We start from the raw sequence: 72,089 nt of genomic DNA, 5'->3' as shown, positions 1-72,089 counted from the left end.
ACACACAACAACACGTCCCTAAATACATACATACGGAGGCACGCAGACACAGACCAGAATAGGGCATAGACTCGCGGAGCAGGGCTCCCATCCATCCCGCGCTGTGTCACTGTGCAGCAGAATGCGTCCCGCAAAATTATTGTGTGTATATAATGAATATTGCATACATCCAGACAGGATGCATCACTGGCTGCCAAAGGCATTACAGCCACCGCAGAGCTAGCGTCTATACATCACACGATCGGCTTCTTCCTGTAATGATGGGTGGTAATAGCGCTGTAGTGATTACAGATTACAGATGTCTCCTCAGGGACATGAATTAATAATGAAGAAGACGGATCTGTGCAACACTCAGAGAACAATAAATACAACCTGCTCCCTATAGACTAGGAGGGAGCTGCTTCTCGAGATATGGCTACATCAAGGCAGGCCGGGTTGTCCGCTTACTGTCTTCCAAGAGGGGCTAGTGCAAAACAGATTTCATATATTTAAGCCCCATTTCAATGTATTTTTTTTATAAAGATGAAATGATAAAAGGTGTATATAAACAGATACTCCACAAGGTGTAACCGTTTATATGCACCTGCCCGTCCTTCATCTCTGAGCTTGTCCATCGACCTATACCTATACCCTTCCATCTTCCAATGTCCTGTACCTGAGTGCTCCATGCAGTTCTCAGTCCCATACCTGACTGCAGGACTTTTATAGAGCTGCCCCCATTCTCTGGAACTCCCTTTCAACACTAGTGAGGATCGCTCCCCCTTACAACACTTTTACACAGGCCCTAAAAAATGCACCTTTTCAAGACTGCCTACAGCAACACCACTACTCTAACGTGCTCTGATGAGTATTGACGCTACAGCCCATAACCAGTGTGTGTCCCTACCCCCTCTCAAAGAGGAACTCCAGTGAAAATAATGTAATAAAAAAGTACTTCATTTTTTTTCAATAATCATGTATAAATGATTTAGTCAATGTTTGCCCATTGTAAAATATTTTAAATCCCTGATTTATATTCAGACATTTATCACATGGTGACATTTTTATTGCTGGCAAGTGAAGTATCTGCTGCTTGCTGTTTTGGCAGTTGGAAACAGCTGTAAACAGCTATTTCCCACAATGCAACAGGGTTCACAGACAGGAAACTGCCAAGACTACGTACTCAGAATTTCTTTGTGGGAGGGGTTTCACCACAATATCAGCCATACAGCACCCCCTGATGGTCTGTTTGTGAAAAGGAATAGATTTCTCATGTAAAAGGGGGTATCAGCTACTGATTGGGATAAAGTTCAATTCTTGGTCGGAGTTTCTCTTTAAAGTTCTAAGCTTCTGTCAGGGTCCTCCCCTCCTTCATCAGTGGGTACCTTCCCTACCCTTCCCTCAGACTGACCCAGACCTAAATTGCCTGGTCTCTAAGACTTTAACTTCATTGCATGATTTTGTATATCTTGCTCCTTGTTGACTGTCACCCTGTGCATTTTATCTATTGTACAGTGCCATGTAATATGTTGCAGCCTTTATTAATACAGTGTTAACAATAATAACAAGGTAACATCGGTGTGTATACCTAGGACCTGGTAAGTGGTAAGTGTCAAGGAGCTGAGACATAAATGTGTACCTATCCCAGGTTCCCATTTCACCGTTCGTGTGGCTCTGCATTTACTATCAGCTGTCAGTGGTCACCAGGACCACCATGTAAACAGCCTCTTTCCTTTCTTTCTCTTCCTTTCCTGAGAAATCCATCTCCCTGTAGGAGGACAAATGTGAAGTCCTGGGGACAGGGACAGCTGTGACCCGTGTGATGAGGGATGGGCCTATACACACAACGCAGCTAGACAGAATACTGCTTTAGCTGTTCATAAATACAAACATGCACAGCCTGCCGGTCCAAGATCCTCCCTTAAAGTGCACCAGAGGCAGTGCGGGGGACAGATGGGACACAGAGGCATGTTTCCTACTCCATGTCATGTCTTTGTGTCTCCTATGTGCCACTCTCAGCCCCCTCCCCCCCCCCCCGCCACGCTGTCACCCTCTTAAATTGGCAACAAGCTGCTTGTCGGCAATCTACGAGGGGAAGGAGTGTTCCTTGCAGGAGAGGCACTCCCCTTCCCTAGCTCTGATTGGGCAGCTCCTCCTCTCCCCGCCTCTCCCATGCTGCGTGTTAAGAAACAGAGCCAGATCTACAGCGTTGTGATCCCAGGGGTCGCGGCCATTTTTTTTTTTAACCAAAAGTCAGTTGCGGGACATAGGAGCAGTGAGAATTTATGCTACCTGAACTGGCAAGCCCCTCGGATCAGGTGGCATTTATTTATCTTTTTTTTTTTTGTTGTTGTTTACAAAAATGCACACCAAGGGTTTGCTTTTAAAGGACACCTTAAATGAGAGGGATATGGAGGCTGCCATGTTTATTTCATTTTAAACAATGAACATTGCCTGGCTGTCCTGTCCATGTGCCTCTAATACTTTTAGCCATAGCCCCAGAACAAGCATGCAAATCGGGTGTTTGGCTTAAGTCTGGCAGGATTTGTTGTATGTCTTTCTCAGGTGGGTGATTTAGACATTGAGATCAGCAGTATGCCAGGAAACTGGTATTATTTAATGAAGTAAATATGACAGCCTCCATTTATCTGTCACTTTAGGTTCCCTTTAAACTTGTTAATTTCTGTTGACATTTCTGCAGAGAATAAGGCCCCGTTCACACTTGCGGTTGTTTGCCAAACGGACCGGATGACCTGACCGGATCCGGACCGGATCCGAACCGTACGGTTCTGATCCGGATCCGGTCAGGTTGCATCAGGTGTCCATCAGGATGCGATCCGGATCCGTTTGGCAAAAGTAACGTTAAAAACAAATAAAATGTTGGGGTCTGGGAGGTCAGCAGAAGGGGGACCTGTGGAATCAGGCCCTCTGCTGTTTAGCACTCACCTCCACCTGCGACATGCTGCCAACATCTCCGGATCCGGATCCAGCTGTGCTGCTCCACTCCAAAATGCTTGCCCATGTGTCCCCATCCAATATCGCTGCAACAATCCCCATAGGAAGTGGGGTAGAACATCCGGATTTCTCAGCCAGTGTGTTGTGCGCTCTCCGGTTCCCATTGGTTTGTATTGGCCGGATGGTGCAGTCCGGCTCCGCCCCGGATACGGCTGCCGGAGGAGCCGGATGAAAAAATAGCGCATGTTGGAACGGAGGCCGGAGTCCGGATCCGGCCCGGATCCGGTCCGGCAGAACGGACGCATGTGAACGGACGCATAGGCTTTCATTGCTATGCCGTGCGTCCGTTCTGTCCGTTCTGCAAGCGGTGCGGCTCCGGCACGGCGATTCCGGAGGGCCACCGCAAGTGTGAACCGGGCCTAAACCAGACCATTCCCCAAACAAAATTCCTTAGAGGTTCTCCGAGTAGCTAGCAAGATGCCACATTTAAAAAACAAGAAACAGCATGAAGACATCAACAGTGATTTGCTTGGATGTGAATGCACCGTATCAGAAATGGCAGAGATCATAATTCCGAAGCTATTGCCCTAAAAAGCAGAGCTGAGCAAAGGGACAGTCCTGGGCAAGGCCGATTCTAGTCACAATGAGCCCCACAGGTCTGCAACTAAAAAGCTGTTTGTTATTTTCATCAAATATCCATGTATTTTGGGTGTGCTGAAAACAAATCAAATCTTAAAAAACTCCTAGACATCATGACTTGCCACAAAATGCAAAATGGTCTTCAAATTTATAAGAGCTTTAAAAATTTTAGATCCTCAAAACCAGGGGTCCCCAAACGTTTTGGGTCGAGGGCCGGGTCAACATACTTCAGACTGCTGGGGGGCCGGAGTATACATAACATGATGTAGAAGTCTTTGCGGGCCAGGCAGTGAAGCATACCCAGGTGGTCACCTGATGTGGAATTTGTTGGAAACCAGCGAATTACTGCTTTCTGGCTTCCATGTGGAAGGGTAGTGCCAGCACTGCTATTCTATATGTGAACCACCAATATTTAAAGATGTAGCTGACCACATTTAAAAGTAATACATTTTGTGTGTGGGGGCCAGTAAAAAAGCCTCAGGGGGGCGCATTCGACCTGCGGGCCTTAATTTGAGGACCACTGCTCTAAACGAACGGTGGATTGTATTTTAAGAGGTCATACAGAAATTTTTAGGCAATAACAAAGATCCTCACTACAAAAATAAAACATTTCAAGCTTTATGTTGCCTAAATTTGAAAGTGCATTTCCTCCAGTCCCACCAAGACTACTTTCATAGCTCCTAACTGTCCCTCTTTTGGAGAGACGGTCCTTCTTTGGAAACCCAATCCCTCTGCCCCTCTTTCTTTTTCATTTGTTCCTCTTTCAGGACTCATGTACAGATCTACTGTATTTAGGGACTCAATTTCTTTTTAATATGTGTATCACGAGGGTATATTACTGCACAAATAAGGGCTTGTACTTTGTGTCGGACGAAAACTGAAAAAAATACACCTTTATTTCCAAATAAAATATTGTTGCCATAAATTGCGATAGGAACATAATTTAAACAGTGTAATAATACAAATGGGGAAATAAAAGATGTAGGTTTTAATTACAATAGCATGTAATATTTTAAAACTATAATGGCTGAAAATTGAGAAATAATTTTTTCCCTTTATTATTCCTGTTAAAATGCATTTGGAATAAAATAATTCTTAGCAAAATGTACCACCCAAAGAAAGCCGAATTGGTGGCAAAAAAACAAGACAAGACAAGACAAATAACATTTATATTGCGCTTTTCTCCTTGCGGACTCAAAGCGCCAGAGCAGAGCAGCAGCCACTAGGGCGCGCTCTATTGGCAGTAGCAGTGTAAGGGAGACTTGCCAAAGGTCTCCTACTGAATAAGTGCTGGCTTACTGAACAGGCAGAGCCGAGATTCGAAACCCTGGTCTCCTGTGTCAGAGGCAGAGCCCTTAACCATTACACCATCAGCCAAAACAATATATATAGATCATTTTGTTGTGATAAGTAGTGATACAGTTATTGGCAAATGAGCGAGGAGCGCTGAAAGATGAAAATTGCTCTGGTCCTTAAGGGGAAAAAACATATAGTGGGTAACTAGTTAAAGGAATACTGTAGGTGGTCAGGGGAAAATGAGTTGAGTTTACCCGGGGCTTCTAATGGTCCCCCGCAGACATCCTGTGCCCGCACAGCCACTCACCGATGCTCCGGTCCCGCCTCCAGTTCACTTCTGGAATTTCAGACTTTAAAGTCTGAAAACTACTGCGCCTGCGTTGCCGTGTCCTTGCTCCCGCTGATGGCACCAGGAGCGTACTACGCAGGCACAGACCATACTGGGCTTGTGCTATACACTTCTAGTGACGTCAGTGGAAGCGAGGACACGCCAACGCAGGCGCAGTGGTTTTCGGACTTTAAAGTCTGAAATTCCAGAAGTGAACCGGAGGCGGGGCTGGAGCATCGGTGAGTGGCTGCGCGGGCACAGGATGTCTGCGGGGGACTATTAGAAGCCCCGGGTAAGTTCAACTAATTTTCCCCCGACCCCCTACAGTATTCCTTTAAATCATGTGTGGCTGTGTGGATGACCATAACAATCAGCAGTAAAGCCATAACTTGTTGGTGACTGATGCCCTATAAAGAGGGTTATTTCTGTCTCTCAGCTTCCCTAAGATACAATTGTTTACATTAGGAAGTCACAGCAAGGTTATGCAGTCAGGACACTGTCAACATTTACAGCTTTTCACTATAAATGTCAACATCGAAAGCTGTAATTTTCTTTTGAAAACAGCATGAGATGAGCAAATCAAGAGTGTGGAATAGTTTTTGTGAGGGGAACTCACCCATAGCCTTTGTTTATTTTATCTTTTAAATGTGGTTGTCTTCTGTATTAGAAAAACAAACCGTTTTACTTCCAGGATAGCAGCAGTGTTGCATAACCAAGTGCCAAATATAATGTGTGGCTTGTCAGCAGTGTTCCTAGCAGCCAATAGACAGCACAGCAGTCGCCTGCAGGACCACTGCCTTGTTCAGATGTGACATATCTGATCATTTGAGCATTGCTTGTGCCATTAATGTCTTATCTATGTAGGTGTCCTCTGAGGTTGCGTCTTCTGTAATGGTGTTTGCATTGGATATTTTCAGGCAATCAGAGTGGAATATACCTTGCTTGCTTTTTCCCTTCCCTCTACACAGAACAGTACATGCTGCTTGGCACGAGCTAAGCATGCATATATACACGGGACAGCTGTGCAACTGGGGTTACCGGTTAAAGGGATAACTGACTGTAAAACAAATTGGCCAGTTACTTACCTGGGGCTTCTTCCAGCCCCCCGAAGTCCTGGTATTTCACCGTTCCTCCGCTACCGCCCTCTAAAAGCTGGCCCAGCCAGCCTTTGCTGACTGTACATGTGTGGCCCGTGGCCGCATGCCTGCTTGTGGCCGGAAGTATTCCATGCATGTAACAATTTTTACTTGCTGCGCAAGCGCAGAACGCTCCTGGCTACGGAGTGAAGGAGGCGCGCAGCATAGGGCCGTGCATACAACGTTCAGAGGATTTTGACGATAGTGTGCTTAGGTATTGATCTACCCAGAAATATTCAAAACCTATATTCTCTTCACTGGCTCGGGATTGCGACAGTGAGAATCTACACTGCACCTGTGGCTTTCTAGCTCAGAAGAGACGTAGATTCTATGCCACGGCTTTGTTTGGTTCACAGCTGATTGCTGCTCGCTGCAAATGTATTTGACAGCTGGGCTTCCTCCTATGGGTAAGGAGACAGTTTCATTGGCTCCTTAGATGGTGATCACTGTGAGCCAGTCACAGTGATTGTGACAGCTGGGCTTCGCCCTATGGGTAAGGAGACAGTTTCTTTGGCTCCTTACCAGGTGATCACTGTGAGCCAATCACACTGAGTGTGACAGCTGGGCTTCCACCTATGGGTAAGGAGACAGTTTCTTTGGCTCCTTACCAGGTGATCACTGTGAGCCAATCACAGTGATCCCTGAACGGCATAATGAAAAAAAAGCTCTGGTCCTTAAAGTGGGATAAAACTATAACATAACATTTAATAATGTGTTTTACCACTTTGTATTACCCATAGTTATTATATTTGCTTTTGTGCACCAGTAATATTGTCCTTTTACAAATTCCAAAAGTGCCGTTTATCTGCTCTGAAATCTGCCATTGCATTTTTATTGCATAGCTGCTGTATTTATATATTAAAATGTAGCTCTTTTTTTTTTTTTTTTTTTTTTTTTTTAAAGCCGGCAGGGATATGGATGCTTGCATATATTTATTTTCTTTTAAACAATGCAAATTGCATGGCTGTCCTGCTGATCCCCTGCCTCAAATACTTTGAGCCATAGAACTAGAACAAGCATGCAGATCAGGCGTTTCTGACTGAAGTCTGACTAGATTAGCTCCATGCTTGTTTCAGGTGTGGGATTCAGACCCTACTGAAGCCAAATAGACCAGCAGGGCAGCCAGACAACTAGTATTGTTTAAAATAAATAAATAAATAAATATGGCAGTTTCCATAGCCCTCTCACTTAAAGTGAACCTTAAGTGAGAAAAAAAAATTGAATTTTACTCACCTGGGGCTTACCTCAGCCCCCTGCAGCTGATCGGTGCCCACGACGAGTCGCTCTGATGCTCCGGGTCCCGCTGGCGGCCACTTCCGGTTTCGCCGTCAGGACCCGTCAGGCTGGGGAACGCGGCTGATACTACGCGTTCCCAGCCAAAATAGCACCCCTATGCGGCCATATGTCCGCATACAGGTGCCTATGCGGACATATGGCCGCATAGGGGTGCTATTTTGGCTGGGAACGCGTAGTATCAGCCGCGTTCCCCAGCCTGACGGGTCCTGACGGCGAAACCGGAAGTGGCCGCCAGCGGGACCCGGAGCATCAGAGCGACTCGTCGTGGGCACCGATCAGCTGCAGGGGGCTGAGGTAAGCCCCAGGTGAGTAAAACTCAATTTTTTTTTCTCACTTAAGGTTCACTTTAAGATGTCCTTTAAAGGCATTTCTTGATGTACCATCCCACCATTGAGTTAAGGCTGGACAGTTCTTTGGTATCCTATGTAAATATGCATGTACCAATTCTGTATCAATTAACAATTAAGTTGATATCCTTTGTGTATTATAGAGTGCATGCCCCTTGTCCTTTAAAGTAGGCCTGGAAGGTTTATGAAGTGTTGGGATGCATACACTTTGTTTTCCTGTTAAATCACACGCATACACAGTTGTTTCCTGTGCTTTTAAGCAGTTCTGGAATGTTAAGGGTCCTTTGTACTTTCTATCTGTGGGAATAATAATAAAATATATACACACTTACATACTGTATATTCCTCTTCTGGAATCCTCCTCATATTTTACAACTTCCAAATAAGTATCCTCTGACCTCATAAATATATAATCTAAACAAACATGTATGTTCTATAGTTTCCTGGTGTGAGATACCTACGTAATGGTTTGTTAGCAACTGGCAATTGTAGGGTAGGGCTCACTCTTCGCACACAGATGAGTATGTACAGGAGAATTCAACAGGCATTTTCGTAGCAATAGGGGGTGCAGAGGCTGTGACCACATCAGGGACCACCGTCAACTGCAGTATGAGCTCTTTATCTGGTCCTTTACTGGTAATAATCTCTTCTATAGATGCTTTCAATAGAAGTGATCATTAAACCATTCCTCATTCCATTCTGTGTGTATGTCTGCAGGTATATTATATATAATATCTATCTATTATATATAATAGCTAACGGGCGGCAGCACGGGAGCACGCTGGAACACTCGCGAATATATATATATATATATATATATATATATATCCGATCGCCAGTGTTCCAGCGTGCTCCCGTGCCGCCGCCCGTTAGCTCAGAGATCAATGAATGAGAACACAGTTCCCATTCATTGATCTAAGTCCCATTCAAACGTTCAAACTGAGAAATAATTTTTCCCATTTTTTTCTTAATATTCACGTTAAAATAAATTTAGTAAAAATAATTCTTAGCAAAATGTACCACCCAAAGAAAGCCTAATTGGTTGGCGGAAAAAAACAAGATGTAGTTCATTTCATTGTGATAAGCAGTGATAAAGTTATTGACACATGAATGGGAGGTGAAAATTGCTTGGATACATATTGTGAAAAAATACTTCAGGCTGAATAAAATGAGCACAGGAGAGTAACAAAAATGACAGGAATAGCCTGTATTTGGCATACACTTTCGAGGGGTACATTTATTTTAAAAGTACCTGTTCTTCTCAGGTTTCCTTTAAATATCTCAAAAACTATAAGATATAGAATGATGATTTTTGCAGCACAAATGAGCACAAACAAAACACTACCCAACCATACCAGTTTCACCAGTATCCATAGTCTGTTGTAAACCCCCTCGGTAAGGTTATTGACTGAGAAAAATATAACTGCCATTTTCTTTAAAACGAAAGCAGAACAAATCTTCATTTTTGCAGCACAAATGGGAACAAACATAGCACTAACCAAACATGATGGCATTTTTATTTGATAATAACACACATCTAGGTCCAATAGATCTCAGATAACTGCAAGTGCTTCCCTGGGTCTAAGACCCCACATAATCAATTATAACCTTATAGCGAGAAGGGAAGAAAACTATATTGAGTAGTTCATAAAATACTATACTTTAATTTAATCAATTTCCAAAATATAAAATAATGCACCTATAAAAGGACCAATTACAAGTAGCATGTGGGGTTAAGCATGTAACACACAGCCTCAAAACATCAATAAAAATCAAATTCCACTAAATCAACTGGCCAGTTGTCTTATCATAATATGCGCATAAAAGATGAAAAAAGTGAAAAAGGGTGATCAGTTTGCATCCAAATTATCTCAATGAGGTAGATATGGTTCAGATGTAAGTCTATTATACCCTGTAGGAGTAATGGTATTGGTGTTAATCAGGAAGTCCATCCATGTATCGTCATTGTATATAAGCCAAAAGATCATTAAAGTAGACAGATTGCCATTGTATATTCTTCAGTGTAAAACTCCAGGACAGTAAAAGTCCGCCAGGATAAATCCTTATGCAGAATTGTCCATATTGGATAAAGTGACAGGTTGCATGGGTTCTGGTGTAATTCAAAGCTTATATCACAATTAGATTCACGTTTAGGAAACATCAACAGCCTAGGTGAAGTATGATCAGCAAATATAGTCCGCCAGGTTAGCCACCTTATGCTAGCCAGGTTAGGTTAGCCACCTTATGCAGTATGATCTCAAGGCCTAGCTGTATTTCCCTATGAAATATGGAAATTTATACCAACAGTCCACCTCCATGCAGGTTGTGGCAATTTAGGACTGGTTAGCAATTGATTGAATGTCTATTGAGAAATAGATATCTTTTTCCTTTGTGAATAAACCATCAACTTCACATTGGGATTGTATCGATAGATAGGATTCAAAATTGATACTCATCCGATTGCTGCGTGGATACTGGTAGTGAGGCCTCCATGCTCATTCCCCCATGCACCTGGTTGGTCCGTATGCGGGCCCAAAATGCCGACCGGTTTCGCTGGTCAGGTTACCAGCATCGTCAGGGCAGGCCCCCAGAATGTGTCCCTCCGAGAGGAGATGCCGGCCTTAATGGCGCCGGGCGGCCAGGGAACGCCACTCCGCCCCCCTCCCGCGCCACCGCCCTGACGTCAGGCGGAGCGCGGGAGGAGGGGCAGGCGTCGCCGTCACTGTGATGCTCTCCGCTCGCGCCACGCCCCCTCGGCCGCTCGTTGGAAGGCGGCCTGTCAACACCAGTGGGGGCGCGGCCCGAGCTGGAACGCATGCCGGAATGCAAGAGACCAGCCTGGTAACAAGGACATACTGCATAAGGTGGCTAACCTGGCGGACTATATTTGCTGATCATACTACACCTAGGCTGTTGATGTTTCCTAAACGTGAATCTAATTGTGATATAAGCTTTGAATTACACCAGAACCCATGCAACCTGTCACTTTATCCAATATGGACAATTCTGCATAAGGATTTATCCTGGCGGACTTTTACTGTCCTGGAGTTTTACACTGAAGAATATACAATGGCAATCTGTCTACTTTAATGATCTTTTGGCTTATATACAATGACGATACATGGATGGACTTCCTGATTAACACCAATACCATTACTCCTACAGGGTATAATAGACTTACATCTGAACCATATCTACCTCATTGAGATAATTTGGATGCAAACTGATCACCCTTTTTCACTTTTTTCATCTTTTATGCGCATATTATGATAAGACAACTGGCCAGTTGATTTAGTGGAATTTGATTTTTATTGATGTTTTGAGGCTGTGTGTTACATGCTTAACCCCACATGCTACTTGTAATTGGTCCTTTTATAGGTGCATTATTTTATATTTTGGAAATTGATTAAATTAAAGTATAGTATTTTATGAACTACTCAATATAGTTTTCTTCCCTTCTCGCTATAAGGTTATAAAAGGCATTTTTATTTGTACAGATTTTAGGGGTGCCAGCTTCACAGAGCTGAATTCAACAACATCATTTTGATGGAGTAGATTGCTTCAAGAATGGACTGTTGACATTCAAATCCCTACGCAATTTGGGCCCTGGACACATTAAGGACTTGCTGAACCTGCACCACACTTGTCACAACCACAGATCACCAGGATCCATAAACTTGGTCACTCCCAGAGTGCACCTCAAAACCTTTGGAGCCAGAGCTTTCTGTCATGCTGCTTCTACCCTTTGGAACTCCCTACCACGCCCAGTAAGACAGCCCCATCCCCACAGTTATTCAAATCCAGACTGAAAAGCCACCTGTTTAGCCTGGCATTTGCATCAGGAAGTATGAATGCAACCTTCAGTCATTTTGAATAGTCATCTGGCAGCTGGAAAGTCTAAAGCTGTACAAGTACAAAGCCAACAATATTCTTCTTGGTGTCCCGAATTACATTAATGACACATTCCCATTTGTAGCCTGCTCCAAAAATGTATGAAAGTATAAACAGCACGTAGTGCTAGCAAACAAAAAGGGACAGCAGTTTAGCATACTAGTTAAAGGAAAATATCTTGGTTGCTGAGCAACCAGCAAATAACAGCAAAACATGGAAAAAATGTCACGCCGTAGGACTAATTGCAAGTGCGAAACTCTTACAAGCTGCAATAAAAACAAAAAAACAGTAGTAGGTACATTAGTACACCTGCTGCTTCATTACAGTTTTATTTTAGCAAAAAATGAACAGATACCTGCCCAACCACACTGTGCTTCTGTTTGACAATCAGTAACTGCCATCTAGTTTAGGAACGCAAAATCAGAAATAGAAGATTGTGCTAATGCCCGGAGTCCTTAGGGGTGAAACAGCCACTTTGAGTGTTGGCATGTGGTTTAATTGGCTACCCATGCTCAATTATCAAATTGCCAACCGCCTGAAATTGGTTTTACAGGGCACCTCATGCTCAATTATAATATATCAGTGTGTCGGCTGTTGGTTTTATTGGAGCAGGGTGGCTTAGGTGCTGGTGATTGGCTATTGTAAAGCCAGGCATCGGCTATTGGTTTTACTGTTGTCTAGGGTTACAGGTTAAGGTTAGATGTTCTGTAAAGGGAAATAGTGGAAAGGGTGGGTGGGGAGGAGCTTAAAGTACATGGTTAGGGTGAGAAGGTTTGGGTTAGGCATTTCAAATGGAGCTTGTAATTTTTTTGGGCTCTGTTCCTTTAGATTATTTTCCACTTCTTTGTTCTGTCTCTAAGTTAACTGGCACTATCACTTTCATTTCCAAATAATAATGACTTTTTTTTCTCCTCACAACACTCTTGCACCTGTCTCACACTGTAACTGATTCTGCTCAAGCTCCTCCGCTCATGACCACACCTTCCCACTCTTTCATCTGCCTCACACAATAATTGCTTCTGCTTGAGATTTGCAGACAAGTTCCCTGCTGCCACCTGGTGTCCGTTTAGTAGAAAGCCACTTTCACCCCTTTAAAGGCGAAATTTCCAAAATCCCTTAGTTTCAGCCACAGACCACCATGTATGGTCCGGGAATCATAGCAATTCATTACATGCCCACACCCATACAACTCTGCATAGACATTAGGCGTCTCATTTAATTTGGGACACAGCATGCGATTTTCCAATTAATTTTTCAAATTCTCAATTCCTTTTGAAGAGACACTTAGGGTATCATTCATAAAGAGGCTGTCGGTAAGGGGAATCGATGCGGAAAAACACCGCTGGCGGTGTTTTAGACTTCTGGGTGGGCATTCATAAAGAAGTATCCATGTGCAGAAGCAGTGCGGAGATTCCCCGAACTAGGCTGGCGGTAGGCTTGCGGAGACACGGAAGCTGCCGAGTTGATACATTTCTCCGTGTTTCGCTCTACTGCAGCTGCCTGGGAGGTCTGTGTGTCTCCATTCACTTGCATTGGTATCGCCACATCAGAGGGAGCGGGACTTTCCGACGTTGCACCGCTGGCGGTATTCTTTATGAATTAACATTTGGCTACATTTGTTCCGATAATCACCGCACAAGGCGGTGATTTATCACTCTGCTCGGTAGTGTAATTTTTTCATGCGGAAAGAGCCTTTTTGAATGCTGACTTTGCCGAGTGGTCGGTAAAGTCAGCTGTTTTTAGCATTTCCGCATGCGGAAATGCTTTATGAATGATAGCCCTAATTGTGTTTTTTTCCTTCCCCTGAAACAAAGTTAGTGGCCCGTATTCAATTCACTTTTTCTACTAAGTATTCTCAGAGGAGATCATTTTTTAATCTGTCCTCTGTCCCCCCCCCCCCCTCTTTCCCATCTACACGCATGGCCTTGGTAACGTAATCAACTCATTTGACTTTTAATACCACCTATATGCAGATGATACACAACTGTACCTCTTGGCCCCAGACCTTATCTCCCGCCTCACACGTGTTCCCGACTGTCTGTCCCCTATACCCTCTTTCATGTGCTCTCGCTTTTTAAACTTAATATGAATAAAGCTGAAGTAATCGTCTTTCCACCATCTTTGTCCATTTCTCCGCCTGATATTACAGTAAATGTTAACACCCCTATAACTTCAGATCCCAAAGCACGGTGCTTATGGCTAATATTTGATTCTTCTCTCTCATTTATTCCTCACATTAACTCCCTAACCAGGTCCTGTCATCTCCAACTCAAAAACATATCATGCATCCTTCCTTTTATCACTCAGCAATCAAGTATATCAGCACACCATATTTGAAGGAATCACACTCTTTTATTGAGCCATTATATCTACAACAGTAAAGTAGCCGACAATTGTTTCAGGGGCCTCACTCAGGACACAACTAAAATGTTAGTATATGCTCTTGATATATCTCGCTTGGACTATTAAAATATATTGCTTGGTGGACTTCCACCTAACCGACTGGCACCCCTGCAATCTGTACTGAACTCATCTGCTCGTCTCATTCATCTTTCTTCCCGCCCTTCCTCTGCTGCTCCTCTCTGTCAAGCTCTTCACTGGCTGCCAATTAACCAGAGGATTCAGTTCAAACTCTTAACCCTAACCTACAAAGCTCTCCACAATCTCTCTCCCCTGTACATCTCCTCACTTGTTTCCTGATACTAACCCAATCGCAATCTCAGATCTGCACATGAGCTCCTTTTATCCTCCTCTAGAATTACCTCCTCACATTCACGTCTACAAGTCTTTTCATGTGCCTCGCCCCTCCTCTGGAATGCCCTTCCACAGTACATCCGTCACTCTCCCACCTTTGAAATATTGAAACGCTCCCTCAAAACTCATCTCTGCCAGACAAGCATATTCTCTAGCTTAGGCTATTCCCCCTTTGACCTCATGCCTAGTTTTACTCCTTACTAAATAGCCTAAACACGCACTGCCTTTATGTATACTGCATACTTAACCACCTATTGTCCCGCCTCCCCATTATATTAAATTGTAAGCTCACAAGGGCAGGGCTCTCTCACCCTCTTGTGTCTTGGAATTTGTTATTCTTTTCATAGCTCGCACTCTGTTTTACATTTTAGTCATCATGTTACATCTATCATTGTAACCACCAGTTCTGTATTTTGTACCAGTGTCCATATTTGATGTATATCATTGTCTGCATCATTATGTAACCAATTGTTTTCCTACTTTGTACAGCGCCACGGAATATGTTGGAGCTTTATAAATCATCATCATCATCTTACATTTAAAATATATCTTCAGTACTCTGCAACCTGAAAGTAGGTGGAAAGTACTGCATATTTTCTGGCTTGCTTGTGGCTTAAAAGTCATTTTATTGATAAGTTGCGAGAAGATTACCTGGGGGAAAACTTAGGGGGAAAAAGTGAATTGATTGAGAGCCAGCGTTTTTAGTTCTCAGTTTAAAGTGGGGTGCAACTCCATATTAACTGAAAAATAGTAAAATAAATTATAGAATAAGATATATTTAGCTTACTTATCCTGTTATTTTTAGTGTTCACTGTGAAATTTAAGAGAAAGATATTTCTGCTAGTTTCCATTTTTACGGTTTCTCTGTGATGCCAAAATTGACATCACTTCCGCCCTTTAATTTATTATTTAACCCAGCTCAGTGTTCATTTACTGCTTTTTTTTTTTTTTTTTTTTTTTTTTACAGATTACTGTCTCTCCAACTGCAAACATCACCTACATAACAGGCTTACATTACCGTGCAAACGCTTCAAAGGGAGGGGGAAACCAATTACCTTCTGATCATAGGGTCATTATTTTATCTGAAATAGGAAGTTTCTGTTATTTGCATTCTGAGATAAGTTTGTTATTGTAGCAAACAAACAAAAAAACCTTCCCACAATGTGGCACTGCGCAGTCGGCATAGTTCAGCAAAGGCACACAGACCAGTCAAAAACAAATTAGGGGACATATAGGTGACCCATTTAAGGAAAAAAAGGGGGGGGGGTTACATACATATTTGGGGTACTATTTTTACACAATTTTTTATTTTGCGATGTTAACAATCACCTTTAAAAAAACCTGCTAGAAGGCATTTCCTACCTTTTGTTGTGAAAACAAATGCTAAGCAGATTCTCCTGGGAATAATCTAATGTTCTTCAATTCTTCAAGGTGACTTATTTTCTCTAATTACCTCTCTGACTGTTTGCAGGTATTATTCGGAATTCTAACCAAAGACAGAATCTGAAGAAGTTGTGTTGCCGAGTCCTTTTAAAGCGAAAAAAATTAAATAGGTATACATTATGAATGTTATTCCTATTTAGTTCCCAGTCCAATGACAATTTGTGGAACGCTCATTTAAAAAAAGTAAAATGAATTGAATTCAGTCCTTGTGTATAAAATCTTTTAATAGTCATTTTCTCTCGCTCTCTTACAGTCATGATGGAAAACACAATAGACAAACCCATCAGGTAAACAATGCATAACTAGATCGCAGACCTCACAGTAATCCAGAGGTAATTCATCTATTAATGCACCATGATGCCCCCACTAGGGGGCAGTGCTAAAGACCAACATCTTTATCAAAAAGGCTCTGTAACATACAATTTTGTTTAGTGTTAAAAAAGGTACCCTCTGACAAGAGGAAAATATGGTTTCATATTATACTATAAATTTGCACTCAGCCTATGTACAGGAATCGTGTGAGATATCCTCTTTCAGAGGGGGATTCCTATTATCTTATTAGCTTAGTAAAATCCCATTTCACTAGATAAGCTCTGAGTCCATAATACCCGCTCTTTAACTCATACTTAACATCCATTCATTCATGGTGAGAGGAATCCAAGGAATGTACTGGAGTAGAGGGTTGTGGGAAGAGGTTGTAGTGTACAGTTATGTGCAGTAGATGGCGCTGTCCATACTAGGAGCTGACTTCAGTCTACAGCAGAAGATAACAAAAGGCCCTGAAAACAAGGGAAGGAGATCTGAGGACCCAGGAATTTTGTAAACCGTCAGTATCATTCAGGATGTCAGAGGTTGCCCAAGAGACATATCAGTGCCAGGCTTTTCCTCATAAGTCTTATTATAGAAGAAACCAATTACTTCAGAAGTGTGAGGAGCACTCCTGGCTGGTGATGTAGAGCATCTAGTAAAGTGATTTGAGCAGGATCTCCAGTAAAGTCTCCAGTGGTTTAGCCCTTGTGACATTATCCCTCTTCAGAGCTGTCACTGCAGGAGCATCTCCTGGTCCCGGGGGAAGTGGAGATGAGGATGGGGCAGCAGCATATCGGTCTCCTTCAGGGGGAGATCCCGGAGTTAAGGTAGCTTAGCATCGTCCAGCCTTGGCATCACCTATAGCCCCCCAAACATCAAAAACAAACTCATCTGGGAAGGCGAAGTCCCCTAGTGTACGGTCCAGTGCTTGAGAGAAATCATCGGGGTTCTGTTTGTCCATACCCAACTCCACCATGGTGCCGGCTGTGGGTACAGAAGAGGCAAGTCAACATCAAAGCACAAATGTATTGGTACCGAACAGCAAATTTACATCTTTCACGAAATCCGCACAGAGAGCAATACACAGGCTGCCATCTTTCCCAGAATACAGACTGAGGGCTCGTTCACATTAGGGGTGTTTTCGGTCTCTTTTCAAGAGCAGGCAATTTTTAAAATCACCACAAAACGATTGTGCAATGAATCTCTATGAGAAGGTTCGTATCAGCGCGGTTCGTGCGCTGTGCGTTCAGCAAAGAGGTGCCTGTACCATTTTTGTGGCGATTTTGCCTCAATGGAAGGTATAGGAAAAACGCAAACACTCATAAAATAGCTTTGTGCAGCGATTGCGTTCGAGCTTTTAAGAATAAATACATTGTATTTATTCTTTTCCAGGTCAAAGAGTTCACTTCCTGACTTGCGTCATGGAGTGAATTACAAAACCGCTCTGGAAAAGCGATTAGAAAAGTGCTTTTTCTAAAAACGCAGCGCGCAGTGGAGTGCCAGAAGGGGGAAAAACGCACAAAAAACGCAAAATGCTTGCGTTTGCAATTTTAGGTGTGAGTGAGGCCTGATACTGTTCATATTGCTGATCAGGCTGAGAGATTGGGAGAGGAGCAACAATGCAAAAGAAGGAGGAAAGCCTCTCAGTCCAAGGCACTGCCAGAATGCAGAGAGGCCCAGCCTCCAGGAACAGATAAGCTGTGCTGCTTTATATACATGCACTGCAATGGCTTTATATTAAATTCAGAGATTATACAAAAAATTACATACACACAAATATACACTTTTTTTATTGTATATATTTTTTATTTTTTTTTACAAAATTTTCATTTATAAATTATTTAGCCAGCGTTTGACCGCAGTAAAATCTTTGCTTTCCCCGATTTACATTCGGAAATGTATTAATGGTGGTGACATCTTTAGTCCTGCCAGGTGATCTCTGCGGAATGGTTGTTTCTGAGAATTCAGAAACCAAGGAAATAAATGCCTGGTTTCCCAGACTGCTCTGGGGGGGAAATTCCACACAGCTAAACTGCCTAGGAAATGACATCAATGGGAGGGCGGAAAGAGGAGTCGCGCGGAGGAGGCCACACAGGCGCGGTGACTTGCGACATTAAAGTCGCAAATTCCGGAAGTGAGCTGCGGGGGGGGGGGGACTGGAGAAGCGTTTTTGTCCCGGCACAGAACGTCTGTGGGGGGCTGTTAGAAGCCCCAGGTGAGTTAAACTTTTTTTTTTTATTTATTACCCTTAGGCTCAACACACACCATACAATCGTGGTTGTTCAATCTTATCACTTTCATGTAGTATAAGAGCTTATCCAATCAATCATTCAAGGTGTTTTCAATCTGTTGGCCCTTATACTACATAGATTTGGTAAATCTGTACAACCAAGATTGTATGGTGTGTGTTGAGCTACGTTTCCATTGTAGCGTGAAATTTTCGCATCCAAAAAAAAAAAAAAATATCTTATAAGATTTTTCTGATTGGTGAAAATTCGCTTGTAAATATGTACACATTTTTATGAGAATTTTCGTACGCGATAATGCGCATTAGTCAAATATAACAATCTGCCTAGTAACAGCTTAGTTATGACTGCTGACCACTTCCTGTAACCAGATTTAATGTGAATTTTCACGAAAATAACGCGAAACTTTGCATTGCTATGCATTGCCTATGCAAAGCATTGTATGCAAATCATACGTGATGTCCGAAAAAAATGATGCAGGCCCTCAGATTTTTTCACACGTATGAAAATTCGCATTGGTTGGAAACAGCCCCATTCACTACCATTACTTGTAAAATGAAATCAATGCAAATTTTCTGAGAGAAAAATCTGACACAAAACACACAAGTGGAAAGATATCAGTCAAGGCCAAACAGCATGGTGAGAGTGACAATTATCAGATTTCTGCATCTGCTGACCAGAAAGACAAACAATACTTTGACTTTTTGTTTAACCTTCTATAATATCTCCTTAACTACCTGCGGACAGACGCAGTTTAAATCTACGGCGGGCGGCACTGCGGTTCTGACCTGGCGTAAACTCTACATCCCATTGACCGCGCGCCCCCGCCCGTTCCCGCTGCTCTGCCCCTGCCGCCTCTATGACGGCAGAGCACTGTGAGCCGGGCAGGAGCAGTTTTCATTGGCTCCTGGCCCTGTCATTCCTGTAAGCCGTTCCCATTGGCTTACATTGAGTGACAGGGTCAGGAGTCAATGAAAGCAGCTCCTGACCGGCTCACAGCGCTCTGCAGTCATAGCGATGGCAGAGAGAGTAGCCTGCGGCGGGGACAGAGCGGCGTGACCGGCGGATTTTAGCGGCGATTCGTCGGGAAGCAGCGGTTTACTGTACCAGCACCCTCTGGTCCTTAAAGAGAACCTGTACTGAGTAAAAATATTTAAAATAAAACACATGAGGTAACTTCAAAATGAACATTGCATAGTTACCTAGCCATCAGTTCCTTTCAGAAGCCCACCATTTTCTGCTGACAATAATCCTTTCCAGTTCTGACAATATTTTGTCAGATCTGAAATATATCAGTTGCGGTCAATAAAATATCAGTTGCTGTCAGTTATAACTGAGAGGAAAACTGATGTACCAGGTAATGTCCATGTTTCCCTATGGCTCAAGTGGGCGATGTTACAGTTTAACTGTGTGCTGACCAGAAAGCTGTTATGGGTAATGGCCATTTTCAAAATGGAGGGCGGAAAATTCCCTTGATCACAGTGAACAAACAGGACGCGGGAAAGGAGAAAGACACTGAGGAGTAGACTACATGGAAGGTAAGTATGACTTGTGTATGCTTATTTTGACTTTTCATTTTCAGTTCAGGTTTTCAGAGGGTGCTGGTACCGAAGTGGTTAATGTACTAGTGCAGAAAAACACGGGCTTTGATTCCAGAAAAATTCCAGAGTGCTGCCTGGAGTTCTTCTTTAAATCTATCAGGAGCAGAATGTGAACAGACAGACACTTACCAAGCTCACTGTCTCTGATCCCCATGTAACTTTCCAGGAGGTCGTCCACCTTTTGGATGGCTTTCTCCTCAACAACAGATACCTGATCCACAAGGAAAGAGAAGAAATGGAAATCAAAGAATGAAATCCCCCAGTGTTTGCACTCACTGTAGCTCTATTAGCTCCACCTCCAGTCCTCGTGTATCCCCTCCCCTCACTACACAAACACAACCCTGTAACTCCACCCCAGGCAGAGGAGTATATGAATAGATAATGTACAAGAGAACAGTAGACCAGTAATTATGCACTTTTACTTCGCTGCCTAACCACCCAGAATCTTGTGCACTGCACCCCCCCTTCCCCAAATTTACAACCATCTATTCACCTAAAATGTTTCAACAGAATAAATACCGGTCTCTAGCAAAAAATCCCAAGAGCCAGATCCAATTCACTTTTTCCCGAGTTTTCACATTATAAATAAAATGCATTTTAAGTCACCAGCAAGCCAGAAATTTCAGCAGTGCTTTTTCACCCACTTTTTGGTACTTTTTCAATTGCAGAGTTACCCAAGATGAAAAATTATCTCCTGGGAGAAAAAATACGTAGGAGAAAAAGTGAATTGGATCAGGCCCCTAGCCTTCTATAAAGCAGACCAGGGATCAGAATTCCTTCTCCTACAAGTTTGCCATGTTGAAGTATATCTGAAGACTGCTAGGATTGTTATTCTTTAAAAAGTACCCTTTATGGTACTACATATTTGTGACAAAACAAAAAAAAAATAAGCCCAGATACTTACCTAAGCGGAGAGAAGCCTGCAGAGGCTGCCCACGTCCTCCTGGCCTCTGCCATTGCCACATGCAGACCTAAAGGTGGCCATACACCATACAATTTTTTAAATATCTGTTCAATTTAAGAATTGCAATCAATTTTTCTGACTGATTGCAACATTTCAAAAATATGACCAATGAACCACACACGTATGTTCAATTTTTTCCCCCAATTATCATAAAAATGATTGGAAACTCTGAAAAAATTGCTAGGTTGTGTATATTAATAAATTGACAATCCAACACACACCATACAATCTTTAGAAAGATTGAAGAAAAATATCTGGCAGTCCGGATCGATTAAAATCGAAGAAAACGGGAAATCCGATTGGATTTTTCAGTCGAATGAAAAAAAAGCTTTCGATTTTTTCGGGAGATCCGATCGTTTTTATCGAATTACCGTAAAATCGGATCATTTTATTGTATCGTGTGTGGCCACCTTAAGGAAGATAACCGGCAATTCATGCACAATCGCAGCCATACTGCACCTGCACAGTAAGCTGGGGCGGCTCAGTGCTACTGCGCTGGCATGGCCAAGCTCGTGCATGAAGAGCGCGGCTGTGACCTCCACAAGAGCCCCCGGCAGTGGTCTGCATGAGGACACGGAAGGTTCTCTTTAGCTGTAGATGTATTCTGGCATTTTAGAAAATCCTTAGAAAACAGTTAAACATTCCAGCATAAGGCTTCTTATACACTGAAAATCGCAATTTTGATTTCTGACTCCAACTTGCGATTCCGATTTTTACTAGCAACAGAAAAAGAACAAAAAAAAAAAAAATTGCATCAAAAATTGAAAATCGCATGTAACGTAAAAGAACCCCAAGGCCTGTTTTTGATCTCGGCCACACTCCCGTTTCAACTGCAAAAGTTTGCCTTATTAAAACAGGTATTTGGGATTAGTCAGATTGGCGTGAGCATATGATGTCTCCCACGATACCTTCTGTTTTAAGAAGTTCGGGTTCACCATTCGGCATGGCTCTGTTTATCTGTTTATGCTCGTGGGAAGGAACACAGAACTACGTCACAGAGAGATACTATACGGTCTAATGCAGTGATCTGCAAACTTGGCCCTCCAGCTGTTAAGGAACTATAAGTCCCACAATGCATTGCAGGAGTCTGACAGCCACAGCCATGATTCATAAAGGCCAATGTATAGTGGGACTTGTAGTTTAACAGCTTGAAAGCCAAGTTTGCAGATCATTGGCCTATGCTAGGTACACAGCAGGTACCAGTTTTTTTTGTTCGATAGATGCGTTCAATTGATCATTTCTGTCATGTCCGATATTACTTTCAATTGTTTACTGCTTGATTTCTCAAAAACGTAACATGTGTACCTAGCATTAGAGGAACTAAAGACAGAGAGGATGATCTAGTATAAAAATCAGAAAGGTTTCCCAAAGAAGTGAGATGTGTACACAGACTTCCGCTTTCCATATGCATATTATATTCTTACTATATATATATATATATATATATATATATATATATATATATATATATATATATTCTTACTATATATATATATATATATATATATATATATATATATATATTCTTACCATATATATATATATATATATATATATATATATATATATATATATATATATATATATATATATATATATATATATATATATATATATATATATATATATATATATATATATATATATATATATATATATATATATATATACTCCCCACCTCTCTCACCAGCTCCTCCACAGTGGATGGCCCCTTGGTTCTGAGTCGTAAGGTCCCCTTCCCCGATGATATGCCAGAACTATTGCCGGAACTGCCGGTGCGCTGACCAATCATTTCTAAAAAGAGAAGAAAATATGTAAAATGCTGATTCCGTGGCCTAGCAGTAATCTGTGGAACAACTGTAATTTCTACATTGTGTATGAAACATTCTGATTTACAACAACTGTAAATCTATTTACATTGATGACTGCTGAATACATGATTCTACCAAGACTTGTAACTTTGCTGTCTAAAGCACGGGTGTCAAACTCAAGGCTTGCGGGCCAAATACGGCCCTCCTTGCCATTTTATGTAGCCCCCGAGAACTTCAAATGTGCATGATTGTAAGCAGTACAAACGACAGCACATTGCCTCCACATCCATTGAGGCACACCGGTGACAGAGTTTCTTGTTGAAACATTGTCAGTTTGACGTGGGGTGCAGCAACAACCCATGGGACCCTTGCAGTGAAATTAGCATGGGACCCCCTCATGTGCCTGGTAAACTTTCACACCTCTTCCCCACCACCTCAGGTTACCAAAAAAAAAAACGTAAACATTTCTCTGCACCTGAAACCAGGTTTACTTCAACTAATTTAAAGGGAACCAGAGAGGAATGCTTCTCTAAAATAGAAAAACGATTTTATACATACCTGGGGCTTCTTCCAGCCCCATAAGCCTGGATCGCTCCCACGCCGCCGTCCTCCGCTTCCTGGATCAGCCGGTACCGGGCCCGTCACTTCCGGCGGATGCGGCCGATTGTCCGCATCACAGGGGCTCCCTCCATGTATGTACGCGTGAGGCTGCGCAGTAAGCAGCCACACGCGTACCTGTATGGAGGGAGCACCCTGTGATGCGGAGAATTGGCCACGTCCGCCGGCCGACTGGCCGACTCGCGGGACCCGGTACCGGCGGATCCAGGCAGCGGAGGACGGCGGCGTGGGAGCGATCCAGGCGTATGGGGCTGGAGGAAGCCCCAGGTATGTATAATAGCTTTTCTTCATCCTCTCTGGTTCCCTTTAACCACTTGAGGACCGTAGGCTTACACCCCCCTAGTTAGTGACCAGGCTGTTTTTTATAATTCAGGCCACTGCAGCTTTAAGGGCTCGCTGCAGGGACGTACAACTCAGCACACAAGTGATTCCCGCCCACCTTCTTTTCTGCCCTCGAACAGAGCTTTCTATGCTCTTATCCCTGCCGGCATATTTGTTTACACAGCTGTCCCCAGTACAGCGCTGCCGTAGATCACAGTGCTGTACCATGTAAACAGATGGTTTCGCCGTCTAACGGTCTCCTAGCGGCTGGGAGACTAATGACAGAGCGGGGATCGGCGAGCATAATCCCCTGCAATCTCCGCCCCCAGGACTTCATGCCAATTGGCGTCGAGTGGTCCTGGGGCTGCCACCGCGTTCACGCCAATTGGCGTGGTGCGGTCCGCAAGAAGCTAAGACTCATTAACCTTCCTGGCGGTAAGCCTGAGCTGAGCTCGGGCTATGCCGCTGGAAGGCACCGCTCAGGCCCCGCTCGGCTGATTTGTATGCTGCGTGTGCAATACGATCGCCGCCGCTACCCGCCGCTATTCGTCACGTCGCGGCCACCCCCCAGACCCTGTGCGCTGCCTGGCCAATCAGTGCCAGGCAGCGCTGGGGGGTGGATCGGAGTCCCCTTTGACGTCACGACGTCGATGACGTCATCCCGCCCGTCGCCATAGCGACGGGGGAAGCCCTCCAGGAGATCCCGTTCTTTGAACGGGATCTCCTGATCTCCGATCGCCGGAGGCGATTGGAGGGGCTGGGGGGATGCCGCTGAGCAGCGGCTATCATGTAGTGAGACCTTGTCTTGCTACATGAAAAAAAAAAAAAAATTAAAAATGACTTTGCTGCCCCCTGGCAGATTTTGATAAACCGTCAGGAGGGTTAAACAGCCTTCTTCCTCATTTTGTTACTGCTAAAGATTATCAACTTTTTCTACAAGATTTCTCTTAAAAGCGAAACTACCGTATATGAATACACAGGAACAAAAAAAAGTGACCCATGATCACATGATTAAAGTCTTATACATGTATATCAGCCACTTTCAGTCAGTCACTTCTGCTTCCTGTTTTACCTCACACAGTAAGTGAAACAGACGCATGGTCACTATCAGACCCAGCCAGTCAGAGGCTAATAAACTGATCATGTGTCACATCCTCTGACTCCATATATAACGTTCTAGTGCTGCTCAGAGTACTTCACACTTCGTGGTAAATAGTTACCAAAAGCCTTTCTGGGTTCACAGAGCTTCATGTTGAAGGTCCTCCCTCGAGGCAATTCTTTCAGTGTCCTAGCCACCTCAAAGTGACGGCTGCCAATCAGATTCCTGCCATTGATGGACTCAATCATGTCTCCCACGCCGATTAGCTGCATGCGGTGTATAATGCTGCCTTCTTTAATACGCTGTGGGTAAGAAGAACAGGTCACCCATTGCTGGACTGGTTTAGGAGGAGTAAAACGACACCAGAATCAGGCAGGGTTGGATCTAGAACAGTAAGAAGAGAGTACCTTAATAAAGGCATAACCAGCACCATTGTCGGTGATGGTGAGGCCCAGGGAATCCTCAGATTTATACACCTCCAGTTCCTTTTTCTGCCCTCGCACGTGAGCAAAGATGAAGTCCTCAAGGCCTATCTGCCCACCCAGAAGCTTATCCATGTCTAGGCGGTGAGTGTTCAGGGTGCAGAACATTACCTGTGCAAAGCCAATACATATGCATCAATAAGGCATCTTTAGAAACAAAGTAGTCAAAGCCCATTTAAAACAAACAAACAACCAAATAATACGGATAAAACAATGACACAGAAAGCACACATAGGGACATTTACTCTTTCCCCCCCCCCCCCCCAACCATTAAAGTGGACCTGAACTCTTGCACCGGAAAGAAGGAAAACAGGGAGAAATGCACCCTGTATGTATTTAGAGAGTTCAGCCTGTCTAATTCCCCCTTATCTGTGACTAAACACAAGTTGTAATTTGATCCCTCAGCTTTGTCAGCTGACTGCCACGGCAGAGAGCTCATTTGTAAACACGGGATGTTAACCTCCCTGGCATTCAATTTCCCCAGGATTTCTGTGCAAAAGGTGATCAAATTAATTTTTAATACACTGACGTGTATGCCTGTCAATACTGTTCACAGCATGCTTTGTATGGATGTGTATAACTCAATACCGCAAGGGAGGTTAACAAAATGTCTGCTTCAATGAAAGCAGGAAGTAGACACTGCAGATTTATTACAGGAATTGTATAAGGGCCTGTACACAATGCTGCGCTTTTCAAATCGCAAGGTCTTTTGAAAAATAATGTAAATCGTGAAGACCTTTACACACTGGTGCCATGCACTTTTCCTATTCTCATGAAGGCTTGCGATTTAAAAATCGCATGCGATTTTAAAAGCGCAGCAGTGTGTACAGGCCCTCAGCTGTAACAAAAAAATGTTTTTGTTTAAAGGTTATTATGCTGTTGCTTATCTTTTAGAGCAGAGAGGAAGTTCTGAGTTCAGGTCCGCTTTATCAGGGGCATTTACCAACTTGTGTAATTTTCCTTGACTTTCAAGCCACTTACATTTAGTATTCCTTTGAAAAGTTAGGGAGATCCACTCTGTGATACGCTTGAAGTTGTCTTATTAGATTTGCCCACTACCTTTACCCGAATGACAGAGACTCTCAAAGCCCACATCTCCAAAAGTGCCAGTTCATCCTTAGTTCTGTCTTACCACTTCATTACTGAGTAACCACTCACACAAACCCACCCAATTTCTGCTACCAATGCTTTTACACGCCTTGGACTGTAAGCTCTGTGGAATATGGTCATTTTTTATCTTTGTCATAGTTTTTAGTTATGTATTGAAGTCTGCAATTTGTACAATGTATGAATAATTTATAAATAAAAGATAAGTGTTCAAGTTCTATTTTTGCAAAGATATTTCTTAGAAGGCTAGACTTAAAGGGGAACTGAAGAGAGAGGTATATGGAGGCTTTCATGTTTATTTCCTTTTAAGCAATACCAGTTGCCTGGCAGCCCTGCTGATCCTCTGCCTCTAATACTATTAGCCATAGCCCCTGAACAAGCATGCAGCAGATCAGGTGTTTCAGACCTTAAAGTCAGATCTGACAAGACTAGCTGCATGCTTGTTTCTGGTGTTATTCAGATACTACTGCAGAGAAATAGGCCAGCAGGGCTGCCAGGCAACTGGTATTGATTAAAAGGAAATAAATATGGCAGCCTCCGTATACCTCTTACTTCAGTCGTCCTTTAAGTCCTGTTTGGCTGCTAAAACAAACAGATGTGCTCTGGAGCATTTTACATACATCCACTTTTCCATGTATGCTGCACAATGATCTGTATACTGTCAAGCATGGTGTTGGATTAACTGCCTCTAGTATTAGATAGACCCACACTAGTCAGTCCCATAGCCTTCAGCTTCCCAATGCTGGTGTACATAGTCTCCTGATCCTGGTCTGCACTAGAGAGTGCTGGAAGAAGACAGGAGGCTGGCTGCTTATTCAGCCCAGTACAAAGTCTAGCTTTCATCATTCAATAACGCTCTCTACTGGAGGCCAGCATTGATCAATGTTCTTGCAAATACCTATCTGGATCTACAAGGCATGGCCTGTGAAACTTGTTTTTCTTTTTTACACATAAAGCTTTTAACTGGCAGTGTACCACAGGCAAAGGTGCAACTGTATTTAAAGAGCCATGCTTATGCGCTTTGAGTCCTACGGGAGAGAAAAGTGCTTTACAAATGTTATTGGTTGTTGTTGTAGTAGTAAAGAGACTTAAAGAAAAAAAAAACCCTCTGGGGGATACTTACCTTGGGAGGGGGAAGCCTCAGGGTTCCCATGAAGATAGCAGGAATCCAGCGCTGGCTGGTGAGGATTTATTTACTGCGATCCTGCACAGATGCACTAGTTGCTTTTCATTCGGGCTAGGTGGAAATGGAGCGAAATCGTATCCTCTACTGCACAGGCACAAAGGACTCATGCCTGCGCAGTAGACAGGATATGATCAGGTTTGGCTATTTCTGCCTTACCCGAATGAAGAGCCGATAATGCGCCTGCGCAGGATCACGGTAGGAAAATATTTACCTGGCCGCACTTCATTGGGACACAGCGCTGGATTGCCGGGACACCGGAGGACGGGGGAAGCCTCGTTAGGATCCAGGGACTTCCCCCTCCCGAGGTAAGTATCCCCCAGAGGGGATTTTTCTTCATTACAGACTCTCTTTAAAATGTATTTTGATTCTTCTAGTTTTCAGTGCATTAGACGAAAGCCAAGATGGACATGAAAAAAAAAAAATACACTTGCCTGGGGCTTCCTCCAACCCCTTTCAGGCCAATGGTGCCCTCGCCATCCTCCCAGGCTGCCTCAAGCCTCCGACAGCTTCCCAGTCCTGTAGTTGCAGTGTTCAGTGCATGTGCGGCCCAGCCTGAGTGGGCTTCTATCACCAGGAGTGCGTGCATGCGGCTGGACTCACCACAACTAGCGGCTTTACTGTGGAAGCTATCAGATGATGAGGAGGCCCGAGAGGACGGCAAAGGAGCTATCGGCCTGAAGGGGGCTGGAGAGACACAGGCATGTATCATTTTTTTTTTTAAGCGTTCGTTTCAAGTACACTAAAGAAGAACCATAGTGAGATATAGTAGAATTCAGTAAATTATTTAGGATACCTACTTTTACATTAAATATCCTGGTTTCAGTATCGCAAACACTTCCTATATCTATTTACTGCTGTATTCTGGGAGGACAGAGATCTTTTCTACTAGCTTTAGAACCCTCAGTAACAAACATTCAGCAGAGATTACCAGCTAGCACTGAAGAAAGCAGGTAAAGTAAAGCTTTTACAATGGGCAAACACTGACTTTAATCGTTTACAAATAAATATTGTAAAAAAAAAAATAAAATAAATATATTTTATTCATTGTTATTTCGACTACACTTCCTCTTTAAAGCAACACTTTTGGCTTTAAAAGGACAACTGAAGTGAGAAGGCTATGGAGGCTGCCATGTTTATTTCCTTTTAAGCAATACCAGTTGCCTGCTGGTCTGTTTGGTTGCAGAAGTGTCTGAATCACACCAGCAGAAACAAGCATGCAGCTAATCTGTCATATCTGACAATAATGTCAGAAACACCTGATCTGTTGCATGCTTGTTCCGGGTCTATGGCTAAAAGTATTAGAGGCAGAAGATCAGCAGGACAGCCAGACAACTGGTATTGCTTAACGTGAACCTCCGGACTAAAAATCGACTCAGCAGCACTGAAAAGTCTTTGTGTTTCTTTAACAGTTTCACAGCATCAGAACTTTGTTTCTCTTATACAAGCCTCATTTTTAGCTGCACAGAAGAAAACTGCCCGGGCTTTTTTCCCCTGATTCTGTGCAAAGCATGATGGGATTTCTGATTTTGTTGTTCTGCTGTTTTGGTGCAATTTTTTTTTTTACATTTTGAATTTGACATTTGAAGCCTAGCGTGTGCAGCTGGGAGGGGTAATCAGGACATAGGATAGTTGGAACTGTGTCTCCTGCTCCTTGTCAACTCCTTTCAACCAAAAAGATGGCTGCCCCCATGACAAACATGGCAGCCCCCATGAATCACAAGCATTTGCCTGTTCTTTTAAAACAGGGTGGGTAAGAAATTATATTACCTATCTATTCTAATTAACATAACTAATGTAACTTGATGACAGTATGTTTGTTTAAGCTGAAGTAAATAAATGTGGCAGCCTTCATATCCCTCTCTCTTCAGTTATCCTTTAAAAAAAACCTGTAATGTAACAAAATGTATGAGAACAACAATGCAAGAGTACTATTGCATTGTTGAAAGGTATGAAAGAAGAAAAGAATCCGGGCACCAGATGAGCTGCTGTGCAAACCCACTTTATTTCATCCCACCAGACAGATACAGCATACAAAAGATGGCGGCCTTAGACCATGTTTTGTATGCTGTATCTGTCTGGTGGGATGAAATAAAGTGGGTTTGCACAGCAGCTAATCTGGTGCCCAGATTCTTTTCTTCTTTCATACTGTCAAGACTGTGTTGATCCGGAGGCACAGTGAGTAACCCCCGGCCCCCTCCAGTAATGTCTACCTCATCTAGTGCCGATCTACTCTGCTCTTTTTACTTCCATTGCTGGAAGTTCCTGATGGATTCCCCAAACAGAAATTCAGTGCACCCCTCCTGAAGTCCTTTATCAGCATAGGCAGCAGGCATACCCTTGTAACTGTACTCCAATAGGTTATAGGTGCCAAGGCACGGAGCAGTGTTTATGAGACCTGTGCCTATGCATACTATTAGGAAACCTGAGCTGGCATAGGCTATTCCAGGAGCTCTAGTGGCAGCAGTCCGTGAAGCCATCACAACCTCTCAGCATTTAAGGTCAGCTCGATAAGCTTTTAGTAACTGGCAGTACACGCGTACTTGCAGTGATATACTTACATCTCCATTCGGTATGTTGAATGCCTCGGCTATCTTGGCATAGAGCTCCTTCACATTGCTGAATCCTTCAATCCTCCCCGTAGGGCTTCCGTGGGCAAGCTGGGCGTGGAAAACCAACCGTGGCCGTAGGGCAGGAGCAGGAGGAGGGAGGCCGGGAGCTTGAGGAGACAGAGAGCCACCTGGCACCCCGCCAGCCTGGGACACCCCTAACGCCGTGCGCTCCCCCACATCATCTTCCTCCATCAGCGGAGAGGCCTTCTTTCTACGTCCGAGGCCCAGAGGCATTGGGGCTCCGTAATGTCCAGCAATACCAAAGAGGAAACTGTAACCAAAAAAGAAGCAAGGCGGTTACATACCAATGGTTTCCTATGACTGTATCTTCATATAGCACCATACATCCTGACTGGCTACCTGTGGAACCATTAAAAGCCATCGCCTTCTTTAGATGACTATACGTGGTGTATTTCCCAATACCGCCATTAACTTTCCGTACAATTATTATTATTCAATTAAAGATAAATGGTATTTTATCACAGTGAAATACACTGTGCATTTCACTGTGATACAATAACATTTAGCTTTTAGAGCCATTATATCCAGGTGGAGACCCCGTCATTTCCCTTGTTTGATACTGATCGTTGCACCCTACTGGGCTGCGGTGCTCACTGATTGACTCTCTGGTACTAAGAAGTATCAAAAGCGGTTGAGCAGTTGAACAACCTGTTATCATCAAAGGTTTAAAAGTACCCATGAACTGATGTCAATATTACTTAATAAAGCCCATGGTGGGCTAGATTATCTGCTCCTGTTTGTGCTACCGCTGCTCATTGTCCTTGGCCTCCGTTACCCTTCACATTTGACAGGCTCTTCCAGTCAAACACATTTTCTCCCAAGTGGTATCGCACGCCTGAGAACTGCGCAGGCACACGGTGACTTTCTTTCAATGGAACTTGCGCCTGCAGTTGTGGAACTTCTGGGCGGCTGTGAAGTTTAGAGATCTGAGCACGAAGGGGAACCCACCTATAGATTACACAGGATATATAGTCCAGATTTATGTGGTTTGCAACGGATTATCTACATCGTGCAGGACTTCAGTTCTTGCCCAGGGACGTAAAAAACAAAACAAAAAACCCACAGAACATTTATATCGCGCTTTTCTCCTGACGGACTCAAAGCGCCAGAGCTGCAGCCACTAGGGCGTGCTCTATAGGCAGTAGCAGTGTTAGGGAGTCTTGCCTAAGGACTCCTACTGAATAGGTGCAGGCTTACTGAACAACCAGAGCTGACGTAGATAATAGTTCATTAAATCCAACGTCGGCCGCTTGCACCCTTGCGGGGATGAATCTAAGTCCCTGTGTTAATGATCGCCGGCATCAATAACCCACACATACAGTTAAAATTAACTCCTTCCCACCCACACTCTCCCATAGTACCCAAATAAAAATGTTGCAGTAAAAACAAACTAACAACCATTACTGCCGCACAGACATGAGCCTCACGTCCGCGTCAGGTGCTGCTGTACCCACAGGTGTTCACGTCTGTACAGCCTGCGGGGTTGTGCGCACGATAGGGCAGAAGCCTGCGATCGCAATGGTCCCCTCCTCAGGAGGGATTGGTGGCAGGGGGACAGAAGTCTCCTGAGGCAATCGTGCATGTTCACCGAGAATAATCACTGTTTTTGTTTAAAAACAGTGATCATTCCCAATTGGTGCCGCCACGCTGCCTCCCACTCGCTCGTTTCCGCCGATCGATTAAAGGAATACTATCGATACCCAAGTGTTCTAAAATGACAGTGTGCAAATAATGTCTAAGTAGCTGTGTAAACATTTTCCTACTTTTCATGTTAAATATCAGAGGCAAAAACTGTAATTTATTGAGGGTAGGATTTAGCTATATTGGGACAAATCAATTGCAGAAGAGGTGTCTGCTTCAATGCACAGCCAGAGTTGCATCAGACTACAGAAATCAAATATCAAACATATCAAACTCTGAAAGCAAAAACAGTATGAAAAAGCTGTGACAATTAGTTACATTTCCTCTGCTCTCTTCAGACACTTCAGTCAGAAACACAGGACACAGAAGCTGCAGCTGTTGGGAGCTCTCTTCTCTGTCACACACAGAGCTACACATAGAGTTAACTGATCAAGTGTGAGGGGAATTTCCCCTCTCCTCATGGCTCAGTCAGCCGTCAGTTTTGGCGTCAGTAAAGTTTGAATGTATTTTGATAACAGTAAACAAATAAGTTGCTACTAAAATGTATACACACTGGTACTTAGCAGCAATTCCCAAACAATTCCTGTGTCAATTGAAAAAAATATGTGAAACGATAGTATTCCTTTAATGAGTGGGAACATAGTTCATCTCTCCTCTAGGCCACCGTGATCGCAGTAATCACTGAGATGCCTTCCTCACTTCCAAGTAACACAGCTAAGCATTACTCCCTATTAGGATACTTATTGTACTCTTATAAGAAAAAATGTGCGAGGACATCTTGTGGACAAATAGCAATATTACACCTAAATACAGTGATGTGAAAAACTATTTGCCCCCTTCCCGATTTCTTATTCTTTTGCATGTTTGTCACACTTAAATGTTCCTGCTCATCAAACACCGTTAACTATTAGTCAAAGATAACATAATTAAACACAAAATGCAGTTTTAAATGATGGTTTTAATTATTTAGTGAGAAAAAAAAAATAACTCAAAACCTACATGGCCCTGTGTGAAAAAGAAATTGCCCCCTGAACCTAATAACTGGTTGGGCCACCCTTAGCTGCAATAACTGCAATCAAGCGTTTGCGATAACTTGCAACGAGTCTTTTACAGCGCTCTGGAGGAATTTTGGCCCACTCATCTTTGCAGAATTGTTGCAATTCAGCTTTATTTGAGGGTTTTCTAGCATGAACCGCCTTTTTAAGGTCATGCCACAACATCTCAATAGGATTCAGGTCAGGACTTTGACTAGGCCACTCCAAAGTCTTCATTTTGTTTTTCTTCAGCCATTCAGAGGTGGATTTGCTGGTGTGTTTTGGGTCATTGTCCTGCTGCAGCACCCAAGATCGCTTCAGCTTGAGTTGACGAACAGATGGCCGGACATTCTCCTTCAGGATTTTTTGGTAGACAGTAGAATTCATGGTTCCATCTATCACAGCAAGCCTTCCAGGTCCTGAAGCAGCAAAACAACCCCAGACCATCACACTACCACCACCATATTTTACTGTTGGTATGATGTTCTTTTGCTGAAATGCTGTGTTACTTCTACGCCAGATGTAACGGGACACGCACCTTCCAAAAAGTTCAACTTTTGTCTCATCGGTCCACAAGGTATTTTCCCAAAAGTCTTGGCAATCATTGAGATGTTTTTTAGCAAAATTGAGACAAGCCTTAATGTTCTTTTTGCTTAAAAGTGGTTTGCGCCTTGGATATATGCCATGCAGGCCGTTTTTGCCCAGTCTCTTTTTTTATGGTGGAGTCGTGAACACTGACCTTAATTGAGGCAAGTGAGGCCTGCAGTTCTTTAGATGTTGTCCTGGGGTCTTTTGTGGCCTCTCGGATGAATTTTCTCTGCGCTCTTGGGGTAATTTTGGTCGGTGCCAAATGCATTGTCTCAGCATGAGAAATGTTGGCCAATCAGAGAGAAACAGAGGTGTGGGAGGGGAAAACAAGAGGAAAAGAGGCTTCAGCCAATCAGGCTGCATTAGTTAAGTCTGAGGGGGAAGTAGAAAAGCAAAAAAAGGACAACCCAGCATTCCCTGCAACTTCCTTTGTGTGTACCAAATAAGAGTCAGGTAAACTGGGGAATGACCATTTATCAACAAGAAAAGTAATAGTGATTTTAACTTTTAGATTGCCTGGTTAGCATCTTTAGTAGTTTACTAGATAAAAATAATAGATTTTTTGATTTTATGCCCGACAGTTACACTTTAAAAAATGGTTTCCCTTTCCTGAAACCATTGGTAGGTGTAGAGGCAGCTCACTAAGACTCAGTTCCCACTTGGACCAAAAATCTACTAGTTCAGTACCTTTTTTGGTGACACAGCAACGGACATGCAAATTGATCCAATGTAAAAAAATAGCTTGATCTTCCACTTGATATTTTTAAAAGATCCATTTCCTGCTTTACGGTAAACATAACAGAAAGTCACAATCTGCTGCACTTTCGAAAACTGTGGTGGAAACGCATCCGCACTTAACTGGTCTGCTCCGATCTGAACAGGCCGTTTTAATCCATTACGAACAGGACCTGAGCATAAAGGTTCAATCGTACTGATGCCAAAGTACATTCATTACAGAAACCTTACAGATTCCCTTAAAGCGTATCCGAGATGAAAAACTAACTATAACAAGTAACTTGTCTATATATCATATCTAAAGTTTAGATAGTTTATACAGCAAATATAGCTGCAAATAGCTTTAATAGAAAATGATTCTTTCTTCCTGTGATACAGTGACAGCAGCCATGTTGTTTGTAAACATTACACAGAGGCAGGCTTATCTGTATCTTGATCACGAAGCCTGTGAAAAAAACTAATCAACCCTCCTCCTCCTTCCTCCCCTCTGCCTCTGAAATCAATGGGTAGTAACATCTCCCTCTCCTCCTGCTCAAACTCAGCTCCCATGAGCCCTTGCTACTGCCTTGGCTCTCTGAAAACCTGTGGGCGTGGCTTTTTTTAGTTTATAGGGAATTAGAGTATTACAACAAAAACAAAAAAGTATTTGGCTTAACCTCCTTAGCGGTAACCCCGTGTGTGACACGGGGTAAGCCGCCGGAGGGTGCCGCTCAGGCCCTGCTGGGCCGATTTACATAATTTTTTTTTTGCTGGACGCAGCTAGCACTTTGCTAGTTGCGCCCGATCGCCGCCGCGCGCCCGATCGCCGCTATCCGGTGCGGCGCGCGCCCCCCCCCCCCCCCCCCAGACCCCTGCGCTGCCTGGCCAATCAGTGCCAGGCAGCGCCAAGGGGTGGATCGGGTCTCCCAATGACGTCCCGATGTCATCCCGCTCCGTCCCCATGGCGACGGGGGAAGCCCTCCAGGAAATCCCGTTCTTTGAACGGGATTTCCTGATCGCCTATCGCCGGAGGCGATCGGCGGGGCTGGGGGGATGCCGCTGAGCAGCGGCTATCATGTAGCGAGCCCTGGGCTCGCTACATGATTTAAAAAAAAAAAAAATTAAAAAAAAAACTGCTGCGCTGCCCCCTGGCGGTATTTTTCATACCACCAAGGGGGTTAAGGAATGCCCTATAAACAATAGGAAAGGAACACAATTATGCAATGAGTAAAAGTTCACCTCGGATCCACTGTTCAAAGCAGATACCAACCTACAGAAAGTACCTGGAAAGTCAACCCTGAGGCAGGGGTCACACTTGTCGGCTTTCATGCGCGTTTTCTGCACAGAAAAACTGTTTTCAACTGAAAACTCATGTTAATCAATGAGATAGGTCACACTTGAATGTAGATTTCGCGCGCAGAAAAAAAAACTGACATCTTGCACAATTTGTCAGTTTTCTCTATAAATTACATTAGCTGTTGTAAGGTAGAGGTCACACTTGTCTTTCAGTTTTCTGAAAAGTGTAGAAACTAAAAGGCAAGTGTGACCCCTGCCTCAGGCTAGTCGGCATCACTGTATAACCTACACCTTAAAGGCAAACAAACAGTACAACCAACTCCAAGAAAACACAAGTTTGAAGATGGAAAGAAAAAAAATACAGGTTACAACCAGATTGCATCTGAATCATCAAGGAATGCCTAAGTATGCCTGCTGGAACAAATGATGTGCAAGAAAAGTTTGAGTCACTCTGTATACAGCTGTTGCCTACCTGCTTCACCATTTGTAGTTTTATGGGAGAGATTGGCAAGTGAGAGCCACAGGTATGGCGATTTGAAAAAACAAAACAAAAACAAAACAAAAACTTCAATGCATCTTAACTACTGTTTGCCAGAAATCACAAAGGTCAGCTAGAAAAATATTGTGTGGTCTTACAAAAACCAAAATTTAGATTTTTATCCAGTAGACTAAATGTCACATTTGTCCTAAGCCTAACACTGCACATCATCTAGATAAAACACACCAACAGTAAAGAATGGTGGAGGCATCATTATGCTCTTCTAAAGCAGGCCATGGAATGCTCCTGAGAGTGCAGGTCCCAGGAGATGGTGTCAGGTCTCACATCGTGGACCGCAAACCAGGTATCTACAAATGACCGCTGCTGTGAACGAACAAGGTCCAGTTCAGAATAAAATCATACACAAATTAGCTCAGGTTTCATTAGTCGTAAGGTTATACAACGTAATAATGTTCCACCGTGCATCATCTTCAGATATTTTAAAGACATGTGCCCACCATCACCAAATAAGAAAATCAAGGCTTACCAGAATGGAAAGATGATCCTACAGGCTCCGGATTGTATCTGAACCCCCCAAATGGAATTAGCAGGCAATGTGTCGGGATATGAGCATCAAAAACAAAGGTAGTTCTCAGTGCAGATTGCTTTTATTTCATAGAAACTGTATCAAACAAACAATGTATAAAAAGTCAATTTCTTCTGATAAACGGCAAACAAAAAAAATTCACAGTTTCACTGTAATGCTTTGGTCTGTGAGGGCGTTTCCCAAAGCGTAGGACTGGTATCTCTATCATTTTAGGCGGGACACTGAACTTCTATTATGGGTTGCAGGAGATTTTCTGAAAAAGACCAAGTCCTGAACAGAAGCTAGCATTGGCAGGCAACATACTGTAGGTATGAGGTACACATGGTAAGGGCCCTTATCCACTATACGCACTCCGATCCGAATGTTGGTACGCATGCGTTTGACTGATTACAAGAATACAGCCGGAATAATGAAACTCGCAGTGTGCGGTTTCCACTGCCGTCTCTACCATGAGATTCCATTTTCCCGCAAATGTAACGCATGCTGCATTTTTTTCCTCTAATTGCGCTTGCATAAACTCGAAAGCGCAAGAAAATCAATTGCAAAATATTGGGTGCTTTTCTAGCAAGTTCAGTTCTTTTGCTAATAAAATTAATTATTAGAAAAATGTAAATGCAATTCCTCTGGGAAAACTGAACATCACATGGATCTGCAGTGAAAACCATGATTTATAGTGAAAAAAGGCCCTCAATGTCATAAAGAAAGAAAACATTAAAAAAAACAAAACGAGAGAAAACACGTTTATGACCGCTGTAAAAGCGAAATCAAACAACCAACTTGGGAGGAAACTTTTATAAAAGTGCATGTGGTCACAAGAGAGGTCATAAGACACATATCCTACTGAGATCTATAGGAAATCCATATGACTAATGTGGTAATGAAGCAGAGGTGAGGCAGAGGAAATCTGCACGGCAGGACTCTACCGAGGCGGATGGGAACAGCACAGCTGCAGGGAACACTACACATCCACACCAGTCTGTTAACACTTTCATACCTACCAGGAACTAAATATATTCTTAAAGGCCACTATTCCATGTACTGCTAAACTACAACAAGCAATTACATGCAGCCGAATGGCAGCATTTGGTAACTCGTGCAGAGTTACAGTGTGCAATGCAGTTAGAGTGCAGTGTCACGTTTGACGCACGGCGGCGTTACCCGGCAGCAAATCTCATGTCACAGCTGAGCATTGCAACCGCTGTACTCCGATGCAGCTACATGGGAGGGGCCTGTCCACCGCCTGTACAGAGTGCTAGCAATCGCCCGGCCGATGGACAGGAGCAGCTGACAAGCAGTGAAATCACTGCCACCTTCAGCTGCCCCTGGAGAAGAGGCATATCGTGTGGTCAGCAGACACTGTACAGTATTGTTCATATTCACCACTAGTTACATATGATTCTAAATTATGTGTTTTTTTTTATAGTGTAGGGCAGCTGTAACCAACACCTCCAATCTCATCTCATTGATTGGACTCCAACTGGCTGACACTTTTTCTAGCTACTGTATGGCCAGCTTTAATATTGAAGACTTACACAGTGAAATGTACGTAGAAATGCTAAGATAACAGCGAGTAGAAAGTGATACATTCTTAGTGGGAAGAGCCTGATAAATGATTGTTTTTCCAAGAGTCCTCATAGAAGTGGTGTCCTCGATTACATAGATCTGGCCTGAATGCTCACACACTGATGTTGTTTTCAAGTCCAAGCTTCCCGTGACAACGACAAGGATGCTTACCTTAATAGAAGTTGGGAAATCTTTCTCATGCCCAATTTAAATGAAAGATCCATACGAAGATCTTAATATATGGATGAAAAACTGGAACGCGCAATTACAGAGGGCACGTCTCTTGAGCGAATACTCGGATCTTTGCTGTTACTATTGCTTTTAGTAGAAACATTTGGAAAAATCCAATAAAAGATTCTCAAGAGAGAGAAAGGCTTTATAGTTGAAATACTAGGTCAGTGATGGCTAACCTTGGCACTCCAGTTGTGGTGGAACTACAAGTCCCATGAGGCATTGCAATACTCTGACTGCTCTAAGCATAACTCAAGGAGGCAGAGGGATGATGGGATTTGTAGTTTTGTCACAGCTGGAGCGCCAAGGTTAGCCATCACTGTACTAGGTGTTCCTGGATAAGCACTTGAAAAGTTAGAGAATCTTCCATGATCATAAAATGAAATTCAGCCCTAGAAGTAACTTTGATTCTATCAGAAGGAAAAAGAGTGTTTACAAAATCGCAATACAGTAGAATTTCGTTATAGTAAACTCAGTTGTCAGGTCCCAGAAAATGTGTCTCTATAAATATACAATGTAGGACCAATTCTGATACAGTAAACTTCTAATATAATAAGCTAATTGTCCTGGTCCCTTGAAGTTAACTATAAAATGGATTCTATTGTACATACCAGAGTTTTTCCTCCCATTCATTCAAACTTCCAAACCAGCCTCACAAAATCCACTGTATCCCAAGGTTAGAACTTGAGAGGCCACTACAGCCTGCTTATTCTAGAAGACATGCCACGCTTTAAACGCCCATCAAAATGTACAGAAGCCAAACAAATATTGTACATATGAAACCGTTCAATATAAAGTTTGACCGCCCATTCATGGTGTGATTCTTTAGTGGACATTTTCTATTTTCTATTAGATCATACAGATTGAATAAAAATATTGTTTTTAATAATTCTACAGCATTATCAGCTCCAAACTAGTCACAATATTGAGACCAGTTGTGATCGTATGTATGTTAAAAAAATAGTACGCCATACTGATAGACTAGATCTAGCCATCATTCAGGATTGATCGGGCCTATCAATTACTTTGCATCCATACAATTCACTGAGAACGAAAACACAATTGTTGAAAATCGCACGATTAAGGGAACCTTTGGACATCAATGCTATTTAATCTCTAGCGTGAACAGATCTGAAGCATGTTTTAAATATCACTATTAGGAGAAACGGAAGAGAACATGTTAAACTCTACAACTGCCCCTTCCAAATTTAGGTTTTTACTTAGATGGTGGAGCAGCCAGCTGCATTGAGAGTGGGTACTGTGATCATTCCATACCTGAGTAGTGGGTCCTTGAGAGGATCTCCTAGTGGCAAAGTCTATTGTTTATTGATGAATAACTAAATATACCTTGGATCCTAATTTTTGCTTGGATACGATCTGGAATTCTGGATACAAAGAGAAGTCATTCACGCAATCGTCCTAGATTTGTGCTATCAACAGTACCATCATCCAGTACTAATACAGTTCAAGCTGATAGACAGAATGCACCCATTCCAGCATGTTCTGTCGGTTGCTTCAGGAAAGCATCCAAGATAGATCAAATTAAAAGGCTTCTCATCGGCACTGCTGTGGATGGAAGCAGAGTGCAGAACTCTTCAATATCACAATCCTCCAACAACTGGAAAGGTCTCTAGATCAGCCATTCAAGCTGTAGTGGTGAAAAGTAAACCACCTGGTTCCTCATGAGAATCAGCAGGACAGGTTGAAGAGCCCACATGAAGAATCTGTACATTTAAAGGATACCCGAGGTGACATGTGACATGATGACAGACATGTGTATGTACAGTGCCTAGCACACAAATAACTGTGCGGTGTTCCTTTTTTTCTTTCTCTGCCTGAAAGAGTTAAACATCAGGTATGCAAGTGGCAGTTCCTGTCTGAGTCAGGACTGGGTCAGACTACAGTGTGACCCTCACTGATAGGACATTACAACTATAAAACACTTCCCTAGCAGAAAATGGCTTCTGAGAGCAGGAAAGAGATAAAAAAAAAGGGTCAATAGTTCATAAATTTTAGCTCTGGCATACTTCAATGAATGTGTCATTGAGCAAAAACAAAAAAACAGTAAAAACTTAAAAAGTAAATTTAAATATAACATAAAACTGTGGAATATCTTAAAAAGTCATTTTTAGGAGAAGGAGGGTAGATACAATTGTTTATTTCATAAGTTTATTTTCACCTCAGGTGTCCTTTTAACGGCAACTGGTCTGCGTGTATTAAGTGATAAAGATGCTAATCCTGCATTCAAATATTCCAAAACTTTTTCTGCTGTTATGGTTTGGAGTTATCACATACTTTAGGAGCACTGGCCCTTTAACAGTCAGTGCCAAACAGTTGAATGCTGGGGGTTCTTTTTATCTACAATATATTACTCCTCTTTCATTTATTTCCCTGCCTAGCTGCCTATCTGAAACACAATCCTCTGCTCACTTGTGTTTACACGCAAGGCTGAGGTGACTCAGCGAATGGAGGAGATAAAAAAAAGTTAAGGGCAGAAATGACATCAGGAATTAGCCTCAAACTTGGGCAAAAGACATGGTTCCCACCAGTACCAGAATTCTCTTCATTTACTATATAACATTCACTGAAATCAAAACATGGACAGTACAATACATGTGTTATGCAAGCAGATCAAGTATTTATCTACTTATATAGGTGTTTCTTTTCCCTGGCATAGTATGGCTAATCCTACTGCTTTAAGGATTTTTTCATCCAAGTAATAAGAAGGTTGGCTCTCTTGAGAGCAACACTCTGTAATCTGCTTCAAAACCAGAATTTCCAGATGTTCTCGGATATAACCACTGTTTCTAATATCAACAGACAACATAGGCTGAACTGTTTTGCTGTCAAAACTTTGTTGGAGAAATTATGCTCGAAGGTGGAGTTCAAAATTCAGTTATCTCAGAAAACATCTGAATGAGATTGAATGTTGAGCCCAATTTCCTCCTTAATGAGTATGGACACAGTGAGGAACAATTAGAATCTGTGATGATGGTTTTTATTTTCTTAAGCAATCATGTAAGGTAGTGGATCACTGTAACTCAATCTAGCGTTAAAGTGTACCTGAGGTACTCATCTCAGGAGAGGGATACCTGTGGATCCTAAAAAGGCTTCCTCTGTCCTCCTCCGCAGGCCCGTACCAGCGCAGGGACTCTTAAAAGAAAGAGCTTGTCAAAAGCTTGAGCATGCACACTAGCATGGACACGCTTGGCTTTCTTTGGAAAAAGCCAGGCCAGATCGGGTCCATGCTACTGCACATGTCACCTGCAAAGTAGCATGGACCCAAATGGGCTTGTCATTTTCTGCCAGGGCCCATGTGGGCTTTTGCTACTCTGCAGATAGAATCAACAGATAAGGAATGACGAGAAGAATATAAAAGTCCAGGACTTTACGCAAATTGGGGTTAGGCGGTCCTGGGGCTGCCGCCTCGGTCACGCCCGTTGGCGTGAGGCTGTCTTCAAGTAGTTAAAAGTTGGTTATAATTTATAAAAATGGCAGATCTCTCAGACTTTCAAAGAGGCCAAATTGTTGGTGCTCGCATGGCAGGCACTACTGTAACAGAAACTGACCAAATGTTTGGCATTTCAAGAGGTACGGTCTCAAAAGTAATGACTGCCTTTGAAAGAGAAGGAAAAACGTCCTCAGCAAAGCACAGTTGTGGCCGAAAGTCGAAGTTGTCTGAGAGAGATCGTCAGACTCTAAAACCGAATTGTTAGAAAAGCTTGCAAGACCATGGCTCCTAAAATCACTGCAGAGCTGAATGAACACCTACAGAAGCCAGTTTCCACAAAAACTGTTCGTCGGGAGCTGCACAAATCTTAATTCCATGGAAGAATTGCAATTAGAAAACCTCTGCTCTCAAAGACAAATGTTTCAAAGCGTTTAGAGCGGTGTAGAAACCACCAGAATTGGTCCCTCGAGCAGTGGAAAAATTTGATTTTCTCTGAAGAATCATCGTTTACCTTATTTCTGACCTCCGGCCGAGTGTACGTTTGGAGACAGCTGAAAGCAGCATTTCATCCAGACTGCCTTCTCCCAACCGTAAAACATGGTGGGGGTTCTATGATGATATGGGGTGCTATTTCTTGGAAATCCGCCGGGCCAACGATTTCCCTTCATGGAAGAATTAACAGCCGAGACTATTTAGGAATTTTGGGCAACCATGCTCATCCTATGGTACAAGAACGGTTTCCAGAGCAGAATGCCATCTTTCAAGATGTTAATGCCCCAATCTATACAGCTAGAATTGTTAAAGAATGGCACGAGGAACATTCTAATGGAGTTGAGCATCTCATCTGGCCACCACAATCCCCAGACCTCAACATTATTGAGCATTTACGGTCGTTATTAGAGATTCAACTAAAAAGTCGAGTTCCGGCGCCATCGTTTTAACTGAAGAATGGACTAAAATTCATTTGGAAACAATTCACAATTTGTATGAATCAATACCTCGGATAATTGAGGCTGTAATTGCCGCAAAAGGTGGACCTACACCATATTAAAATATATTTTGTTGATTTTCAGGTGTTTCAATTATTTTGTCCAACCCCTGTACACCTTCATTATAAACAATTGGCTATCAGTTGGACTAAACATTAGGCTGTGTTCCCACTTGTGTCAGAGAATTGGACATTTTTATTCTGTTCTCCGCTCATCGCTAAACAGACAGTGATCGGCTCCTATTTTATAAATAGGAGTTGTTCCCCTTTGTCACTCTGCAATGGATACGTGAGATCCGTGGCAGTAAGTGGGCTGCACTGCTGTGCAATCCACGATACCTGATAATCCCTGGCAAGTGGATGCATTCCCCCGTATAGCCTATGGGGGGTGCGCATCCACCCCAGGCTCCAGCCGGCCCACAGTGGAACAATACACTGTCAGCTCCCACTGGCCGCACGTGGTCTGGCAACAAGTGAGCACTTGGGCCTTGAAGTCTGCATTTGGAACTACATGCTACTTTTCTTGTTGTAAGAAACCAGCAGGAACCTCTAAAACAATAAATGTGCTGCATTTTGTTAGCTAATAAGACGTTCTATTTACTCCATTGAAACCCTATTTTTGGAATTGTGGACTGTTAATCTTTATGAGGGGGGAGGAGCTTAAACATTTTTGGCTTTATAGCAATCTAAATCTGCTGTTTTTACAGCACAGTTAAAGTCCTGTGCTGCTGTGTCAGCTCCACTCAATGAAGATGTGTGTATATTTATAGCATGACTATGGCATCTGTCACCAACACTCTCTTACAGTGTGTCATCAGACAAGAGCAATAGGTGATTCATTGAAGTAAATGTACACCTACAACATGCTTGTGGCAGTTTCTTATTCTAAAATTATCACCATTGTCAGAAGCTGGGACAGATATACCTGTAAATGATGCACTATACTCAATAAAAAATAATCTCTGCTCTGTAATATAGTGCCAGCATACTCTGGATTACTCTACAGCAGAGTTTTCCAAACTTTTTAAAAGGAACATGAGGTGTGAGAACTATACAGGCTGCCATATTTATTTCCTTTTAATACCAGTTGCCCGGCAGTCCTGCTGATCGTTCTGGTCAGTAGGTCTAAATCCCACACCTGAAACAAGCATGCAGCTAATCTTTTTGATTTGTCATAAACATCTGATCTGCATTCTTGTTTGGGGTCTATGACTTAAGTTTTAAGGGGCCCATACACTGGTCGATTTCAGCCATTGATCAACATAATCGATTTAAAGGGAAAATTCAAGCAAAATAAAAAAAAGGAGTTTCACTTACCTGGGTCTTCTACCGGCCCCATGCAGCCATCCTGTGCCCTCGTAGTCACTCACTGCTGCTCCAGTCCCCCGCTGGCAGCTTGCCGACCTCCGAGGAACATTAACACATACATTTTTACGCATTACTGGTTCAATGCATAAAAATGTACGCATTGAACCAGTAACGCGTAAAAATGTATGCGTTAATGTTACTGCACTAGCAGGAATGCGTAAAAATGTACACAATGCGTCCCGCTGACCTCCGAGGTCGGCAAGCTGCCAGCGGGGGACTGGAGCAGCAGTGAGTGACTACGAGGGCACAGGATGGCTGCATGGGGCTGGTAGAAGCCCCAGGTAAGTGAAACTCATTTTTTAATTTTGCTTGGACATTCCCTTTAAGCCGATCGATTTGCTGTCAATTTGATCTACAGTGGGTTGCAAAAGTACTCGGCCCCCTTGAAGTTTTCCACATTTTGTCATATTACTGCCACAAACATGAATCAATTTTATTGGAATTCCACATGAAAGACCAACACAAAGTGGTGTACACATGAGAAGTGGAACGAAAATCATACATGATTCCAAACATTTTTTTGCAAATCAATAACTGCAAAGTGGTGTGTGCATAATTATTCGGCCTCCTTTGATCTGAGTGCAGTCAGTTGCCTATAGACATTGCCTGATGAGTGCTAATGACTAAATAGAGTGCACCTGTGTGTACGTCACCATTCTGTTTGTGTTGCCTTGACAAAGGGGACCCCACGGGGCCCCGAAACGAATCGTTGGTCGTTGGAATGGAACATTGTCACATTGTCTGAATAAAAAACTTGGAAGTTTATCCTGTGAGTGTGCGGACCTTTTGGATTTGTGTCCTAAAAGACTGGCAGCTGTAATTGCGGCAAAAGGTGGTTCTACAAAGTATTGACTCAGGGGGGCGAATAATTACGCACACCCTACTTTGCAGTTATTTATTTATAAAAAATGTTTGGAATCATGTATGATTTTCGTTCCACTTCCCACATGTACACCACTTTGTATTGGTCTTTCACAGGGAATTCCAATAAAATTGATGCATGTTTGTGGCAGTAATGTGACAAAATGTGGAAAACTTGAAGGGGGCCAAATACTTTCGCAACCCACTGTATCTGACTGGATGGAAAATCTAGGTCAATAGGCTGCTGGCAGCAGATCGATGGCCAATAGAGTTGCATTGGATCTAATGGTCCAATAATGCATTTAGATCGATTTCCAATAGATTTAGTTCTGAAATCTATTGGAAATGTGTTCCTAGTGTGTGGCACACATCAGATAGATTCCTGTCAGATTCGACCTGACAGGCATCTGACAGAAATCTATCTGATGGTTGAATCTGCTGCAAATCTGTGTATGGCCACCTTTAGAGGCAGAGGATTAGCAGGACAGCCACGTAATCTGCATTACTTAAAAGGAAATAAATGTCAGCCTCCATATCCCTTTTATCTCGGGTTCCCTTTAAAATACTACTGAAGTGAGAAGGATTTGGAGGCTGACCTATTTATTTCCTTTTACACATTGCAAATCACCTGGCTGTTCTGCTGATTCTCTCTCTCTCTAATACTTTTAGCCATAGACCCTGAGCAAGCATGCAGCAGATCAGATGTCTCCGACTGAAGTCTGACTGGATTAGCCTCATGCTTGTTTCAGGTGTCTAATTCAACTACTGCAGCCAAATAGATAGGCAAGGCTGCCAGGCAACTGGTATTGTTCAAAAATAAATGAATATAGCGGCCACTATATCTCTCTCAGTTCAGGGGTACTTTAAATTAGAGGCTGCTATGTGGGATAGCACTCATGGGACCAGATAGGACTGTACAGCAGCATGTAACCTTTACATATGGCAAGCTACCCAACACCATCCTCACCTCCTCTTACAAACCCACTAGCATGCAGGACTCACACCTACACTGACCAGCCAAAACCAGCTACCCAAAACTGTGGGGTTTCCTCACTGGGCCATCAAGACAGCTCTGATTTTTTTTTATTATTTAGTATTTATATAGCGCCGACATCCTACACAGAGCTGTACAGTATATATATTGTCTTGTCACTAACTGTCCCTCAAAGGAGTTCACAATCTAGTCCCTACCATTGTCATATGTCTATGTATATATCATGTATGTAAAGTAGTCTAGGGCCAATTTTAGGGGGGAGCCATTTAACTTATCTGTGTGTTTTTGGGATGTGGGAGGAAACTGGCGTGCCCGGAGGAAACCCATGCGCTGCAAGGCAAGAGCGCTAACCACTACGCCACCGTGCTGCGAGAACCAGACAAAGTGTGTGTGTGTGTGTGTGTGTGTGTGTGTGTGTGTGTGTGTGTGTGTGTGTGTGTGTGTGTGTGTGTGTGTGTGTGTGTGTGTGTGTGTGTGTGTGTGTGTGTGTGTGTGTGTGTGTGTGTGTGTGTGTGTGTGTGTGTGTCAAAAATGAAACAAAGAGCAGAGTAGGTGTTTACTGTCATGTTCTCAATGGGAACAAGACAGTAAACACCTACTCTGCTCTTTGTTTCATTTTTCACTGCTCAATCTTCTTGTAATCAGCTCTGACAAAGCCAAGCCTGCCCCCTTGTGGCTCTGCTTTCCTGCTATGTATCCTCATAGCAGGAAATCAGAGCCACAAGGAGGCAGGCTTAGGCTTGAAAAGACATCACAGAAGACTGACTCAGCTATAATCATTAGGGGGCAAAGCTAGACTGAATGCTCAGCCGGAGATTTTATCAGAGCTGATTACAAGAAGTCTGAGCAGTGAAAAATGAAACAAAGAGCAGAGTAGGTGTTTACGGTCATGTTCCCATTGATATATATGGTAAAATACATGAGGGTGCTTCGACTCTGGTTCTCTTTAAGGTCCCCCTTCGAATGAAAGCACTAAAATTCAATTTTAAGATCGCACTCTCTCTTCACAGATCACAAGGACACCAACAATATAGTGGCAATTGTGGTGCCCCTTTCCACTAACGCGATCAGATTTTACCCAAAACGGAGCGTATCGCATGCTGCATTCTTCCTGCGTTTGTTAAAAATCAATGGAAGAGAAAGATATTTGCATACCAAAGAGGTTGCTATACGATTTTCTTGCAACTGCCTGTTTCATTTTATCTTTCTAATAAGTTGTGGGTATGACACAAAGCCACACACACACACACGAAAAAAAATGTGATCACATTGCAGTACATTTGTAATTTTCAGTGGAAAAGGACTTGAAGGCCTCTTTTACACTATGCTGATAAACTGACGCGTTTTAACTTTCCATAGCAGTGCATTGTAAAAAAAATAAATAAAAAAGGTTTCAGGTAAAACACATTTATTGTGAAAGGAGCCATAGGGAAAGATGGACATCACCTTGCACATCAATTGTCTTTTCATTTATAACGGACAGCAACTGATATAGTGGAAAAGGGCCCTAAGGGAATTTGCACACAGGTAGTTTAGAGTGATGCATGCATCTCCTTTCAGCAGCTCCCATGGATCTGCTGGATGCTTGTACCTACACCAATTTGGCAGTTGTCCTTCCTTGTTATAACCACAGCATACCAGAAACACACCACAAGACATGCCATACTGGTGACTATCAGACCCAATCATCCAGCTATCACAATTTAACTGTTGTCAAAGTTGCTAAGATCATTTTGCGTGTCCATTATTTCAAGACATCACCTTCAAGCACCAACTGTTCACTCACTACCTAATATACTCCACCCTGTGACAGATACTGCTATAACAAGATAATCAGTTTCATTCACTTCAACTGTCAGTGGTTTTAATGTTGTGGCTGATCAGCTCAAGTGTAAGGGCCCGTTTCCACTAGTGCGGTGCGGAATCGCCGCATAGCACCGCTGACAAAATCGCATGCGGATGCGATTCCGCATGCGGTTTTTGCCGCGATTTCGCATGCAGGGTATATGCGATTTTAACCATGTCACTGCCTGTGTCAATTTACATTACTTTCAATGCGAAATCGCGGGAAAAAACACATGCAAAAAACGCATGCGATTTCCCTATTAAATACATTGCCTGCGATTCGCCTGCATTCCACACGCAGGCGAATTCTGCAGGGTCTACCGTGCAGAAAAATCCTGCACATAAAAACGCAAATGAAAACTGACAAGTGGAAACAGTCCCATCCACTTGTATTGCCTATGCGAATCCGCATGCGTTGTCTGCATGCGAATTCGCGCTAGTGGAAACGGGCCCTAAAGGCTAGTACACACTAGCAATTTTGATTGACCAATGATTGCTCAATTTTACCACCTCCATGTAGTATGACCATTTACCTATATAATCTGCATAGAATTGAAAATCTGTTTGGCCCTCATACTACATGGAGGTGGTAAAATTGAGCAATCATTGGTCAATCAAAATTGCTAGTGTGTACTAGCCTTAAAGATAGAGAGAGGCTAGATAAAAAAAATTGTTTCAATTATGTCACAACTGACTGAAGGCCCTTTTCCACCAGCGCGTTTGCGCTGGCTGAATCGCAAAAACGCAAACCGCTAGCGATTTTACAATCGCTACGGTTTGCTTTTTAACATGGGAATCGCGGTAGGTCATTTCCACTACCGCGATTCGTTTTTGCCAGGAACGCGAACGCGCGGCGTAGCGATAATTGCCGCGATTTTGCTATGCAGTGCATAGCAAAATCGCGGCCGCGAACATCGGGGAATCGCCGGTAATTGCGATTCAGCAATCGCTAGCGTTCAGCGTGAACGCTAGCGATTGCTAGTGGAAAAGGGCCCTGAGTGACCGCTACCATGCTACATCAGTCAGTGTGGCGGCTGCTATGATACAGGGGCCTGAGTGATCAATCAGGAATTTTACTGACAGTGTTTAAACAGAATTAAAAAAGTAAACAGCTCAGTGTGTAGAGAGTGTCCAGCCCATTAATGTCAACATTGCTAAACAGCAGTGATTGCTGTGCTGCTCCCACTGGATGCAAACCATACACAGCCAGCTTCCTGATGAGAAAGGAAAGGGGGCAAAAAGGCCTATGGCCTCTTTTCCACGGGCAGTTGAACTGTGTGCTCAGCAAGCAGTTATCAGGCACCGGTGAGCGGTTGAGAGGCATTTCACTGCCTATCAATTGTCCGCAGAAAAGAGGCCTAAGGCCACTTTTCCACGGACTGTTGATAGGCAGTGAAATGCCTCTCAAACTCTCACATCTGTTGAGCTGCTGCTACCTGGCAACTGCTCACTGCTGCCTGATAACTGCTCACTGCTGCCTGATAACTGCTCACTGCTGCCTGATAACTGCTCACTGCTGCCTGATAACTGCTCACTGCTGCCTGATAACTGCTCACTGCTGCCTGATAATCGCTTGCTGAGTTTGTGAAACCCCCAACTCCAGTACCCGGCGATTAGCGCAAATCACCCAAATAAGAACGGGCCCATAGGATTTAATTACACTAGCGCTTTCAAAGGCGCTAGTGTTTAAAGAGAGTCTGAAGCGAGAATAAATCTCGCTTCAGACCTCCTAAATAGCAGGGGCATTTGTGCCCCTGCTAAAACGCCGCTATCCCGCGGCTGCACGAGGGTCCCTGTCCCCCCAAATCCCCTCCCCTCCGGGAGCGCTTCCGCATTGGGGCAGGGCTAACCGCCGCAGCCCTGCCCCACGCGCGTCTGTCAGCCGCATATCTCCGCCTCTCCCCCGCCCCTCTCAGTCTTCCTTCACTGAGAGAGGCGGGGGAGAGGCGGCGATGCGCCGCTGATAGCCGCGACTGGAGGCAGGGCTGCAGCCGTTAGCCCTGCCTCCAGGAGCGACCAAATGCACGACCAAGTCGTGCTGGGTTTGGGGGTGAAGGGACCCCCTTTGTGCGGCGCGATAGCGGCGGTTTAGCAGCTAACTTTGAGCTCTGAAGCGAGATTTATTCTCGCTTCAGAGTTTGTTTAAGCGTTTTGCCAAAATCGCCGGCAAAACGCTCAAGTGTGAATGGGCCCTTAGAGAGATTTTCTAAACATGCCTAGCGTTTTTTGGAACGTTTTTGAGTAGCAGATTTCATATTTCATATATTGTTACAGTAAAGCTGTTACTGAACAGCTACTGTAACAAAAACGCCTGGAAAACCGCTCTGATCTAGCGTTTTTCAGAGCGGTTTTCCACTTACCTATACTTTAACATTGAGGCAGAAACGCCTCAAAAATCTAAAAAAAATGCTGCAGCCCGGGAGTTTGCGTTTGTGGAAATAACAAACCACTCTGATGTGCACCATCCCATTGGAATACATTACCCAAGCGGTTTTCAAACCACTAGCGTTTTTAAAAACGCTCATGAACCGCTCTGGTGTGCGCCAGCCCTCATATAGTCGGAGTAATTTTTAGGTATCTGGAGTTGGAAGTTTCATAAACTCGGTCGGACGGACCCAAAAAAATCCCTCTTACCAAAATGTTTTGCAAAACAAAAGTTTGCCTTCTTAAAACAGAAGGTATTTGTGATTATTCAGATTGAAGTGAGCATATGAGGTCTCCCATGATATATCTAGCTGAATATGCAAAATGTAAAAAACTGCCTAAGGGCTGGAACCCACTAGTGCAATTTTGTGAGCATTTAGGGAGCGATTTCCCTAAATGCTCAGCTAAGGTAAATGGATGGGCCACATTCCACTGGAGCAATTGTAATTACCAAAATCGCAAACGCAGGACCTACAGCATTTTTAGCGTTTAGTATTTCTGCAATGTAAAGTATATAAACGCTGACATAATCGTATGTCAAAACCTACACAGAGCGATTTTGCTAGCATTTTTACATTACTGCACACTGCAAATAAGTTAAGATTGAAAGGACCAATCAGAATTAAAAACGCTAATTGCTGCATAATCGCTGGCAAAAAAGCTAACGCTTTTTAAAAATGCTACCAAAATCGCTCATGAAATCTCTTACATACCCCTCATACAAAATACTAGCGATTGCGATTAGCGTTTTGTAGAGGGTTCCAGGCCTAAAGGTGCAATCCAGTGACCCAGACGATCGACTGTCTGATCCCATTGTTGCGATTGTTCGGGCCCAACAGATGGGAAAATGATAAGCAATCTGATCAAGCTAAGGCTAGGGCCACACTTGGCAAAATTCACAGGCATTTTCTGAAAACGCACATAACGTTTCCCAATGCATAATCGCAGTACACTGTGAGGAATGGCCCTGGACTAGGATACATACATTGGCCCTAGACTACGATACATACATATGCCTATGGAAGGGATTAGATTGTGAACTCCTCTGAGGGACAGTTAAGTGTCAAGACAATATATACGCTGTACAGCACTGCGAAAGATGTTAGCGCTATGAAAGTACTACATTATAATAATAATTCCTGGCAGTGTTGATGCAGGGATTTTATTTGGCTGCCAAGTGGAGTCAGGAAGGATTTTTTTCGCTTGTAGGGCTTATTGGACCATGCCTTGTAAGGGTTTTTCACCTTCCTCAGGATCAACAGGGATATGTGAGGGGGCGGGCTAGTGTTGTACCTTTTTTTTTTCTGGTTGAAGTCAATGGACGTATGCCTATTTTCAACTCAAATAACTATGTAACCATGATCTGTCAGGCAGATTGACTCAGTCAAGCCCAGGCCAAGGGCTTTTTTCTCTCACTTGCAATGCCCGCTCCATCATACCTCCTCCCTAGCAACAGAAAGCATCACTGGCCTACAGGTGTCTACATAGACTGTATGCTCAACGTGCGGCGCCGTTGTCCCAATGCAATGACCACTGTGAATGTTTATAAGACTAAAAATAAAAACACCTGCTGCACCTGTTCATCTCTTCCCACAGAGACCTACAGCTGCCTGCTCACTCCCAGTCTGCCTAAACTACTTTCAGTACGCAGGGAGAGACTGCCTACTGTGTCAACTGAAGCCATGCCTACCTGCTGACTCACAGCCAATCAGGAAGCACGGTTTCAGACTGACCGGGGAAGGTACGAATAGGTAGTAGTAGGCTATGGAGGTGACAATGGGCTCTATTCACAATAAGCAGTTCGGTAAAATCATTTTGGACGGTAAAATACCTCCTGCGGTATTTTACACTTGTCCCAAATTCACAAAAGCTTTTCCCCATGAGGCAGAAGTTCAGTAATTTACCAAAAAAACATGCCTCAATTCACTAAGCCCTTGTTGGTAAGTGTCACTTACCAGCCTTCTAGCAGGGCAGCAGCAGGCAGGGGAGCTGTGTGTGTGACTCGGAGGTTTTCCGGACTGTGCATACGGTCATCCCTTTAGATGTGCTGCAGCCACTAGGGGGAGCTCTTCTGTGTACTACAATACAAATATGCACATCGAAAGGGATGCAGGGATGCCCTCAGAATTTTCAGCTTGTTCAGCTTTGATACAGTGAAAGACCCACAGGCATCACTATTGCATCCAATCACAGTGAGAAGCAGGCTGTGTGGCTCTCCCTATTGGCTGCCTGGCTTTCCCCAAAGGCTGTCTGCCAAGTTACCGCACAGAGAAAGCAGGGGGAGCCAGTTATCAGCTGCGGTGAGCTGGAGAATATTACCGAACACTTTTGGCTGGTAAATGAAGGGTAGAAATCTTTATGAATTGACATTTCCTGCGGCAATTACCGCACAAGTCGGTAATTTACCTCACTAGTTGGGAACAGTGATTTTCTGTGCGGTAACAGGCTTTGTGAATTGTAATTTGGGAAGGTGATCGGTAAAATCAGCTGTTTTCAGCATTACCAAATGCGGTAATGCTTTATGAATAGAGCCCATAGAGCTAACATTTGGAGCAACTAGCACTTTCCCCTTTTTATTTTCAGAAAACTGCAACTTTTTATACATTTTTTTTTAAAGTTTAATGTACAATTCATTTAAAATAATAATCTATATATAAGGCATATAAAAACTGTGCCTGGAGTTTGGGCTTAAGTTACCTGCCAGGGTCCCTTTCAAGAATGACAGCTGTGTAGGCTCAGTAATAAAATATACATTTAGCTTCATTTAGATTCTGGAGTTCTTTGCTTCCCTACCAGCTACAGTGTAGGCTCATACCTGCTCAAGCCTAGCTTTGTCCAATTATCCTTTTTGTCCAACAGAAGACAGGTGGCCTTTAGGTACAAAAAAGTATACATGCCCGAGTGGAGCTGAGAAACTAGAATTAGGGCTGGTTCACTTGGACAGTTCTGAAACGATAAACAATGGCCTTGATGCTCATCATTTAAACACTGACCAGTCAGATAAATGGACAGCCATTGGTACGCTCGCTTATCAGCGTTTACCATCGTGTGCACAAATACCACATTTTGATCCCGACTTTCGCCGTCATCTGCCAAGTGCTTTGGCGATCCTGGAAGCATCATGTTTCCAAGATCGTTTACCACCATGCTTAAGTGATGAAAAACGCTGTACGCCAGGAAGCGCCGCCGAAAACCAACAAATGTTTTTTTGCAAACGAGTGAGGCTCGTGCCTGCGCAGTAAGCCATACTTTACAGCTGCGTAGTGCTGCCAAGTTCGTACACAGAGGGGAGCACAGCTGCGAGCAGTACTCAACATTAATGTTGAATACTGCCACGCAGCAGAAGAATGGCAGGCGTAGGAAGTTTGGATAAGCCTCTGTACCACCAGAGGCAAGTATATACATTTTGGCAGGCTCCAGGTACACAGTGGCGCTTTGACTTATACAACTTACACCACATACAACAATATTCCACTACATATATGTAAAATAATGGGTGTTGATTGCAGAATCAATCGACGATCTGCCCAGCTTGGACACAATGCGGTGTACACCCAATATTCTACATTATACCCATCTGGACAATAGCTGTTGTGCAGTGTACCCTATGCTGTGTATCAGTGCTGCTATAAGGTGTTCTGTAGTATACTCTATGCCGTGTGAGTGTCAGTCGTGCTATAAGGTGCTGTGCAGTGTACCCTATGCTCTGTATCAGTGCTGCTATAAGGTGCTGTGCAGTGTACCCTATGCTGTGTATCAGTGCTGCTATAAGGTGCTGTGCAGTGAACCCTATGCTGTGTATCAGTGATGCTATAAGGTGTTCTGTAGTATACTCTATGCCGTGTGAGTGTCAGTCGTGCTATAAGGTGCTGTGCAGTGTACCCTATGCTGTGTATCAGTGCTGCTATAAGGTGCTGTGCAGTGAACCCTATGCTGTGTATCAGGGATGCTATAAGGTGCTGTGCAGTGTACCCTATGCTGTGCATCAGTGCTGCTATAAGGTGCTGTGCAGTGTACCATATGCTGTGCATCAGTGCTGCTATAAGGTGCTGTGCAGTGTACCCTATGTTGTGCATCAGTGCTGCTATAAGGTGCTGTGCAGTGTACCATATGCTGTGCATCAGTGCTGCTATAAGGTGCTGTGCAGTGTACCCTATGCTGTGTATCAGTGCTGATACAAGGTGCTGTGCAGTGTACCCTATGCTGTGTATCAGTGCTGCTATAAGGTGCTGTGCGGTGTACCCTAAGCTGTGACAGTATCAGTGCTGCTATAAGGTGCTGTGCAGTGTACCCTATGCTGTGTATCAGTGCTGCTATAAGGTGCTGTGCATTGTACCCTATGCTGTGTATCAGTGATGCTATAAGGTGCTGTGCAGTGTACCCTATGCTGTGACAGTATCAGTGCTGCTACAAGGTGCTGTACAGTGTACCCTATGCTGTGACAGTATCAGTGCTGCTATAAGGTGCTGGGCAGTGTACCCTATGCTGTGACAGTATCAGTGCTGCTATAAGATGCTGGGCAGTGTACCCTATGCTGTGACAGTATCAGTGCTGCTATAAGGTGCTGTGCAGTGTACCCTATGCTGTGACAGTATCAGTGCTGCTATAAGGTGCTGTGCAGTGTACCCTATGCTGTGACAGTATCAGTGCTGCTATAAGGTGGTGTGCAGTGTACCCTATGCTGTGGCAGTATCAGTGCTGCTATAAGGTGCTGTGCAGTGTCCCCTATGCTGTGACAGGATCAATGCTGCTATAAGGTGCTGTGCAGTGTACCCTATGCTGTGACAGTATCAATGCTGCTACAAGGTGCTGGGCAGTGTACCCTATGCTGTGGCAGTATCACTGCTGCTACAAGGTGCTGTGCAGTGTACCCTATGCTGTGACAGTATCAGTGCTGCTATAAGGTGCTGGGCAGTGTACCCTATGCTGTGTAACAGTGCTGCTACAAGGTGCTGTGCAGTGTACCCTATGCTGTGTATCAGTGCTGCTATAAGGTGCTGTGCGGTGTACCCTAAGCTGTGACAGTATCAGTGCTGCTATAAGGTGCTGTGCAGTGTACCCTATGCTGTGTATCAGTGCTGCTATAAGGTGCTGTGCAGTGTACCCTATGCTGTGTATCAGTGCTGCTATAAGGTGCTGTGCATTGTACCCTATGCTGTGTATCAGTGATGCTATAAGGTGCTGTGCAGTGTACCCTATGCTGTGACAGTATCAGTGCTGCTACAAGGTGCTGTACAGTGTACCCTATGCTGTGACAGTATCAGTGCTGCTATAAGGTGCTGGGCAGTGTACCCTATGCTGTGACAGTATCAGTGCTGCTATAAGATGCTGGGCAGTGTACCCTATGCTGTGACAGTATCAGTGCTGCTATAAGGTGCTGTGCAGTGTACCCTATGCTGTGACAGTATCAGTGCTGCTATAAGGTGCTGTGCAGTGTACCCTATGCTGTGACAGTATCAGTGCTGCTATAAGGTGGTGTGCAGTGTACCCTATGCTGTGGCAGTATCAGTGCTGCTATAAGGTGCTGTGCAGTGTCCCCTATGCTGTGACAGGATCAATGCTGCTATAAGGTGCTGTGCAGTGTACCCTATGCTGTGACAGTATCAGTGCTGCTATAAGATGCTGTGCAGTGTACCCTATGCTGTGGCAGTATCAGTGCTGCTACAAGGTGCTGTGCAGTGTACCCTATGCTGTGACAGTATCAATGCTGCTACAAGGTGCTGGGCAGTGTACCCTATGCTGTGGCAGTATCACTGCTGCTACAAGGTGCTGTGCAGTGTACCCTATGCTGTGACAGTATCAGTGCTGCTATAAGGTGCTGGGCAGTGTACCCTATGCTGTGTAACAGTGCTGCTACAAGGTGCGGTGCAGTGTACCCTATGCTGTGACAGTATCAGTGCTGCTATAAGGTGCTGTGCAGTGTACCCTATGCTGTGACAGTATCAGTGCTGCTATAAGGTGCTGGGCAGTGTACCCTATGCTGTGTAACAGTGCTGCTACAGGGTGCTGGGCAGTGTACCATATGCTGTGACAGTATCAGTGCTGCTATAAGGTGCTGGGCAGTGTACCCTATGCTGTGACAGTATCAGTGCGGCTATAAGGTGGTGTGCAGTGTACCCTATGCTGTGGCAGTATCAGTGCTGCTACAAGGTGCTGTGCAGTGTACCCTATGCTGTGACAGTATCAATGCTGCTAAGAGGTGCTGGGCAGTGTACCCTATGCTGTGACAGTATCAGTGCTGCTATAAGATGCTGGGCAGTGTACCGTATGCTGTGGCAGTATCAGTGCTGCTACAAGGTGCTGTGCAGTGTACCCTATGCTGTGACAGTATCAGTGCTGCTATAAGGTGCTGTGCAGTGTACCCTATGCTGTGACAGTATCAGTGCTGCTATAAGGTGCTGTGCAGTGTACCCTATGCTGTGACAGTATCAGTGCTGCTATAAGGTGCTGTGCAGTGTACCCTATGCTGTGACAGTATCAGTGCTGCTATAAGGTGCTGTGCAGTGTACCCTATGCTGTGACAGTATCAGTGCTGCTATAAGATGCTGTGCAGTGTACCCTATGCTGTGACCGTATCAGTGCTGCTACAAGGTGCTGTACAGTGTACCCTATGCTGTGACAGTATCAGTGCTGCTATAAGGTGCTGTGCAGTGTACCCTATGCTGTGACAGTATCAGTGCTGCTATAAGGTGCTGTGCAGTGTACCCTATGCTGTGACAGTATCAGTGCTGCTATAAGGTGCTGTGCAGTGTACCCTATGCTGTGACAGTATCAGTGCTGCTATAAGGTGCTGTGCAGTGTACCCTATGCTGTGACAGTATCAGTGCTGCTATAAGGTGCTGTGCAGTGTACCCTATGCTGTGACAGTATCAGTGCTGCTATAAGATGCTGTGCAGTGTACCCTATGCTGTGACAGTATCAGTGCTGCTACAAGGTGCTGTACAGTGTACCCTATGCTGTGACAGTATCAGTGCTGCTATAAGGTGCTGTGCAGTGTACCCTATGCTGTGACAGTATCAGTGCTGCTATAAGATGCTGGGCAGTGTACCCTATGCTGTGGCAGTATCAGTGCTGCTACAAGGTGCTGTGCAGTGTACCCTATGCTGTGACAGTATCAGTGCTGCTATAAGGTGCTGGGCAGTGTACCCTATGCTGTGACAGTATCAGTGCTGCTATAAGGTGCTGTGCAGTGTACCCTATGCTGTGACAGTATCAGTGCTGCTATAAGGTGCTGTGCAGTGTACCCTATTCTGTGACAGTATCAGTGCTGCTATAAGGTGCTGTGCAGTGTACCCTATGCTGTGTAACAGTGCTGCTACAGGGTGCTGGGCAGTGTACCATATGCTGTGACAGTATCAGTGCTGCTATAAGGTGCTGTGCAGTGTACCCTATGCTGTGGCAGTATCAGTGCTGCTGTAAGGTACTGTGCAGTGTACCCTATTCTGTGACAGTATCAGTGCTGCTATAAGGTGCTGTGGCAGTATCAGTGCTGCTATAAGGTGCTGTGCAGTGTACCCTATGATGTGACAGTATCAGTGCTGCTATAAGGTGCTGTGCAGTGTACCCTATGCTGTGACAGTATCAGTGCTGCTATAAGGTGCTGTGCAGTGTACCCTATTCTGTGACAGTATCAGTGCTGCTATAAGGTGCTGTGCAGTGTACCCTATGCTGTGTAACAGTGCTGCTATAATATGCTGTGCAGTGTACCCTATGCTGTGGCAGTATCAGTGCTGCTATAAGGTGCTGTGCAGTGTACCCTATGCTGTGACAGTATCAGTGCTGCTATAAGGTGCTGTGCAGTGTACCCTATGCTGTGACAGTATCAGTGCTGCTATAAGGTGCTGTGCAGTGTACCCTATGCTGTGACAGTATCAGTGCTGCTATAAGATGCTGTGCAGTGTACCCTATGCTGTGGCAGTATCAGTGCTGCTATAAGGTGCTGGGCAGTGTACCCTATGCTGTGACAGTATCAGTGCTGCTATAAGGTGCTGTGCTGTGACAGTATCAGTGCTGCTATAAGGTGCTGTGCAGTGTACCCTATGCTGTGACAGTATCAGTGCTGCTATAAGGTGCTGTGCAGTGTACCCTATGCTGTGACAGTATCAGTGCTGCTATAAGGTGTTGTGTATCAGTGCTGCTATAATGTGAGTACTGCACTATACATGCCTATAGCTGCCCCGCACACACATATACATACACTGCCTCGTCTGCTGCAGTAACCCCGGGGATAACCCTCCGAATCCTCCCGTCTCTTCGCTTCCCGGTGACGCTTCCGGTTTCGGTGATTCTCCTAACATTAGTCAGTGTGGGCGTGGCCGCAGAGGAAGCTCTGGCAACGCCTCACCCAATCACTGAAGCCGTCTAGGCGGAAGAAGGGCGTGGAAACAGCTGTCTGGAAGGGCGTGTCCAGCAGAAAGGGGCGTAGCCGGACGGCTAGACTGGGAGATGCAGGGGAAGGTGGCTGGACCCGTTTCCATGGTGATTATGGAAGAGATGAAGGCGGGGTTCGTGTCGCCATCTTAGTGCAGGATTAAAGAAAGGCTGTCAGGGGAAGGCGTGCCTCTCGTGTGTCACCATTTTGTTATTTTGCCTCTGCAGAATGAAGATTGAACATCTGTCCTGATTTTATGGAGCAGTGTCAGGCTTTGTGCATTTGTTCCTGGATATTCATGGTCCTGCATACTGACCTCCTGCAGTGCAGAAATGTGCTGCTCTGCTTCTAGGCCACCTGTTCTTCTTTTGATGGGACAGTACATATATTAGAATCCAGTCAAAGAAATCCATTAAAGCGGACCTTAACTCAGAACTTCCTCTCTGCTCTAAAAGATAATCAACAGCATAATAACTTTTAATGAAAAACATTTGCTTTAAAGGGGTTCTGGGGGACACTTACCTGAGGCTTCTACCAGCCCCCTGCATTTGTAATGTCCCCCCAACGATTCGCCGGTACCAGTCTAAATCATCATATGATCCGACTGCGGCTGCACGCCCTTGGCCACGCTTATGATCGCTTCCACGCACGTCATTGGGAGCTTACTGTGCAGGCGCAGTACAAGAAAACTTCGGACTGAGCCTGCGCAGTAAGCTCCCGTGCGTGTGCACTATTCGTCTTGATAGACGAATATCAGACCGGGACTTTGCGGAGGGGAACCGAGGATCGTAGGAGGACGGCGCGGGACGTGACAGCTGCAGGGCGCCGGTAGAAGCCCCAGGTAAGTGTCCGTTTTTATTTTCAACTCCCCCACAGAACCCAACTTGTTGGCGACCGCGTCGCGCCGGTCGGCGTGGCCACGGCGGCAGCCCCAGGACCGCCATTCGACATAAAGTCCTGGGCCTTCTTTTCGTAGGAGATTGCGTGCAAACTACACGAGCATCTCCTGCTTGGTAGGCGGAGTGTAGCTTCAGTCTCCCAGCGGCGATTGCCACTCGGAGACTGTTAGATGGCGACACCGCCGTCTGTAAACATAGTACAGCGCTGTGATCTACAGACATGGCTGTCCCCCTGGGACACTAGAGAGCGATCGGCTCTCATACGCTGAAGCCTATGACAGCCGATCGCCGTGATTGGCCGGCTGGGGGAGGGGGGGGTGAAATAGGCAGATTTAATAAAAAAAAATTAACATAAATACTTGTAAAAAAAAATAAATAATAAACACTGGGGGGTAGCAGCAGCTTTCAGTGCTGGACGCGAGTGTTACATCCAGGAATTTTCAAAGTAGCAGATTTGGGCATGATACCCACATCATGGAATCTGAACTGGTTAAATGACAACTAAAGTGAGAGGGATAGGGAGGCTGCCGTATTTATTTCCTTTTAAATTCTGCACCTTGCCTGGCTGTCCTGCTGATCCTCTGCCTCTAATACTTCTAGCCATAGACCCTGAACAAGCATGCAGATCGGATGTTTGACTGGATTAGCCATATGCTTGTTTCAGGTGTGAGATTCAGACACTACTGATTCATGAAAGTTTAGCTGGACGGCAGACAACTGTGCTGTACATCAGTGCTTGTACACAGACTGGAGTGCGGCCATAATGACAGATACGACAAGCGCTTGGCAGATTTTGTCAGGTTTTGAGGGCCCTTGCGCAGGAACGCTAGGCTCAATAATGATTCTGGAAGTCTCTGGATCATCCAGAAGCTTCCCTCTACTGAGGTAAGTAATGTTTCCCTTATTTCTCCTTACAGGTTCACTTTAAGCATCGAATCCCGCTCCACTAACCAAAAATATGATTAGGCAGAATCTCTCCACATAATTAAGCAGGTTAGTCAGAGTGGTACCTTGACCCCCCCCCCCGTCTCTGATCAAACTGTGAGGCCACAGAGTCCGGCGGCTGGGACATCCAAAGGCCCGCCGGGACATTGGCTGGGACATATTTGTACCTGGGATGGGGAACACTAATTTTAGGACATGTCCCAGGTAGACTGGGATGGCTGGTCACTGTATTTAAGAAGAAATAAATATGGCAGCCTCCATATTCCTCTCACTTCATGGCCCTTGTCAAAGGGTGGGATATTAGGAAGCATTTGTGAACAGTTGTTGGTTGTTAAAGTGTACCTGTAATAAAAAAACTGCCCCCCTGGGGGGTACTTAGTACAGGAGGGAGAAGCCCCTGGAACCTAATGAGGCTCCAAGCTTGTTGGCGGATGCGCGCAGGTGCAGTAGCAGCGATATTTACCTCTGAGCACCAGTACAGGCACAGTACAAGCTTCCCCTCAGGCTCTGGTGGAAAAAGCTGAGCCCAATTGGGTCCGCTCTTCTGTGCAAGATGACTGCACAGTATAACGGACCCGATCGGGCTTGGCTATTTCTGCCGGAGCCCGAGGAGGAAGCTGGTACTGTGCCTGCGCTGGAGCCCGAGGAGGAAGCTGGTACTGTGCCTGCGCTGGAGCCCGAGGAGGAAGCTGGTACTGTGCCTGCGCTGGAGCCCGAGGAAGAAGCTGGTACTGTGCCTGCGCTGGAGCCCGAGGAGGAAGCTGGTACTGTGCCTGCGCTGGAGCCCGAGGAGGAAGCTGGTACTGTGCCTGCGCTGGAGCCCGAGGAGGAAGCTGGTACTGTGCCTGCGCTGGAGCCCGAGGAGGAAGCTGGTACTGTGCCTGCGCTGGAGCCCGAGGAAGAAGCTGGTACTGTGCCTGCGCTGGAGCCCGAGGAGGAAGCTGGTACTGTGCCTGCGCTGGAGCCTGAGGAGGAAGCTGGTACTGTGCCTGCGCTGGAGCCCGAGGAGGAAGCTGGTACTGTGCCTGCGCTGTAGCGCTGAGGAAAATATTGGCTTCTGCTGCTGATGGAGGGAGCCAGGGGAAGCCTAATTGGGTTCCCCCTTCCTGAGGAAAGTACCCCCTAGGGGCACTTTTCTTTATTACAGGTTTCCTTTAAAGGCAACTGAGCACTAGGATTTTTTTCTTTAAATGACCATCCCTGGAAATGTGAGGCTCGTAATAAAGTGTGCCATTGGGGAGGCAGGGGTTGGGGTGAGCCTCACTACTTACCTACAGTGTGCTGGCCCCGGTTCGTATGGGATCCACCATGTTCTTCAGGGAGAGAACACATCTGCCGAATACATGCTGGGAGATGTACATCTGTGTACTTGTATCCACAGACTATATCTTTTGGCATGCATTGCAGTGTGCGCGACACTGCTGGGAAGTTGAAAATTACGCAGATGCGGTCTCTTCATGAAGAACATGGCGGATCCCATACAGACTGGGGGTCAGAGGAGCACAATGGCAGGCCTTGTGCAATGGTTACTACTTACTCCAAACAGTAAAGGGAAGGACAAGTTGTGAACTGGCAACAGGGTCATGGGAGCCCAGGGCTCATTGTTCTTAGGGAGTAAAATCTAACCTACCTGAACAGATCCTAAAAGAGCCATTGGTGGGATAAATTGTAATGCTGGCCATGAGAGAAATGTATAAGAACACACAGTGCTAAATGCGAGGCTGCATAGCCACAGACTGGTCAGAGTAGCCATGTTGACCTATGTGGTGGAACCCACAGGAGCGCTTTTGGCAGCGTTTTGGCAGCACTGCGATATGCTAGCAGTTTGCCAAAACGCTGGGCTAATGTTAATGGATGGGGCAACTTCCACAGGAGCGTTTGCGTTTCTCAGAAACGCAAACGCAGGACGTGCAGCATTTTGGGAGCGTTAGCACTTCAATGTAAAGTATTGAACCGTTAGCGGAAACGCTCAGCAAAACCTAAACTGAGCGGTTTTGCTAGCGTTTTGCGGTTCAGCACACTGTAACAAAATGAAAAATAATTCACAGGACCAATCAGGATAAAAACGCAAAACGCTACGCACCCGCTGGGCAAAAAAATACAATGTTGCAAAACACGACTAAAAACGCGCATGAATCCGCTTGCAAACAGCGCAGACAAAACGCTAGCGGTTGCATTTTGCGTTTGCTGTTTTCAGTGGGTTCCAGGCCTAAGAGTAGGTTCACACTTGTTCTAAAAACGTATCCGTGGCTACGGTTTTTGGCCCGGATCAAAACTGAAGCCACGGATACCTATTTTAAAAATAGAGTCCATCTTTACTAAAAAAAAAAAAAAAAAAGGATCCGTCTGCGTTCAGGGGGATCCGTTTTGAAAACTTGAACGGACAGTCCAGATTTGCATGATTTTAACGGATCCCAGATACACGGAGGGGTAGTGAAAATAAATGCAAAAAATGCAGGCATCTTTGGACACAGAAACGGATCCGTTTTCTGTGTCCCAGCCCTAGCATTACAGGAAGGGATAGGGCGAGCGGTGGAGCGCGTTACTTGAGGGAGGGGAGGATGACCCCCCCTCCCCACCGCCGCCTCCCTTTCTGCCTGCTACCCTCTCCAGCATGGTGGCCCCACCCACCCACGGCCAGGGCTGGGGACATTTCCACGAACTGGAAACGTAGGCTTTAGTTACACTACGGCCCCGTTTTTTGCTCTTTGGAACGGATCTGATCCTGAATGGACAAGTGGGGACCTAGCCTAACTGAAATCTGCCAACGTGTATTAAGCCGCATCTACACGAGTAGATGCGGCCGCGATGCTCCTTATCAATCGAGCCGCTGATGCGGCTCGATTGATAAGATCCGACAGGACGGATCTCCGCACCGCCGATTCCCTGCTCGCTCCCCACGAGGGGACAATGGCAGGGAATCGAGCGGAAGATAAGCGGCGCCGGCGGGGACGAGCGGGGAATCGAATGCGGCGCACGCGAGGCAAGCGGGGACACGGCGGGCACGCGGAAGAGGGGATCCGGCGGCTAATCGAGCCGCCGGATCGCTACAACCTTTCCCCGTGTAGTCGGGGCTTTACAATTGGTCCATTTTCAAGTTGCATAAAGAATTTACATTCAAGTGGGAAATATCTGCATCTCAGGAAGGTGGCCTGGAATGATGAATCATGGTTACTTTGGCCTCTTAAAGGACTAACAAGTCAAACAAATAAATCTATCTTTACTTACCTGGGGCCCAGCGAAGCTTGCACAGGCATTATGTAAGTATTCATATAGCACCGACATATTACACAGCGCTGTGCAGAGTATATTGTCTTGTCACTAACTGTCCCTCAGAGGGACTCACAATTTAGTCCCTACCATAGTCATGTATGTGTAGTGTAGTGTATGTATCATAGTCTAGGGCCAATTTAAGGGGAAGCCAATTAACTTACTGTCCCTCAGGTGCTCTGCTTGCTATAACTGAATTGCTGTTGTTTATCCCCTGCTTATTGCCTGAAGAAGTGGGCTGTGCCCGCGAAACGCGTTGCATCTTTGGGGTATTTTCAATAAATGTGTATATCTATACATTTACAGTCCTTGGTGTCTGCTTTAACGGAGGCGAGTCCACCACTTCCTCCCAGCAATTTTTTAAAAATTTTATGTACTTTTATCCTTCTGGCGCCTCTGTTCACCTACCAATATATGTCCCTCAGAAGTGCTCACAATCTAGTCCCTACCAAAATCATGTCTATGTATGTATCGTGTAGTGCATGTAGCATAGTCTAGGTCCAATTTAGGGGGAAGCCAATTGACTTATCTGTATGTTTTTGGGATGTGGGAGGAAACCAGAGTGCCTGGAGGAAACCCACACAGACACAGGGAGAACATACAAACTCCTTGCAGATGTTGACCTGGCTGGATTTGAATTGGGGACCCAGCGCTGCAATGCAAGAGCGCTAACCACTATGCCACCGTGCTGCCTGGGCATGCGCAGAAGACGCCAAACCTCCACGGGTCAGCGATCTTCAGAGGCTGCTAGCAGGACCTGGGAGAAGGCTGGAGCTACGGCGAGGGACCCAAACGACTTCGAGGGACTGTAAGAAGCTCCAGGTAAGTAAAGATTTGATTGCGCGCCTATCCTTTAAAGGTAGGGATATACAAACACAGATTTTTGTCCAATGGTCCAAAAAGATATCTTTCTCTCTGATCAGAACGATTTCCAGCAGGGAATCTATTGAAAATTGATCGAACAGCAGTGTTTGATGCAGTGCAACACTATGAGCCACTGATCCATCACCACTCCTGCCCCGCCCCCAATCTACCAAAATTTCCCATGTGGTCCAATCAATATTTTGTACGATTTTTGGCCATTATTCCCAGCAGATTTGATCAGTGATCAAAGCTGACAAGAATCTAACTGGGAAGTGTTTGTGTGCAAGTATCTCTGGGATGTACAGGGAAAATGTTAAATACAATGGGCATGATTCACAAAGCTTTTTCACCTGTTTTCCTCTGTTTTCACCTTATTTATGTTACTTTTTTAAGCTTCCAAAGAGCACAAATATAATTAAGGTAAGAAAAGTAACATTGAAATGAAGTTAATCAGGAACAACTTACTTTGAGTGTTTATTTTGCTTATAAATGTGCTGAAAGGTTATTTTTATCGATTAGGTGATAAATAAGTCACTACTGAGAACTACTGTTTTGTAAATATAGCCCATTGAGGCCCAACCTCAAAAGTTGTACGACTTCATGTGGATTTGTATGTGCTGTCTTTAGATTTCACTTATAAAGTGTTTATATGATGATGTCAGAAAACCTCAGCACTTGGTTTTTAAATGGTATGTGCAGTTAAAGAACAGTGCTCAATACATGTAGGTGACCATCACCAAAACAAATGGAAGGACAAATGGTCTCTTGTTCCCAAAAAGTGTAACAGTTTATTCTCAGCAGTCAGTAAAAACAGTGTACAGATACTTACATTGCGAACCCTTATGACAGGGACCCTTCAGATGTAACTAGCGTATCATGTAAATCATATACACTAAAGACTCATAAGGTAGTAGTAGACAAATGCCCAATCTCCAGTTCCCACCAGTTTTGGCATTCCACCATCGTCAGAATGCTGAAACTGATTGGGAACTGGATATGGGGCCAGGGCTGGATTTACCATAAGGCACTGTAGGCACGTGCCCACAGGCACATGATGATGGAAAGGCGGCTCACTCTCCTCCCCAAGAGCTTCCCTCCTCCTTTCCCTATGCAGAGTTTTGATGACACTATAAATGAGAGGTTACTCACCTGGCTCTCTGCATTTCTCTGATGAGATCTCCTTCAGTCAGGGGCACCTCTAGCTACTTAATACTTTGGGGAAAGTCTAACTACATATGACGGGAAAAGGAACTAAGGGAGAAGTGAAAGCTTGGCCAGCCAGCACACTTGTGGTGCGCTTCTGTTTGAAGATTCATGGAGGGCGAAGTGTAGGGTGCCAAAAAATCAGTGCCTATAGGCTTCTGTGATGTAAATACGGACCTGTATGGGGCATTTGTCTACTACTACCTCCCTCAGCAACCTGGACATCGCACCTTTCCCTATCTCTGACCATCACCTCCTCACCTTCACTATCTCCCCACCAACAACTTCTCTCCCCACCCCTCAGCCTGGTCGATGGCAGAGAGACCTACGTAATCTCAACCCAAATGTCCTAGCAAGTCCCCTTCTCTCCCTCTCCTCCCACCTACCCACCCTAACATGCCCCAATGAAGCGGCTGCACAATATAACCTTGCCCTCTCATCTGCTTTAGATCAAGCTGCCCCCTCAATCTTCTGCCCTATCAAGCCCCCCAACCCTGGCACAACACCCACACACGTAACCTCAGGAAAGAAACTCGAGCAGCCGAACGGAAATGGAGGAAATCACATCTCAATGCTGACTTCCTAGATTACAAGGCCAAACTGTTACTCTTCCACACTGCCCTCTCCGAGGCTAAACAAAGGTACTTTGCAGCACTGATTGTAACCCAAGCTTCCAACCCTCGACAGCTTTTTGCTACCTTCAATTCCCTCCTCAACCCCACTCCTCCCCCTCCCAGCTCCTCCCTCTCAGCCAATGACCTTGCCAACCACTTCACCACTAAAATTGCAACAATACGCAATGAAATTTCCCTCCTCCATCCCTCCCTTACCAATGCGTCTCAGGTTGTCCCCTTGCCTTCCCTCCCAGCGGCTCCCTTGTCTCATCCACCCCTCGCCTCTTTTGCTCCTGCCACCATTGATGAAGTCAGCCTGCTGCTAGTGGCTTCCCCCCCCCACATCCTCTCCCTGTGATCCGGTACCCGCGAATACTCTTCGTCCCCACTTCTCTGACCTGGCCCCAGTCCTCACCTCCTTGTTCAATCTCTCCCTTTCCACAGGCATCTTCCCCAAAGCATTCAAACAGGCCACTGTGCTTCCCCTGCTGAAAAAACCCTCACTCGACCCATCCCTACCCTCAAACTACCGCCCAATCTCCCTCCTTCCCTATGCTTCTAAACTCCTCGAACGCCTAGTCCACCAGCGCATTACCCAATACATCAACACCAATGCCCTACTTGACCCCCTACAGTCTGGATTCCGACCTGCGCACTCAACTGAAACAGCCCTCGCCAAGGTGGTCAACGACCTTACCCTTGCCAAGGCCAAAGGCAGTTATTCCATCCTTGACCTCTCTGCAGCATTTGACACTGTTGACCACTCCCTCCTCCTCCAATCACTACAGTCCATGGGCATCCAGGGGCTTGCCTTGGCCTGGATCTCCTCCTACCTATACAATCGCTCCTTCACCACTTCCTTCAATGGCTCCTCCTCAACTCCTGCCCCCCTTTCAGTTGGGGTCCCCCAGGGCTCTGTTCTAGGCCCCCTTCTTTTCTCCATATACACTTCCTCAATTGGCAAGCTTATCTCCTCCCTGGGCTTCAATTACCACCTTTATGCAGATGACACTCAGATTTACCTCCATACCCCCGATCTCTCAGCCACCACCATAAACAAGGTCTCCTCATGTCTCTCAGCAATTTCCTCCTGGATGTCAGCTAGGTTCCTAAAGCTTAACCTAGACAAAACTGAGCTCCTGATCCTTCCACCCCATGCTGCTGCACCCATCCCAGGTTTCCACCTCACAATCGACAACACAACCATTCTCCCTACCTCCCAGGCCCGCTGCCTGGGTGTCACCTTGGACTCTGACCTCTCCTTCATCCCACACATCCAAAACATCACAAGAGCCTGCAATTTCCACCTCCGTAATATCTCCAAGATCCGCCCATTCTTAACCCCGGACACGACCAAACTGCTCATCCATGCCCTCATCATCTCCCGCCTTGATTACTGTAACTCACTCCTTTCTGGCCTCCCCCTGAAACGCACTGCCCCCCTTCAATCAGTGATGAACGCGGCTGCAAGACTCATCCATTCTTCGCACCGCTCTGCATCCACATCTCCCCTTTGTGAATCCCTGCACTGGCTCCCTATCCGTCTCAGGATAAGTTTCAAGATTCTATGCCTGGCGTATAAATCTGTGCACAAAACATGCCCTACCTACATCTCGCAGCTTGTTCACAAGTATACACCAGGTCGCCCCCTCCGTTCCTCCAACGACCTTCGCCTCACCACCCCGCGCATTTCACACTCCCATGCTTGCCTGCAGGATTTCTCAAGAGCTGCCCCCACCCTCTGGAATGCCCTTCCACCACCCATCAGACTTGCTCCCTCTTTCAACACATTCAAGCAAGCCCTCAAAACCCACCTCTTTATGATGGCCTACCCACCTCCTACCACACAGTAACTCTCTAAGGAATATTTAACAGCCCCCCCTAGTGTTTCCACCCCTCCTTTTAGATTGTAAGCCTCTGGCAGGGTCCTCCACTCCCTAGTGTAATCTACAGGATCATGTGCTCCTGTCCTATGACAGCCTGTACTTGTATTACTGGGCCTACCTAACCAGCCCATATTGCATGATCATGTATTTTGTGCAATTTGTATGTATAACTTTGTTCTATGTGTATAACCCTATGTATGTCATCCTTGTATCATTGTATATATTTATTGTCCAGCGCTGCGTAATATGTTGGCGCTTTATAAATACAATAAATAATAATAATACTACCATTGTTTCTGGGTAGAACACTGTCAGTTTCAGAGCAGGAACAACCCACAGGACCCCACCCTGCGAAATTAGCATGGAGCCCCCACCTTGGATCCAAATAAATACCCTCATGTGGCTGGTAAATGCACAAACCTATAAATCTTAACCCCCCCAGCACCCTCTCCCCACAGAGTAGCTGAGCAGTGTAACAATTACTTGCTCCAGCACTGTCGCATCTTTTCGGGCTCTTTCACATCGGAGCCCGTTTTCCAAAGTTAACCAAGGTAAACCTAGACTTTCATTTTATCCTTCACATCCGACACTGCGTTTTAGTGCGTTGCGGTGCGACGCACACGGGAGCTTTTAATCGTTTGGAGCCGGCATTTTCCCGTCGGGTGAATGAATAGCTACCGTCGCTGATTGCGTCACAACACAACATCCCGACGACACGCCGCAGGCCATATAACGCGTGCAGGAGAACGGCTCCTGCATGCGTTCTAGATGTGAAAGAAGCCTTGTTCTTCCTGGCATTTGCACGCTCTGTACAGCATAGTTCCCAGTATCCATCATCAGTGGGGAATCACCTAATGCCAGATACATGTGCTTGCCAGTTGCTTGGGCAACCGGCTAAAAAAAGAAAAAAGCACAAACCTCCCCCTGCAAATACTCACTGAGCCTCCAGCGATGTCCGGCAGTCTCCCCATACCTCTTTGCGGGTTTCCCAATAGCTTTCTGGCATCCTCTGTGCATGCAAGTCGGCAAGTCACATTACCCGTATCAGGTCAGGTGACCTATCAGCCTCCGTGCACCATTCTGGAAAGCAGTTAGGAGCCCACAGGGAGACTGCCAGATATCGTTGGAGGTGCTGTATTTAAAATGCCTCCAAACCCCCTCCCCCAAAAAAGTGTAGTCCCCACTATCCATCAGGTATGCCTGTTAGTTGAGACTTCCAGTTTTCCGAGTTCCAGATAACATGGACTCTGATGTACTTCCATACCTCCTGGTATGCAGAATAGAATGTGTGTCTGTCAGGAAGATTAGACACCTGAAGCATTTGGGCTTTGTCTTGCCCATCGCCCGAGTCAGCTGCACTGCACCAATAACTTTACAGCATTCACCAATGGCCAGCCTTTGAGGTCACCGTTTGGATATCCGCTGCAGCACGAGCTGTGTTTCAACAACAAAGTACCGCTCCCTATCGGGTGACAGTGTGGATGTGCATCAGCCTGCCACTCCATCCACTGGAATTTTACATACGATTGCAGTTGGTTGCACAGCTTTGCTAGGAACAGTATGCATGGACACGTGGACATACCTGTTCTAGATCCAAAAGGGCCTGTGCTGACAGATCATCACTACTCACTGAATATAGGACTGGTACAGTATGATGCTTATCTGTTGTATTGTTGAAGTACATGGATTGCGCAGATCCCCAGCTGAACTTTGGTTTTCTTGCTTGTCGCTCATATGCGCCTTCATCTTGCTTTTGCTGCATTGTGTTGGCATCAATCACATACTGACTACTGCAACCGTTACAAATTTTACTGCTCTCTATACTGGCTGCCAACTGCAGAGTTCAATATATCCAGTGACTTCATTACATTCAAGTTGGTTGAACAAACAATAGTTCTCAACGTAATAGGACTGTGCACAGAGCTCTCTGTTCCACATGTTATGCATTGTTGCTCCGGTTTGTCTGCTGGTGCAGGTTTGGTAGCGAGATGTATGGGTGGGGTGGCCACTCCACATATATTTTTAAACTTGTTCATTAGTGTTTTCTGATCAATAACAAAACTATATTTTTTATATATTTGGAACTATGGCGTTAGGCCTGGAACCCACTACCAATCGCAAAACGCTATCGCAATCGCTAGTGTTTTTATTCCGTTTTGTAAGCGATTTCATGAGCGTTTTCCGGCACTTTTGGGAGAGATTTTAAAAAGTGTAAGCTTTCTGCCAGTGATTGTGTAGCAATTTGCGATTAACGATTTTAATTCTGATTGGTCCTTTCAATGTATCAGAATTTTATTACAGCTTGCAATCGCACTCAGATCGCTATGTGTAGCGATTCATGAGCGATTTGCCAGCGCTTCAATACATTACATTGAAGCGCAAACGCTTTCAAAATGCTGCACGTCCTGCGATTGCGATTTTGCTAATCACAATCGCTACTTTGGAATTTGTTACATTTATTTACATTGGCAGAGCGTTTAGGGAAAGCGCTAGCGATTTAAAGCGCTCCCTAAATGCTCAAAAAAAATAACTCGTGGGTTCCAGCCCTTAGAGCATGATTGTTGCATACACTTTCCTTTCTTTTCCCTTAACCACTTCAGCCTTCAGTCGTTTTCACTTTATGCATCCAAGCAATGTTCACCTCCCATTCATTAACCTATAACTTTATCACTACTTATCACAATGAACTAATCTATATCTTGTTTTTTCCGCCACCAATTAGGCTTTTTTGGGGGGGTACATTTTGCTAAGAGCCACTTTACGGTAAATGCATTTTAACAGGAAAAATAAGAAAAAAACTGAAAAAATTCATTTCTCAGTTTTCAGCCATTATAGTTTTAAAATAATACATGCCTCCATAATTAAAACTCACGTATTGTATTTGCCCATTTGACCTGGTTATTACACCGTTTAAATTATGTCCCTATCACAATGTATGGCGACAATATTTTATTTGGAAACAAAGGTGCATTTTTTCTGTTTTGCATCCATCACTATTTACATGTTTAAAATAAAAAAAATAGAAATATTTCATCTTTACATTGATATTTAATGTCCAGCGCTGCATAATATGTTGGCGCTTTATAAATACAACAAATAAATAAATAAATAAATATTTAAAACGTTTAGACCCTTTTAGGTAAATATTTACATTTTTTTTATTGTAATTTTTTTTTTATATTAAACATTTTATTTGGGTATTTTTGCGAGGATGGGATTTAAACAGTAATTTTTTTTTGTAAATATGTGGTTTTTTTTACATTTAGTTGTAGTTTTACTTTTTGGCCACAAGATGGCAGCCATGAGTTTGTTTACATGACGTCACTCTAAGCGTAACATATACGCTTAGAGGGACGCAAGAGCCAGAAGAAGCGAAGCCAGAAGAAGCTGACGCTTTTTCTGCGGGGGAGAGGAATCAGTGATCGGGCACCATAGCCCGATTCATTGATTCCTGGGCTAACGATCCGCGGCCGGGAGCGCGCACATGGCCTCCCTGGACGTACTGGCAAAAGTAGT

The 72,089-nt window shown here is 44.6% G+C and overlaps 1 protein-coding gene across 2 annotated transcripts; it reads right to left on the bottom strand.

Annotated features, from left to right (window-relative positions):
* Positions 1–16,270: 16,270 nt before the first annotated feature.
* Positions 16,271–58,815, bottom strand: LOC137561031 (PDZ domain-containing protein GIPC1-like). Of its 2 annotated transcripts, none has more exons than XM_068272248.1 (7): positions 58,719–58,815; positions 30,367–30,688; positions 25,441–25,626; positions 25,155–25,335; positions 22,863–22,978; positions 20,350–20,431; positions 16,271–17,357 (listed from the first exon to the last, which is right to left on the bottom strand). In XM_068272248.1, exons 2-7 carry the CDS (start codon positions 30,649–30,651, stop codon positions 17,206–17,208), a joined length of 1,002 nt encoding a protein of 333 aa, XP_068128349.1. In that variant the 5' UTR covers positions 30,652–30,688; positions 58,719–58,815; the 3' UTR covers positions 16,271–17,205. The 2 variants fall into 2 exon arrangements, with proteins under 2 accessions (XP_068128349.1, XP_068128350.1); XM_068272249.1 differs by having other exon boundaries at positions 22,872–22,978.
* Between the last annotated feature and the right edge of the window lie 13,274 nt (positions 58,816–72,089).

This window comes from Hyperolius riggenbachi, chromosome 3, assembly GCF_040937935.1.
Source record: "Hyperolius riggenbachi isolate aHypRig1 chromosome 3, aHypRig1.pri, whole genome shotgun sequence".
NCBI classification, from domain to species: domain Eukaryota; kingdom Metazoa; phylum Chordata; class Amphibia; order Anura; family Hyperoliidae; genus Hyperolius; species Hyperolius riggenbachi.
Note: the sequence above shows the minus strand (reverse complement) of the source record. Positions and strands in the feature narration are given on the sequence as shown.

What these genes read in the sequence shown, in the direction of transcription:
- LOC137561031 (XM_068272248.1), bottom strand. Translation starts at nt 30,651, where the DNA reads ATGCCTCTGGGCCTCGGACGTAGAAAGAAGGCCTCTCCGCTGATGGAG. An exon ending in TCAACATACCGAATGGAGAT is followed by an intron (nt 25,627 to 30,366) that starts GTAAGTATATCA and finishes GGCTTTGCACAG; the next exon opens with GTAATGTTCTGCACCCTGAA. An exon ending in TGGAGGAGCTGGTGAGAGAG is followed by an intron (nt 20,432 to 22,862) that starts GTGGGGAGTATA and finishes CTTGTGGATCAG; the next exon opens with GTATCTGTTGTTGAGGAGAA.